Below are 72,089 nucleotides of genomic sequence, written 5' to 3' on the forward strand. Positions count from 1 at the left end.
CCAAAATGTGTTGACTACAAAAATGTTAGCTCACTAGGAACTCCTCTCATACCGTTTTTTTTTTTTTTTTTTTTTTTTTTTTTTTGGCTATGTCTTCGGACACTGATATAATTTGCAGTTGTTGTCCGGCAGAAGCCCACCTAAAATTTAAACCCCTGTTTGGAATTTGTTTTTGTTTTTGAGCATGCATTTTATCTTGTCCAGATGCGCTACACCTAGATAAGGCCTGGTGTGATGAGGCTTGGCTCATTTCTTATTTAAAGACAGTTTACAGTATGTTTCTTGGAAAGGGAGTATTGAAAATAGGACAACATGCTTTTGTGTGTTTTGAATTAATATGGTTTTATTTTCTTTCTCCCCTTCACTCATCTGCAACTCCATAGTCCCCAGTGGTTACCTCTCTTTCTTCAGTAGACAAATGTGTTGGAGCGTTTATAATGCGGCTCTGAATGCATCTGTAACTACGTGTGTGTGGGCAGGGGAGGTTTTGACATGCTTGTCTAAAGTGCAAGTCTTATAGAGGCTTTTTTGAAGCCCTTTTGCAATGTTCCAAGAAAATTTGTGGATTTTCAGAAATGTTGTTTATGTTTTTTGTGATTGCAAGTTTAAAAAAAGCGAAAGCTGGACAATGTCGCACTATATTATTTTGAGAAAGTTCCTCTTATGTCGGCTTTGTGATTATGATGTAGATTAATTATGCCATTTCATTTGTCAGCACTTTTGCCTTGTATAATTTTTCATTCAGATGGAATTGCAAATATGGAAAATGTGTAACAAGGGGGAAAAAAACAAAAATAAAGTATTAAAAGCCATTTCTTGTTTTTTTTTTTTCTTTTTTTTAAAGTTATAGATTTATAATAAACAGTGGGGTCCAGAAGTTGAGACTGTATTGAAAATATATATATATATATATATGTCAATTAGCAAAGTTGTGATATTGCCCAAATTCTGTCATTATTTACTCTCCTTTTGTCATTCACAACCGGTGTGACTTCAATGGAACAAACGATGATGTTCGGTGGAATGTTGGCCTCCGTCACCATCTATTTTCCATACAGTGAATGTGATCCATGCCATCATTCTGCCTTGCATTGTGTTCCATGGAAGAAAGTCATTTAGGTTTGGAACAACATTAGGATGAGTGAATGATGACAGAATTTCCTTCCAAGCAAAAGGGGAAATCCCAAATGATAAGAAATGTATACTTCCACTCATTGTTATGCTAGTAATACAATTTGCAATGAAAAATGTTGTTATAAATAGGGGGGCAAGGCACAACAGACCCTTTTTCTCTTATGGTTCTCAGACTTTTAGAACTACTGTACATTTTGTATTTCTCCCAGTTGTTTTTTTTTTTTTTTATTTGTAATCGACCCTCCTAAAAATACTCACTTAGGCAAATATTTTTAGAAAATGATTGACATTTTATAAAAATATTTGCTTGACACTGTAAGGCAAATCCGATGTTCACTAATTGAGATGAAAGCACCCTTTTAATACTGTTTTGTGCTAATGGTGTCGGTTTGAATGATTTGTGCTCACTTGGGTGTTTATTCCCAAGGGATCTCTGGCCCCTGTGGTGTTCTTTACTGCTGCACTGCTCTTTAAAGCACCAGTGAATCAGCAGTTTGAGCTGCTGACCTGAAGAAATTTTCTGTGGTTTTCAATAGTCTCGATCTTAAGTCATACTGTGTGCCATGCATATAAAAACTTGTGTGTGTGTGTGTGTGTGTGTGTGTGTGTGGTGGTTTATTAGAAAGATTTACCTTTAACGCATCCATCTCAATTTTGTTTTGAGCTTGTATTGTGGTTAACACAAGGGTATTGGCATGTAGTATAGTCCATTTCCCTAACCGTTTCTGTTTGGATGCAATGTTATGCATCATTTATTTCCCTGTTGGTATTCCTTAGATATTAATAGTATTTAGATCTAAAATATTGTAGTGTATTTGAATAATTCCATTGCAAAAATGGATCTCCTTTTCTATTAATGTCTCTTTTTACACTTCTGTAGAGTTTATTTTAAATTAACCTATTTTTCTCTGCAGCTATCATCCCAATCAGGAATATGTAAATCCTCTTATGCTTTTAAAAAAGAAAAGTTGAGTTTATGCTGTTGGAGTGATTGTTTTTTAGTTTATAATGCTACATCTGGAGCTATTCCATTTTCCACTGTTTAAAATTATATGTAAAGATATGCAGGTGTGTTTGGACAGAAATCAAAGGCTTCGGACAGTCACATCATGTTCCCAATGCTCAGTCACTGAAGGCCAATGGGAGAACAATAATCAGTGAAAATGGCTTTCAAACAATGGCTGATTTCTAGAACAGTGTTGATAGAAACATGTAGTGGGAGACAATGAAACCACAGCATGCAGCAAAATCTTTACAGCTGTAGAGCTCAATATCTAGAGTATCCCTGCTCTTAGTTCATTTCAGCACTATCATTTATACGAGACATGTGGTGGAGAGAAAGTTCCCTGCTTTAAATAATCAGCCCTTTCTGCATATGGACTGTGGCAAAGAGCAATTTTGTCCTGTACACGCTCAGGGGAGCATGTGTTTCTCCATAATGTTTATGCCTCTTGTCAACTGAACTCTTAAATAGTCTTAAATTTTATTTGAACAAACCATTACAAGACCATAAAAGATGAATACTGGGATTCACTTTGCACACAACTATCAAACTGCTGTAATGTGTTTTCACGCCTGTCTGCATTAAAGAGGTGACATTTTGAAGATTTTTAAATTTTTTTTCTATACAATGAAAATAGTAAATACTTTGTAAATAGTGACTGAAGCTGTCAGTCTCTATTGGCCTAAGCTATTATTTTGTGATCCACAAAAGAATGTTGTACGGGTTTGGAATGACATGAGTAAACGATGACCGAATTTTCATTCTACTTAAATGTTGGGGAATAAACTACTTTGAAACCAGCTTCCCAGGCTATAATCTACTCCTAATTTAAAGTAGCTAATCTACAGTCAAGCTACCCTTTTAAAAAGTAGTTAGCTTCACACATTACTAACAAAATATAGCTAAATCCATTGTAGATATTTAAAGACTTTTTTTAATACAAATGTCAGGAGATTATTTAATTCTGAAACCAGTACATTATTTACATGTAACAAAAACAATTACATGCAGTATTTTAACATTAAACAATTAAGGTAACACGAAGTTGAACATAATACAATGTAAATCCAAACTACTAAATAAAACAAATGCTAAATACAAAATGCCAAAATAAATCCTAAATGCATCTTAAACAAATTTTTTTTTTACTGATTCAAAGAATATAACACAACAGAGAAAATCCATACACGCTGAATCAACATAATATCCCTCCCCAAAGAACACCTATGTGGTCACAAAATAATGCGCACACTCGCACAAAAAAAAAAAAAATATATATATATATATATTAAACAAAAATAAAATGTATAATAAACAAACTAAACATCTCTCTCCTCATCCCTTCCCTGAGAGTCCCCCAAATACCTACCCTACTTCCTGGAAAAACTAGTAACCCAGCCTTCTATCTAACAGCTCCTCAAAAGCTGCCACCCTTCCCATTTCCGCCCACCAGGGGTTTAAATTGTGGTGCTCCGTCTGACTTCCAACCCCTTAAAATAAGTCTGCCAATCATCATGCTTGCTAGAACCCAATTTTTATATATTTTTCCCCCAAATTTATAACGGCACTTTGCCCAAAATACAAAGTCTGGTGCAAAGTAAAATTTGAGTGCCAAAAATGTCACAAATTATTCTGAAACTTTAAACTGAAATCTTAGATCTTAACACATCCCCAAAAGACATGGGTTGTGTCTCCAACTTCTGATTGGCATCGCTAGCAGGTGGGTGTGTCTTTAAGGGTTTGCTCACACTTGTAGTTCGGTCCTCTTGGCCTTGACCAAAAAAAGAAAACTATACATTTAGTCCTGGTTCGCTTAATTGTTCACACTGGTTTTGTATTGTTAGGTGTTAATGCCAAAGGCATCAGGAAAGTCACTTTCCATTCTTTAATGATTCCATATAAACTAAAGCGGAGCCAATTCTGTAGAATAAATAAAAATAATTCAGCAGCAAATCCATCTGGCCCCGGAGCCTTGCCTGTAGGTAAGGCCTTAATTACCTTGTCAAGCTCCTCCAAGTTTATCTACAGAATCAAGATAATTGTTTTGCTCAGTTGTCAATTTATGGAGTTCTAATGGTTCCACAAAAAAAAAACAATCTTCATCAGTAGACAAAGACGTGAAAATATAGAGATCAAGGTGGAATTCTTTAAAGGCATTATTTATATCAAAATTTCACCACCAGCAGATTTCACTGAGGGAATGGTAGAAAAAGATGCTCACTGCTCTATATATCTAGCCAAAAGCTTCCCAGCTTTGTCACCCGACTCAAAGTATGACTGTCTCTTCCTGAATAACCAAAACTCCACTTTCTGTGAAAAAATAGTATTATATTTGAATTTCAATCGGGTCAATTCTCTGAGGCCATCAAACAACATTAGACTCTTCAGCTCTGGCTCGACCCTTTTAATATTCCATTCCAACTCCACGAGTTCTCGTGCTTTAGATTTTTGGTAAATGAGGCATACTGTATGATCCGACACCTAAGAACCGCCTTAAGTGCCTCCCAAGCCATGCCCACAGTAGATACTGAGGACTAGTTGGTCTCCATATAAACATTGATTTCAGTCTTCAACATTTGTTGGAAATCAGGATCTTGCAACAGTTATACATTAAAGTGCCGACTACATGATTTATTTTCTCCATATGTGGCTCTCTCTAAATACACCGGAGCGTGATCTGAGACTAAGATGGTTCCAGTTGAGCAATCAACAACAGATGAAATGAGGGTCTTGATATAAAAAAAATCTATTCTAGAATAAATCTTATGAACTGATGAAAAAAATGTATAGTTCCTACCAGATGGGTTCAAAAGTCGCCAAATATCTGTAAGACCACAATTTGTACACATCCTGTGAAGTGTTAATGTTGCTCTAGGGGGCTTACACACTTTTGCTTAACTATAATCAAGGACTGAGTCCATCAAATGATTTAAGTCTCCTCCTAATATTATATCATGAGGGGTGCCAGAGGCATGTAAATATTAGCCAAAACCAACATTTTCCCCTGAATTTCTGCTAATACAATAATGATTCTCCCTTTAATCTGTTTGAGAGATTTAAATTGTAGACATTTACTTATCAATGTAATGACTCCCTTACTCTTACTTGAGCCAGCACTAAATAAAACGTGTGTTTCTTAAAAACACTATCACATTTCTTACGCTTAAGAAATAACCTTCCTTCTTTTTATGGGGTGCCCCAACCCATTCATATTCCATGTGGAGAAAGATTACCCACTCATATTAACATTTGATATTTTTATATAATAGACAAAATAAATTGTGTGTCAAAAACAAGATTATACAGGCCACATTTCCAAAGTTAGTCCAACAGTCAAGCCCTGAACCCAACAAACTGAAATAAGAAAAAAGTGTGCATTAACCCCACGCAAGGCAGCGCCAACCAACATCAAGCCTTCTAAACTCAAAAGCTACATGTACGCCTATGAGAGCCCCCGTGACAACTTTGCCATCATATTGCTCAAGTCTGGTGCTTCTGCACAAATTTAGCCGTGTTATTTCACACAAAAAAACTCTAGGCGGAACCAGCACAAAAAGAAACAAAACGAGCATCCCGGTTCCTTGGATGGTCAAGAGTCAAATTCACTCAGAGGCCACATGGAAAAAATACACCATGACTTACTCAGTCCATCGACTTTATAAAAGACATCCTTTGTGTGGGCATGTAGATATTTTGCAGCACCCCAGCATCCACTCTCAATCTGGCTGGGAACCCCAGTGCAAAAGTGATGCTCCGTCAATGCAAAAGTTTCTTGAAGGAGAAGTGTTACTCCTCAAACTCCAGCTTCTGCTGTTGGTTCCGGCGGAACCAACACAAACAAAAATGGCGCACATCTTCCTCAGACAGTCGTGTATGTTCTACGAGTCAATCCACTCGCATGAGAAATGTCAAATGGCTTACACCAATGTATTTTATGAAGGACAGTGATTGTTTGGGACACGTAAATACTTTGTGGCCATCCTTCGAATCTATTCTCAGTTTGTCCGGAAACATCAATGCAAAAGCGATCTTCCATTGATTCAAGAGTTTCTTACACTCCTTGAATCGATAACGTTTCTCTCTTGTCGAATTCACAAAATCCAGGAACAAGAAAATATTGTGATTCTTTCAAGAAAGATTTCCTTTGCTCGTCGCTCAACACAAGATCTTTATCGGATGGTCTCAAATATTTGGCCATAATTGATTGGGCCTGTTTCCCTCAGCTGATTTGCAAGCCGGGACTCTGCGAGCTCACTCGATTTCCATCTTATGGCCTGTTATTTCAAGCAGACTTGGGAATAGTCTGTCTAGGAATTTCATCATATCTCTGCCTTCATGCTCAGGAATTCCAACAATCTGTACATTTATTTCTTTGGCTCCTATTTTCAAGATCTTCCAGTTTTTCCAAAATGTTTTCCACGTCTATTTTGGTTGCGAGCGGATTAGCGGATAATTACCTTTCCAATGACTCCAGATAATCGATCCACTTCTCAACATGTGTCACTCTTGTAACCAACTCCGAGACTATTGCAGCAAGATCCTCCAAGTCAGAAACAACCTTCGTCAGCATCACAGACATGTCAGAAAGTTGACTTTGAATCCGGTCTGCAGGCCTGTCAGAGGTTTCAGCTTGAGCACGTAAGTGTCTTTTAATGTCTCCAGAGCCAGAGGATTTTGACATCTTTGCCATGTTTACTTCAAAGAATAAATATGTTTATCAAATCTCACTGGATTATAACATGAAAATAATTAAACTAGCAATTTGCGCAGAGCTCGTTGCTCACACGTCTGCTCCTCGCATGGTGTCACGTTGGGAACATTAAACCTAAATAAATTCATACTACTTTTACAATACAAGACGTAGATGCCTCATTCGGCCTGTTTGGATACATTGGCCCCTGCACCAACTTGGAGCGGTCAGTAAGTAGAGCTGATTGAATGTAAGTGAATGAAGGAGATGACTCCGACCGCTGCGCAAAAGACAGACTGTGTGCTAATTTTCAGGATGTTTGCCATGATATATTAATTTGAAGAGGACTTTATTTGGAAAAACTCCAGACTGTTACAGACCACATCTGTCAATTTACATTCTTGTGTTGATGGATCGCGGCCCATACAGCTGCTAATGAGGTATCTGCAGATAGATAGATAGATAGATATATATATATATATATATATATATATATATATATATATATATATATATATATATATATATATATATACACAGTTATACCTCAAATGTGTATTTTGAAGCTGCCATGTTGTTTTATTTTTTATATAAAAGTTGCTTACGAGTTTCTAGATAAGGACTACAAATACAAGCATGTGAGTGAACATGGCATCATAGGATAGGACCATTGTAGTCCTTATTTAGCAACTTTTTTTTTTCCTTTTTTATTTTTTTTGGGGGGGGGGTGATATAATTTGTGTTGGTATTTAGCTGTATGTCATGGTGTTCTTTGGAGCTGAAGGACAACACAATTTTCTACTGCTAATATTAGTAATGCAATGTTTACTGTATTATTTAAGTAGTAGGAGGAGGAGGTGACAAACATATGAATTCTCTGAGAAATCAAGCAGCTTAAGCATACTGTCTTTCCTTCTCGGGAAATAGCCAAGCTGCTCAAACAGTAACTGCTGCATCAACATCTCTCAAGAGGTGCCATTTATATGAGCTCAAGGTCCTGATAAACAGGTGAGAGATGGAGGGAGGGATGCCAGATGTTCTTGTGGCTGAAACAGAAAGAGATAGAGGGTATGGGGTAGGAGGGGGGATTAAACTCTAAATATGCTATATTTTGACCTTGTCTGTAGCATTTCTCAGAAACAATTATATTACACCCCCCACATTTTCCTCTGCCCCGCCTCCTTGTTTTGCTCTTGGACGAAGGTCCCACACACTGTCAAAGGAATCATATACTTCACTCTGTAACTGTGTCTCCAAGACAGCTGGCCGAATAGCAGGTTGAGGCATCAGACTTGCATTTGGTTTTCTTTTATGTTATTGTCTTTGCAAACAACCTTTAAAATATGAATGCATACATTTGTGGGAAATCTTAAGAAATTACAGCATAGTGACTTGCTATATCTTCATCTAAAGCTACTTTACATTTATACAAGTTTTGTATAATGAATATATATGGAGAATTATGTCTGTATTAACCCTTGTGGTGTTCATTTTGTGCCCAATAGGATTGTTTATAAATCTTTCACAATACATAAATATTATCACAAGATCTTGCATTAGATCTTTTCATCAACTACTTATGACAGGTTTTGTACTCCCTTTTTTTTTTTTTTTTAAATATCTATTTTTATTAATAGAAGGATTAACTGAACTGAGCTCATACCTGGCCAGTGATGGTACTCCCTGCGGGAAACAAAAGAATAAAGAATAATGACAATAAATTAACCATGTGCTTCTGAACAAAATAGGCTTAGAATCTGGTCTTTACAAGGCATATAGCCCATCTTATCAGTTCTTAAACAATATGTTGTAATTTGCTGACAAAAAAAAGAACTTTCATTTTCATGATTTGCAAAATTATCACAACAATTATATTCAGAGTTGGTAAAACCATAAACAAGATGAGAAAGCCATGTGTTGAATATTGTTGGAAAGGTCGCAATTAGTAGAATGCAATGAGCACATGTATTTCACGTTGCTAAACTGTAGTGAGTATTAGTGTATGAAATTCCCACTGACACACACTAATAGAATAAACATGATTGGCTTTGTCACATTTTTCTTTATTACTTCCTGAAACGTACATGTAACTCAGACAATGGCATATCATAACTTACAGTATACTATCCCAATTCAAACGAGCCCAAACACAACATAAAAGGGCGCTCAACACAGTGAGTGTGTGTGTGTGTGTCTGTGTGTGTGTGAGAGACTGTGAGTGAGAGAGAGAGAGAATAAATGACTGGATCTTATGTTGTTTCTGCTCTCTTTGTTTTAACATCATGCATCGGCAACACAATGAACAGTCATTCCAAAAAAGGTTCAAATTTATAAAAACTGAAGTCCCAGACACGGCCTGCGCATTTTCTATAGTGTGACCAGATTTTGAAAGTCTCAAACTGGGACACCTGGGGCATTCACCACACACACACATTGTATTCAAATATGTTGCTAAATTCAATATAACATCTGTTAGTATGCAAAATGGTATTTTATTATATATTATTTTGTACAATTTAAACCACATTTTAGATTTGTAAAATACACCATTTCCATATAGCCTATTCTATCCATGTGTAATAATGATATGACTTGTCAGTGATTGAAATTTATTGTCAGCTACACATTTTTACACAAAATTGGCAACATTGGAAATTAAAAGTTAAATACAATTCCACATTTTCACATTTAAGTGCTTGTAGGCTACTGTTTAAAAAAAAATATATATATATATACAGCTGTTTGAATATGACCAGCAATTTCATATATAATACTGTGGTCATTGGAAAGTGAACATTAACAGTGAAAGCAAAACATTTAAATTCCATTTTCATGTGTTGTGCAAAGAAACATATCGGCTTCTTTCAGCTTGCTGAACATGCATTTTTATTTGAGCATTTCTATTGTGCATTGGATGATGTCCGAGAGCAGCAGAGAGCGCCAAGTTCACAAGTCGTTGTTATGGTAACAGATTCTGAGCGGATTGCTAGAATGGAAATATCTCAAATCATCATGCAATAAAATAGCTTCCCTGCAATTAATACCAAACACGATACCAAGAAGGACGTTGAGGATATTTAATTTCAAATAGATAAAATCAGTGAGCCTAACAACTGAAACCAGGACATTATTACAACTTTTTAGAGTAAAGACGGGACACAGGGACACAAGTCGTAAATCTGGGACCGACTTCTGGTCACCCTAGTTTTCTACCTGCTTTGCTTCTCTCCATGATGTACTGTAGCGATTCCCTCCTGCTCTGTCTTTGCTAATGTCATGAGGGCAATACTGTAGGTCATCTGCTAGTGCTATCGCCGCCTAGTGGCATCTTCGTTTTAAGGTGATTGCGGGTTTAAAGGTTTAGAAACCTATCAAAACGAAAACTAAATATTTTCTAAGATTACTTTTATTTTAGTTTAGTTTAAGAGCCATGAAAATGTATTTTAGTTTTAAGTTTCAGTTTTTCCAATTATGTTTATTTTTTTATTTCAGTTTACGATTTCGTTTTAGTTTATGATAATAACCTTAGTGCAAACACACATCCACATACAGGTGCTGGTCATATAACTAGAATATCATCAAAAAGTTGATTTTATTTCAGTAATTCCATTGAAAAAGTGAAACTTGGATATTATATTCATTCATTACACACAGACTGATATATTTCAAATGTTTATTTCATTTATTTGTGATGAATAAAACTGACAACGAATGAAAAATCCCAAATTCAGTATCTCCGAAAATTTAAATATTACTTAAGACCAATACAAAAAAAGGATTTTTAGAAATGTTGGCCAACTGAAAAGTATGAACATGAGAAGTAGGAGCATGTACAGCACTCAATACTTAGTTGGGGCTCCTTTTGCCTGAATTACTGCAGCAATGCGGCGTGGCATGGAGTCAATCAGTCTGTGGCACTGCTCGGGTGTTATGAGAGCCCAGGTTGCTCTGATAGTGGCCTTCAGCTCGTCTGCATTGTTGGGTCTGGCGTATCGCATCTTCCTCTTCACAATACCCCATAGATTTTCTATAGGATTAAGGTCAGGTGAGTTTGCTGGCCAATTAAGAACAGGGATACCATGGTCCTTAAACCAGGTACTGGTAGCTTTGGCACTGTGTACAGGTGCCAAGTCCTGTTGGAAAATGAAATCTGCATCTCCATAAAGTTGGTCAGCAGCAGGAAGCATAGAGTGCTCTAAAACTTCCTGGTAGATGGCTGCGTTGACCTTGGACCTCAGAAAACACAGTGGACCAACACCAGCAGATGACATGGCACCCCAAACCATCACTGACTGTGGAAACTTTACACTGGACTTCAAGCAACGTGGATTCTGTGCCTCTCCTCTCTTCCTCCAGACTCTGGGACCTTGATTTCCAAAGGAAATGCTAAATGTACTTTCATCAGAGAACATAACTTTGGACCACTCAGCAGCAGTCCAGTCCTTTTTGTGTTCTGACGCTGTGTCTTGTTCAAGAGTGTCTTGACACAAGGAATGCGATAGCTGAAACCCATGTCTTGCATACGTCTGTGCGTGGTGGTTCTTGAAGCACTGACTCCAGCTGCAGTCCACTCTTTGGGAATCTCCCCCACATTTTTGAATGGGTTTTGTTTCACAATCCTCTCCAGGGTGCGGTTATCCCTATTGCTTGTACACTTTTTTCTACCACATCTTTTCCTTCCCTTCGCCTCTCTATTAATGTGCTTAGACACAGAGCTCTGTGAACAGCCAGCCTCTTTAGCAATGACCTTTTGTGTCTTGCCCTCCTTGTGCAAGGTGTCAATGGTCATCTTTTGGACAGCTGTCAAGTCAGCAGTCTTCCCCATGATTGTGTAGCCTACATAACCAGACTGAGAGACCATTTAAAGGCCTTTGCAGGTGTTTTGAGTTAATTAGCTGATTAGAGTGTGGCACCCGGTGTCTTCAATATTGAACCTTTTCACATTATTCATACTGATTATACTGATTTTGGGGTTTTTCATTAGTTGTCAGTTATAATCATCAAAATTAAAAGGAGTGAACACTTGAAATATATCAGTCTGTGTGGAATGAATGTATACATTATCCAAGTTTCACTTTTTGAATGGAATTACTGAAATAAATAAACTTTTTGATGATATTCTAATAATATGACCAGCACCTGTATGTGCTCATCTGAAGGATTGGGATGCTCCTGAACACTTAATATTTCTGTATTTTCTAGTCTAATCCACTTATTTCCAATAGCTGGTCATTATTGACCGGAAACACAAGTGTAACAAAGTGAAATAGAAAATGGTCAATGTTTTTATTTATGTTTTCGGATACCATATGTGAACAAAGTCAAGGAATTTTATTACAACTGGATTAAGTAAAAAAAAAATAATAAAAAAAATAAATAAAACAAATTGTCGTCTGGGTCAAAATAACCAGAACACAATTTAAGGGCCAATTGATACTACATGGAATATGTGGGCTTTTAAAAATTAAATTGCACACCACATGATTTGAGGCTGCCAATAGTGGACTTTGCTGATACCGATACAAATCCTGGTGCACACTGAACGATTTTGGCCACGATTCTGCCATCCGAGACATATTTCGGGTATCCTAAAGATGTCATCCAGGGCTGGACTGGTAATCTGGCATACCGAACATTTTCCCGGTGGGCCGACGCACTTTCATAACTTTCCACCGCTCTAGATCAGGGTTTCACTGTTGCCATGGCACACTTTTTACGACTAAAAAATTATACGGCACATCAATTTCGTATATAAGCTAACCATCATCAATATTTGTCCTTTTCAAGAACTTGTAGTGTTTACTTGTTTGAAATTCAGCTACGCAAAAAAAAAAAAAATTACAAATGAAAAGTCACATACAGTGACAAAGTCTTGTGTTAGACTTTCTTGTCCGTCCATAAAATTTCAATTTTAATCTATTATTACCCGTCATTTTAAATTTCACATTTTAATGATAATAAGACATTTAATAGCTTTTATTTTTGATAACATTTTCATTTTTAATCATGAATTTACAGGACGAGCATATAGCAGATTATGCATTTATTTATTTATGAAGAGAACAGATGAACAACAGAGACACCACACGAAGCAGATTAATGTCCCCGCCCCCCGCAGTGACAGCGGAGGCCACTAAAACACGACGTATGAAAAACACATTACAAAAAACAAATACGATTAAAAAATGAACAAAACACGTAAAAAATTAACTGAACAAAAATCAGTCAACAACTCAAACCTTCCTCCTGGTCCGCATCAACTTAAACTTGCCTGTGCGTAATCAAACGCATCAAGAGAGACTGATGCTGAGACAATTGTCATTTGATTTTGCGTCTTCGTCACAGAGTGTTTTATGAGTTTGCCACGTAAAAAAGAGGCAGCTGTTCACAATAAACATTGAAAACATGTATTTGGAAGAGAGAGAAAAAGCTTGCAATTGCTTTGATAGCAGAAAGTAATAAAAGGACTCGTTCATGTTTAGGTTGAAGTGTTTTCTAGGTGAATTTTAATTAGTTCAATAACTGATGTCTTATAGATAAGGTAATACTTAATTAAAATAAATTATGAGACATTCAATGTCTCTTCACAAATTTGGACAGTTTTTAAACATTTCTTGTTGCTTAGTACACTCAAAGACATTATTGGTGAAGCAAAAAGGTGAGTGTGAAAACACTTTGGTGTGACGTCACTTCATAGACTTCAGTGTATTCTGCCGCGCTGACGTAAGTCAGATGAAAGACCCTTAATGCGTATAAATATCATTCACTTTTGCACATTAATCACTGCTCTTCACAAACACAAAAGTGACCGATTATGGTTTAAAAACGCACATTTCTCAGTAAGGTGAGGAGTTTATATACCTGAAATTATTATTTTTTTCATACATTTATTTATTTTGTTGAATTTATCAAGCATTTCTTTACAACTTTATTTAATTACTATTTTACATTTTATTTAAGCATCTGTAAACTTCTTTTGTTAAGATTCACACCACTCCAATTTTATTTATAAATAAATAAAATAAAATAGAAAGATTTAACAATTCATACTGTTAATTATTAATTAATAACTTAATTATTACTGTTAATTAAGTATTTAGGTGATGTTTTAATACAAATCAACAGATACAATTGGATGCAATTATAGAAATCTATGTCATGTTTGTGCATCATCCATCGGGAATTTGCAAGCGATATATTATTCTCCTACATGAATTTTCGAAATAATGTGTGGCCTAGGTTACTAATCTCAAAAAGAACGATGTACTATAACCAACCTTTTTGTTTTCTATATGAGAGCGGAGAAGTTTGTCATTTTCCAGCCAACAAGTATTTTTATTTCCAAAATGAATCTTTGCTTGTGGTAGCTAATTATTCAAGCTACCTCCCCCACTCGCGTTCATTCTCAACATCTGTAATTGTGATCTGTATTTTAGATTTATTACAGGCCTATTTGACAAAATCCATCTTTCTTTTTATTTGTTAGCCTATGCTCGTGATGGAGTGGGATTGGAGCAACGGAAATGGTGATGTACTGACTTTCAGGAAAAATAAATAAACAAATGATCCTCCGTGGCGGGCAAATCTCACCGTTAAGGTTCTATTCCGCAACACTCCCGTAACGTGAGTCATGTTCACTGATCAGGACGACTGGGAACACAGTTGGCTAGGATGTGTATACGTATATGATGTATATAATCTGAGATAATGTCGCACAGTGTGCCATGACGATCTCAATGCGTTCATATCGAACAGTCTGTAAAAATAGTGTATAGAGGGCTTAAGGCTGATAACCGATTAATCAGCCGATAGTTTTTAAAAATCGATTTATATAATGTTACAAAATAATTCTTATTCTTTCCTTACTATGACTGGCACAGAGTCCAAAATGACTAAAATCACAAATATAGTTTATTTTTCAACCAAAATTCCAATAAATACCAGAAACAAGATTTGGCGTATAACTTTAAGTAAAAACAAGCCAGGTACTCTTATTTTGAAATGATGAAAGGCATTTGTTTTTCTGCTAAACGATAGTTCTAAAAAGCAAATGTAAGCACAATTAAAACGTAAATTTGTAAATATTGCAGGACGGTCTTGTTTTATGAAAGAAAACTTGACAAATCCAGAGGAAACATGCATTTTATTTCATTTGCTTTACTTTTGTGGAGTTCAATCTCAAAGCCCCTATAAATGTCAGTTAGAAAAAGGACATTACTGTTTGCTTATGTCATCACTTTCAAAGTCTCTCACCCATGATCTCACCCACATTTACATTTCAAATAAACATTTTCACACCAAAGTTATTTTCTGCTACATATGTGATGTTATTTCCCAGAAATATAACATCATAACAATGTAATGGTCTAAATAATGAGTCAACAAACAAAAATGTGCTTGAGTGTATTGCTGCCCCACACTGGTCGGTAAGTTACAGCACAGTGACCGCCTTTTGCCCTCCAAGTCATTGTATTGTGGAGACCAGTAAAAAATAAGTAGATGGTCTGTGATAATGTCATATTTTCAGATCTAGCATTGATAAAAGAGAGCAAGCATCTATGCTCCATCGCCCACTTAATCACTGTGCTGTCTATAAGGCCAGTTGATCTGTTTTATTTCAATGTACTTGAATCACATTGTTTCTGTATCCAGTATTTCACTCTGGATTATAGCAGTTCCTCTAGTGCATCAATAAAATTTGATATCAGCTAACATTCTGATAAAGAAACATGAGGTCATAATTTAGATTCAAAGGGACCATTCATCCTTTGGACATGCACAATGTGCAGAAAATAAGTAATGATAAGAAAACACAAGGGTAAGCTGAACATGTTTGTCTGAAATGAGACCGAATGCAGCTGAAGGAGTCTGATTACTTGAATACATGAAGTAATTAGTAAATGTTGGCATATTGTGATTAATGTGTTAGAGTGTTATGTAAGGTCATCAGAATAAGCTGGAGCTCTTGTGAGCCTGCTGATCATTCAATGATAACGAGGCACAAGTGCACATGCAAAAGCAGGCAGTTGTTGATCACACATACTCCTGCTGATGCCTGATGGTGTTGTTGTACAGGGCTGATCCCATACCAGTTGGTCCGGTCGTCATTCATTCCTGGAAATGAAGTGTACCTTCACAATACATAAAAATAAGTCAAAATACATATAAACAATACTTCTGGTAAGCTCCATCCCTGCCCTGAGTCATATTGTATCCGATTTCCCGACGTCACACATTTAATGCTGTGCACTTGCACAACACATAAAGCTGTTGGTGATGTTAGATGGAGATAAATTGGTTGCACTGAACAACTTCAAATATTGAAATATATAATGAACATACACTCAGTGACCACTTTATTTGGTATACATGTACACCTACATATTTATGCGATTATCTAATCAGCCAATCATGTGGCAGCAGTGTAATGCATAAAATCATGCAGATATGGGTCAGGAGCTCCAGTTAAAGTTCACATCAACCATCAGATTGGGGAAAAAAAGGTGATCTCAGTGATTTGGACCGTGGCATGATTGTTCATGCCAGATGGGCTGGTTTAAGTATTTCTGTAACTGCTGATCTCCTGGGATTTTCAGGCACAACAGTCTCTATAATTTACCCCAGAACTAAAAATAACGTCCAGAGTTTGGCAGTTCTGTGGATGGAGACGCCTTATTGATAAGACTATTCTATTCACTACAATTGTACAGAGGGGTTATCAGGATTACCATAGCCTTTCGGTCAGCTCGAACCATTCGTGCGTGAAAATCCCAGGAGATCAGCAGTACAGAAAAACTCAGCCCATCTGGCACGGTCCAAATCACTGAGATCACATTTTCCCCCCATTCTGTTGGGTGATGTGAACATTAACTGAATCTCCTGACCCTTATCTGCAAATTTTATGCATTGCACTGATGCCACACAATTGATTGATTAGATAATGGTATGATTCTAATGTTCTAATAAAGTGGTCACTGAGCGTATATTTACATTTTGCAGTCTGAGATATTTTATGAAACCTTGTTTGAAGAGTAATTTAGTAAACTTACAGTAATGCTAATATTTTGGTTTAATTTGACCCCTTATTTGCATATGAAATGTCAGAGTCTCCTAGAAGTGATGAGTATTGGTATATTATGCAATAATAAACAAAATAGTACAAATATTTTTTTAATAATCTAAATATTGCACAAAATTAACTAAATTAGAGGGGAATTAACCTGATTTTACACATGAATTTATCTAGTTATACTGTAGTGTCCAACATAATATCATAATAGATGTCCTTTGACACAGGCTAAACTGAGATGCAATTAGAACCCATTTTCACATTTAAAACATTGTTTTCATACGCTTTCAAATTTGAAAATAACAATAGTGCCTATTTAAGGAATATTTCCGGGGCCATTATAAGATGAGCTCAGTGGACCGCATTTGTGGCATAATGTTGATTACCACAAAAAATATTTGTTTACTTTCGTAATTAAAACAGAGGTTACTGGGAGGAACTTAATATGAAGTAAATGGGGCAAATGTATTAAATGCTTATAATTTATAAAAGCACTTACATTAATTCTTCTGTTAAAACTTTATTGCATTATTTGAGCTGCAAATTGTTTATATCAACGTTTTTATGGTCGTTTTAGGGTTTACAACATTACATTGCCATGGCAACAAAGTTGTCAAATTGGATATAACGTTAAACAAAAAAGGTTAGTAAGTGATTTTTTTTATTTTACAGTAAAATCATACTAACACAAATTATGTTTTACATCTTGCATCAAATACTTTTGTAACTGAGTATTTTAATGCTTTCGAAGTGGCCCCATTCACTTCGTAAGTGTAACCTCATTCCCATTGTAAGTAAGTGACTGTAACCCAGATTTTCACCTTTAAAGAGTGGCAAGTCAATTTAAATTTTTGTGGTAATCAATATTATGCCACAAATGCTGTAAATTTAAACAACTTGTATTGAACCCAGCATATTCCTTTAAACAAAATAATTAACAAATGACACCCAAACAATGATTAAGGGTAACATCCCACTATAAACTGTCCTTTATTGAAATATTACTCTCTCCATCATCATGATACATACATCATACTTCATTTAAAACAGTACAAAACATAGCATGTGATCACTACACAGATGCAGTAAGGGCTGAAAAACAAACCAGAATTAATAGTAACAGACAGTATTTGTTGTTTCTACAGTTACACCATTTACTTCACTTAGAAAACAACTCTCGGTCTATGTGATTCATTTGGCCATGCATGCAAATGTGCTTCAATTTTTAAGAGAGTAAAATACAAAACTGAAGCTCTTCAAGATTTTTAGTGTACATTAGGTGAAACTGCCAGTATGTAAAAAAGGACAAATGAAGTACCTTACAGCTTTGAAACATATTATAGCTATGGTATTACTGATGCTGAGGATGAGAGACATCAGAATCACATAACTGTGTAATCATGGAAATAAATAAATGCTATGTCAGAGATCCTTCAATTGTAATATTATTATTTGGGTAAATTAAATCTAGATAGGGGTCTGTTGTCAAAGCACAAGAATCGGTTTAATGCATTATATAAAAACGTAAATATATTAAATAAAAACTTCATTTTTGACCTTAAAGTCATTGGAGATATAATATATAATGTCCAAGCTGCTCCTTCCCTGGTCACCATTCACTTTCATTGATAGTATATGAATAGTGAGCAGGTACAGAGCAGCTTGGACATTCTGCTAGATAATTTTGTGTTCCACGGAAGTCAGCCAGTCATACGGATTTGGAATAACACACACGGGAGACGAAATTAAAGATTTTTTTTATTTTTTTGGGTTAACGATTAATTTAAGATAAAACCAAAGCTGGTGTCCGCACAGATGTGGAATGAAATAAACCTACAGAACAGTGTAGACTTGAATGTCATGTAGACATGTCAACGAAGTGTAGGCTGTCAAATAATTGGACTAACAAGGCCAGGAGAATAAAAAAAAAACAGCAGAAACCATAATAATTCCAGCCATTCACACAGATACAAAACACACTGGTACAAATGACTGGTTTAGTATGTTTGTCATGCATAAATTAAATTAATCTCTTTATCTACAAACACACACACACACCTTTTCCAATAAATCTTGGGTCAGATTAGCGGCTCCTTTTATGATGTTTAGGTTTCATCTAGGTCTCTGGCATGTTCAGCAGATTTAAGCAGGTTGTGTTTAGACAGCATAATTGAACAGATAATGTAGAGAATATCGACAGTCTCTTGAGTGTCAGAGAGAAAACTCAGCTGCCCAAGAACAGCACAACTTTGACTATGTCCACTTAAGCACAATGTCAGTCATGTCTTCAGGGTGTGTGTCTGCCCAGTGCAGGGCTGTGTTGAGTTCAGCATACAGTGGCAGGTCCAATTAAACTCCCATGTACTGGGTTTATCTGATACCATCATAGGCCTGAGGAGTGAGACGTGTAATAGGGGCTGCTAACCTGAGAGAGGAGAGTGGACATTTGTGAGTACAGTTGAATAAAGACAAAGAAAATGTAGAAAGGGTTGCAGCTGCACATGAACTGAATGACAACACTAAAACAATGCAAAAAGCTGGAGGGGAATTGGCAAGGAGCCACAGTCACCACATCATTAGCCAAGGACACACTTCTATCCTAGAGACTTTCTGCACAAATATAATTTTTATATAGATTTTTCATTTATTTAAAAAATTGTGCGTCTAATCTAAATGGTCTCACAAGAGGTGAGATGCAAATATTTAGTAAATGTTGTGGTTTGTAGGATTTACTCGAGAAGAATGTGCAGTTTGCAAGGAATCCAAGAAACAAAGCTGTACTTATGATCTGCAGCGAATTAACATGTGTCTGCTCTGATGAGTCTGACATGACTGATAATTCACTTTCAGAAGCTGAGGAGAATCCAACTGGAAGCAACAGAGTTTCATACCTTCAAGTCAAATGAAAACAAAAGGAGATTTAACTCATTCCAAGACTACATTGTAGAAAACAAAACAAAACTCAAAATGACAAATCCTATACACTATCAGTGAAAAGTTTGGACACGCTTGACTGAATTTGCTTCTCGTGACAAACAAACAAACTTTGATTCATGCCTTATTTTTAAATATTAGATTAGTTTTTTGGAAAATATTAATTGCCACAACATAATTCCAGTACTTCCACAGTTTTAATGGCTTTTCTATTATTCTAAATTATGGATAAATAGTAATAAAGCACAAGTAGGTGTCCAAACTCTTGGACTGGTAGTTTACCTGCAATGGGGTAAAAGTCCAAAGTAAAAACCCTTTAAGGCCTTTTAAATGCTTTATGGAAATTGACTGGGTTATCTGAGGTGACTGCAGCTGGACTTTCCATGGCAGTGCATCTATTCATATTGGTAGAGAAAGAAGGCCAAGTGAAATTGACATTAAAAGCTTACTCATACGGTTATTTCCCCTCCCGCCCATTAACTTACTGGGTAATCAAAGAATGACAGGAAATACTCGAGTAAGGTAGTCCAGGAGTGAATCCAAGTCTAAGGCACGGAGACCAAAAACACACGCTATATTGACAAAATATATAAGGGAGATACGTTAACTGAAAAATGTATCCATGCAAGTCACTTTCACATTCAAAAACAACTTAATATTATTAAAAGATAATCATTTCTAGAAAGATTTCAAAGTCACAGTTCAAAGAAATAAGAGACAAAAGGAGAGCACCAATGAGATAAGCAGAACTTAAAGGATTAAAGCCAATGGTTACAATAGAAATATCACAAGGGATATTCCATGTTGGCATACATAAAGTATATAAAGGCTGTTAGGCTTTGACAATGCAAGATAGTATTACAGTTTTACATTTCTCAAAGTTTTTATTTCTAATTTTATACAAGTTTTAATGTTCTATTTGCCCTTTTAAATAAGTTTAATTGGTAACACTTTACAGGTTCTATTCATTAACATTACTTACACAGTATATGCTGTTCAAAATATACTGTTAAGGTTAAAGTTAATTTATAAAGGGCTATTGTTCATTAATGTTTGTTAATGGTGCATTAACTAATGTTACAATATACACTCACCTAAAGGATTATTAGGAACACCATACTAATACTGTGTTTGACCCACTTTCGCCTTCAGAACTGCCTTAATTCTACGTGGCATTGATTCAACAAGGTGCTGAAAGCATTCTTTAGAAATGTTGGCCCATATTGATAGGATAGCATCTTGCAGTTGATGGAGATTTGTGGGATGCACATCCAGGGCACGAAGCTCCCGTTCCACCACATCCCAAAGATGCTCTATTGGGTAGAGATCTGGTGACTGTGGGGGCCATTTTAGTACAGTGAACTCATTGTCATGTTCAAGAAACCCATTTGAAATGATTCAAGCTTTGTGACATGGTGCATTATCCTGCTGGAAGTAGCCATCAGAGGATGGGTACATGGTGGCCATAAAGGGATGGACATGGTCAGAAACAATGCTCAGGTAGGCCGTGGCATTTAAACGATGCCCAATTGGCACTAAGGGGCCTAAAGTGTGCCAAGAAAACATCCCCCACACCATTACACCACCACCACCAGCCTGCACAGTGGTAACAAGGCATGATGGATCCAAGTTCTCATTCTGTTTACACCAAATTCTGACTCTACCATCTGAATGTCTCAACAGAAATCGAGACTCATCAGACCAGGCAACATTTTTCCATTTTTCATCTGTCCAATTTTGGTGAGCTCTTGCAAATTGTAGCCTCTTTTTCCTATTTATAGTGGAGATGAGTGGTACCCGGTGGGGTCTTCTGCTGTTGTAGCCCATCCGCCTCAAGGTTGTGCGTGTTGTGGCTTCACAAATGCTTTGCTGCATACCTCGGTTTTAACGAGTGTTTATTTCAGGCAAAGTTGCTCTTCTATCAGCTTGAATCAGTCGGCCCATTCTCCTCTGACCTCTAGCATCAACAAGGCATTTTCGCCCACAGGACTGCCGCATACTGGATGTTTTTCCCTTTTCACACCATTCTTTGTAAACCCTAGAAATGGTTGTGCGTGAAAATCCCAGTAACTGAGCAGATTGTGAAATACTCAGACCGGCCCGTCTGGCACCAACAACCATGCCACGCTCAAAAGTGCTTAAATCACCTTTCTTTCCCATTCTGACATTCAGTTTGGAGTTCAGGAGATTGTCTTGACCAGGACCACACCCCTAAATGCATTGAAGCAACTGCCATGTGATTGGTTGATTAGATAATTGCATTAATGAGAAATTGAACAGGTGTTCCTAATAATCCTTTAGGTGAGTGTACACCTTAAATGTAAAAATATATTAATACATGTAGAAATTCACATCAACCCAGATTAATAAACGCTATAAAAGTATTGTTCATCGTTAGATCATGTAATTTGTGTTAACTGATTGTGGCAGGGCGGAGGGCGGGGTCGTGATTATACACACCCGGTCCATTATCAGGCTAATCAAGAGGGATAAAGGCTGACTGCGGAGGATTGTGCGGGGGAGAGAGATCATTTACGGACATGTCCGTCATGTGTGTGTTGTTGTCTTTTAAGTTTATTATTAAAATATTATTTATGTCGTCAAGTCGGTTCTTGCCTCCTCATTTCCATCGAACTACGTTACACTGATGTTGATAAATACAACCTGTTTTAGTGTTTCTTAGTTTCAGTTTAGGAATTTCAGTATATATAGGTTTTTATTTTAAGTTTTTTTTTTTTCTATTTAATGGCTGTCGAAGTTGATGCTTTAATGAATATCTTCAAAATATGTTTAAAGGGATGTTCTGGGTTCAATACAAGTTCATCTCAATCGACAGCATTTGTGACATACTGATTCCCACAAATATTCATTTTGACTTCACCTCGTTTTCTTTAAAAAAAAAAATAAAAAAAAAGATCTGTTGCATTGAGGCACTTATAAATGGAAGTAAATGGGGGCCAATTTGTTAACGTTATAATTGTCACTTTTTCAAATGTATAGCCACAAGACAAACAATATGTGTGTAAACATGATTTTAGTGTGATAAAATCACTTACTAACCTTTTCTGTGTAAAGTCATAGCCAAATTTACAACTTGTAATGTCAACAAACCCTAAAATTACTGTATAAATGACAATATATACAACTTTACAGCTCAAATAATGCATGATTTTTAACAGAAAAGTTTATGTAAGTGCTTTATTAAAATTATAAGCTACACATTTCTGCCTTTAAACCCTCCAAAAATTGTCCCCCATTAACTTCCATTGCAAGTGCCTCACTGTAACCGTCATTTTTGCTTTTTAAAGAAAAGGAGGGACGAGTTGAAATATATATTTTTTTGCATTATGCCACAAATGCTGTTGATTGACCTCAACTTGTATTGCACCCGGAATATTCCTTTAAAGGGCGTTTCATTTCTCATGGAAGTTTACGATTATGATTCAAATTTAGTGAAGTTGAGTAGTAAAGCTTTTTTACAGCACTTTTACAACATACAGTGAATCAAAAACAAACTTAATTTGTGGGCATTTATTTTAGTTTTGGAGTCATGAAAATGTCAAGTCAGTCATGTCAAGTTTGTTTTTGCATACATATAATTTTAAAGCAGCTTTACAGAACATTTTGCTGTAATGTCTTGGAGTCCTTAATGAACAGTTTCATGGAAACATCACTGAAATTTCACTGAAAGCCTTTACATCATTTGTCTTTAGGCCCCCAGAGAGCAATCCAGAGGGGACTGTGGCAAGGAACTAAAAAAACTAATAAAAAAAAAAAAAACAACCCTGGGAAAAACCATCACATGCTATGTTTTACAGCAAGAATATTATGCCAATATTAGTCAGCTAAACTGAGTAAATGGTGTACATATTTGGTGGGAAATGTTTAAAACTTAAGGATAGTGATTGAACTGTAAGATTAAGGATTAAGTTTCTTAAGTCCATCCCGAATATCACATACAGTAGATGCAGTGTCCTTAGTTATTTGGCTGATAAAGGCTTTAGTTGGCAGTCATTTATTGTCCATGTATTTCATTTTTAGAAAAATGATGCTAGCAGTGTGAAGAGAAGTGTTGCTTGCTGTTCGATTAGTTTGCAGTTGATAGCTGTTCATTTGCTGTGTGTAGTCCATCCTAATTATGCAAAAAATGCATTTTAATTTGCAGTAGTTTTCCTGTTAGTTTTTATTTCAGTTAACAAAAATGTATTCATTTAGCTTTAACAATAACACTAACACAGATCCTTTACAGTGAAAACTCCACCTGAAGACAATCAGCCTACATTTACACATAAACACAATCTTGTCACACCATCAATGATTTGAAATGTCAGAGTTTGCTTATTACGTATTGAGTACACTACAGAACAAATACAAAGTGTCTTTCATGCAAATCAAATGCACACACCCAAACAATCTTTGGATAAAATTTGTTTGTAATTAAGTCGATGCACCTGCACTCTGGTTCAGCGTACACATAAATACGGCACAAAATGCACCTGGTGCAGAGAAAAAGATCATCCATTAAACGCATTAGTGCGCAGATCGATTATTCACAGCTGCTTCACCTTCGTGTCTTCCATCCTCATTTCATTTAGAGGGATCAAATGTGCAGCTGTAATTCTGTGCACTTTAAGTGTGATGTTCCCAGTCAAAATGACCGTACACTGAAAATGAACGGGGGAGATAAAAAATAAGAGAAAAATTGAGTGTTCAGGAGCATGTTCGTCAGGTTCACATATGTGCATGTATGCTTGCAAATATAAAGGCCTCGGACCCACACATACGTGCACCGCATCCAACACCACCACACACACACACACACACACACACACACACACACACACACACACACACACACACACACACACACACACACACGCTCGAGTACATGCACAAACTGAGTATTACATGCTTTCTTATATGTTCACATACACCGATCAGCCACAACATTAAAACCATTGCTCTAACATTCGGTAGACCCCCCCGCCAAAATTACATTTTAATAGAAAAAGTAAATGTCAAAAAGCACTTAGTTGATTTTTGACAATTTAAATATCATGACTCTGGTTCCACTATTCCTCAAGAGTATTTTTCAACATAATTCATCCCATTTTAGTGGTTGGAACTGTTTGCCGTGATGATGATTAATACATTTAAAACACAGCAGACAAAGTCTGCAACCTGTCATGTGTGGGGGAAAATCCTATCAGACTGAATGTACTTACTATTTGTTTTACTAAATTAAATCTGCAATGTAAGGTCTGCTAGAGACATGCACATGTTCACTGCTTGTGTGCAGTGCAGTATTCTTAAATATTCTTTGTTTCAAATCACTGATAGACAAAAATAAAAATCAGTTCTGTATTATTTTTAAATATTCTAGTAATATATACACATTTAATAATACATAGGGTAATTATTTTTATTTTCCCCATAGAAATGAATGGGTAACTATGGTAACTAGCGTGCACGCACACACGAGGATCAAAATATTAATGAATATTGTCAGTCCATTGGTATAACTGCTGATAACAAATAGTATTTTCATGAATAATCAATAAAACCGATATATCGGTCTACATCTCTGTGTGAAATGCTACAAGAATGGCATGACATACAAACATGCTGTGGTATCACTGCAAAATGAAGAGTTCAGGTTTGACGTGATGAAAATCAACTGATTAATCCAGTACAGCCCATATGGGTCTAATCAATCTAGGTTTATCATCTGCTGTGACAAACCTTTTATTGCTTTCATGCCAGAAATATTTGGTTGGATTAAAAAAATGGTAACAAAGGCACCAAAAATGTCAATATTTATTTGACCACAAAATTCTTCACATTGTTGGAAAAATTTTCAAATTGTCACATTATAAAAGTATTATGAGGTTTTGCAAGGCCAGACACCTCCCATCATAGTTTGTCCTCTCACATGCACCAGTAACTCACTAAACTTAATTATTTTAACATTTCCTTAACAGACAGCCTAACCGATATAGCCAAACAAGTAATCATGAGAAATAAATATCAATGTAGTCTGATTGAGTGGCAGCACTGCTCTCAGATGGTTTCGTTTCACACGACGGAGACCTCTTTCAGTCTGTGAAAGGAAAGCGTTTCCTCCACCCATACTTATGGACTTATTTTTAACTGCTGAGCCAAAGCATCTCCTTTCCACAAGCCAAACACAATCCATTTCAAAATATAAAAGGACCTCATTAAAAACTAAAATAAAACCATAAAGAGTATTTCATATAGCAGCTTTACTAAAAATAAAACAAAAAGCTAAGAAGGAAAACCAGTTCAGAAAAACAAAAAATGTTTTTTCTCGTGTTATTCATTAGTGGTAGGCTTTTAAGTAGAATTTACAAAAAAAATGCTTCTAAAATTGGGCATAAGCCTTAAGCATTAACAGACAACCTTTGTACATGTAAACTCTCTATAAAAATATATCACAGAAATAATATATTAACACCAAAAACAGACAAAACAAACACAAATGAAGGAAGCCATTATCAAATTATTAGAGATGCGTTTTCCAACCATCTTTAATCGTTCAAAAACCAAATGCAACATTGTGCCTAAATGACATGTTTGATGTTTTGAGACTGGGAAATTTGTTACAGGAGTAGACGCTTCTCTGTGAAAATTGGCTGGAGGCTTTAATAATAAAATACAGCTTATTGAAAGTTAAATTCCCTTTTTGAAATTAACAATTTTGTATTGATTCCAAATTCAAATTTAAACAAACAACACAAGAATACATGGAAAACAACCAACTCATATCATTTAAATGCACTAATCCAGAGGTATGGGGTTGGGAAAGACCAGTTCCTCCACTACCAACAACTAAAATTCTTAAATAAATCCAAAATTAACATTACTAATAACACACTACAACTGGCAAAATTACATGAGGAGATATCAAAATTCACAAATTCCAAAAAAATGATCTCCAAACTTTACAAACTCATATGTAACATCCCTTCCATAACACTCCTAACTACAAAATGGGAAAATGATGTAGCTGTTTGTTGTTTCGCCTGCTACGATTCTCAAGGTCTTTCAACTTTTCCAAATTGTGTACAAAGACCGCTTTGGTCGCTAGTGTGTTAGCAGTTAATTCCCTCTCCGATTATTCTAAATAATCTATCAGTTTCACGACATCCGACAATCTTGTAACCAACTCAGAGAATTTCCACTCCATGGCCTTAATCGATCGACTTATTACATATAAGTCTGCCGGACCTTCGTCAGCATTACAGACATGCTGGACAGTTGCCGCTGAATTTCTCCAGCCCCAATGTCCAAACAGAGTCCCTGGTCTTATCTTATCTTGGGTATCAGCTTGAGCATGTAAGTGTCTTTTAATGTCTCCAGAGCCAGAAGATTTTGAGTTCTTTGACATATTGTGTTCATAGAGAGTTATGAAACAGGGTGTATGGAATCTCACTGGTTTATGACACACCGCTGTTCACATAAAGTGCCACACGACTCCGAAAGTTAAATTCCCTTAACAGATTTTATACAAAAACATTAAGTAAAGGTCAGCTTAGGTACAAAGTACCCATTACTTTTTCAAAGTGCAACTTTCTTCACCTATTTCAAAATGATTGTCCATAGACTGTGTATATCACAGGGCTGAAAACTCACCCACGTGTCAAAATCCAGAACAAAAGGAGGGATGTCTATCTGTTCGGGCTGGATACAGGTGAAGAGCTGCTGGAGGTTCTCTATGTGATGGACTTTCTCTTTAAGGCCTGATACACTGAATGTTGTGAAGAACCATGTGGACACCTGATGGAAATTGCAAGCAAAAGCCCTTAGAAGGACTGAGATGGAACTTTCCACAAGAAGGGTACAAAACAGTGCTTGAAACACGTGTCAATTTTTATTTTAACAAAAGGTCAGTGAAAGGAGGTGCTAAACCAGAAAATATTGTTCATCCACCTCACAAGGTCAAACTTGTTAAGCCCTTTTATTTTTATGTTAAACAAATTATATTTATGCAACCCTATTATCAAAATTTGGGACATACAAGAAACACAAGTTATAACCTTGATTGTGTGATTTTGTTATTTTCTAGCAATAAATATTAAATCAACATAAAAAAATAAAAAGTATAAATAAATAAAAACAGGCAGCATTTTAAAAAATACACCAGAATAGGAAGTGTTGTAAATTTAGCATAAGTTTAAAGTATATTTTAAGCCAATTAAGCAATCACTCAATAGGACCTAGTTTGTGTAATCTAGATTAGTTGGTCAAATGCTCATTTGTAATTAATAAACGTATATTTCCCATACATTTTACTGCAAACATAGACATAAAAGTCAAACAGTGTAATCAACAGCTGCTGAAAGGCTTTGGCTAATTTCCACAGTTGTATCGCTGTTTTTTTAGAGAGGAAAAAAATATTTGCACAGAAAATACACCAATTAAAAGGTCTTAAACTCCTAAAGCTGTTGCTAATTCAGAATGCTTGAACACATTTCACACCTGGGAATGTTACAATGCTTGAGCATTTTCTGAGTACAATGGACGCATTTTAAAACAAACAATTATCTGACACTTAACTGCAGGGGTTCCTCTACATTTGAAGAGCACACAGCATAATTGTTTAATAATTTTACAAATGAAAGCAAATCCTGGCAGAGGCAACAAACACTCATGAGCACTCAGAACACTGAATCTCAATGTGGTCTCAAGAGATGCCTTTGTAAAGATTCAATTACACAGAGCTGTACAGAGTCTTTTTAAGTCAATGTGAAACATATGGAGCTGACCACTGTGAATCAGACCATAGGCTTGTATGAGTTTTGAAAAAAAAAAAAAAAAATCTTAACAAAGCTGCTCGAAACTAGATGAACACATCTTGTGCTGCCTTTAATGAACTCACATCTGAGCTGTTGAATTAATTGCATTTACCCTTGAGTGAAACGTTGGGTGAATAAAGTAGATAGCCCTCAGGTTTTTCATAAACCTAAAACACAAAGGAAAATTTTAAATGGTTTTCTAAACCTTATCAACACATCCAATAAGTTACTTACTACACAAATGGTGAATTCCTCTGTTGCATTGGACTTTGGAAGGTTTATTGCTTTAACAAAAACAATAAACCCATTAGAAAGAAAAGTACAGCAGTTTAAAACAAGGGCGCATATTTTAAGAACGAGCAAAAGTCAGTGAATTGTTGCCAGCAGGGTGAACGCGTCCAAACCGCACACTGTTGTCCAAAACATACAGACGGATAGAGATCTGGACAACTGGATGGCCAGAAGCAGAGGGGAGTTCAGAAAATTTGTCCATTTCCCTCTTTCCAATGATGGACGCACCCTATTTTGTCCAAACCCATAAGTAAGGGTCATAGGGAGTGATGGGATCAGTAGCCAGCTGAGTTATAAACATCACTCAGACTTCGCTGGGGGAAAGCAAAGCCTTGTTACCATAGTTACTCATACATTCCTATGAGAAAAAGGGGGAGAAATAGCCAACAAATTTGGCTATTTTAACAAAGAAAGATATGCAGAAAAGTTAATCAATCAAACATTTCTAAAAGGGATGTATTTCTCTGTAAATTTGGTTTGGCAAAGTGTTTAGTAAATGGGGTTTCTGGTCAAGTTGCCATGAAACATGTAATTTGAGCTATTTTATGTGTATAGTAATTTCATTAATCATATTAAAATGTAAAAATAAAATGTTTTACGATACCAATAGGATGACAAAATATTAACGTGACAGTCATAAATGTAAACTTCTGTCTTGGGATGGCCTGGTGCTGCTGAGAAACTACTTTATGGCTCAACAGCTTGCAACCACAGTGCTCTTCTTAAGGCTTCTATTTCTGTCAGTTGGCAGGCAATAAAAATCAGTTTTGGGTTTTCTGGCATTGTTGTGCAAAAAACTACACAATAGCTTTTCGTGCTGTTTTTCATTGTTAAAAATAGCCAAATCTATTGGATATTTCTCCCCGTTTTCCTCATAGGAATGTATGAGTAACCATGGTAACAGCGCTTTGCTTTCCCCCACGAGTGGGTGGGGCCTCCTTGCTGATGACTATTTCGATGTTGGCTTGAATAAGCCAACATACTGTTAATAATATGGACTTGGTTTAGGGTTTTTTCAAAATCCCAGAAACAAGACCAAAATTAGCAATTGCAAATTCTCCTAGAGCTTTGAAGCTACATCCTCCAAACAGACCTTCAAATTCAGAACATTCTGATATAGCATGCTGTATTTTTTCTAACTGACAATCGAAAAATCCATAGACTTACATTGACATACTTTTTTTTAAAATGGGCAAAGATTCTGTCTGTCTATCTACCTTATGGGTTATCTCTGTAACTTTAGGGCCAGCGAAACGTTCGAACTGCAAGCTTTTAAAGCTTAAATGTTCAGACAAGGCTTTGTGAAGCCAATATCAAAGTGTGTCTTCACAATGTTACCTATATGTTAAAGTTTTGAATTAAGTTTTTATTTCCATTTTATTTTCAATTTGTCCATTGAATTCAGTTTATGTTAGTTTTTCTACCGTTTATTTTTTTTCTGGATATTTACATTTCGTTTTTCATGTTAGTTTTCGTAATTAGGGTCTGCCAAAGTTAATGCTTTAACTGATACTATTTAAATGTTTATGGTATTACATTTATCAGGGCTGTCTAAGGTTATTTGCCATTTACAGGCATTTTCACATTTTTAAGATTTCAAATTTTGTAATGTGTATAAAAAATAAATAAAACTAAAATTAACTTGTGGTCATTTTTCTTTTCTTTTAGTTTGTGTATGGGTCATGAAAATGAATCAGTTTTTCATGCACTATAGTTAGTTTAACGATACGAACACTGGCCCTGGTGATACCTGATAATCAATGAAATGAGTCAAACCGGCCTGGGTTTCAGAGGTCTGAGTCACACTGATCACCAATCTATGGAAAGTGTGAGGGACTGGAGCTGGAGAGCATTTCTGCTATTATTTCAAGACTGTGGTTTCCTCTCCCTGCGTGCTGAGTGTGTCCTCCGAATGCATGATGAATGTCTGACCTCACAATCACCTCCTACAGATCCGACTTTCAACAAAGACTCGAACTCCTCTTCTACGCCAGGAAACTGCAATCATGAGGTTTATTGAGGATTGTTCAATTGAAATAATAATCCTTTCCTTAATACACAATCATGATGCTATGCAATTTAATCCTATAACGATACATCCATTAGGTGTTTGTAGGCCTCTGATGGTGGTTTGGCCATTTTCTCAGTTGGTTGTGCAAGAGAACACCGAGACCTCAGTTCTCTGCAGATTTACAAAGTGTCAAGGCCAATTACTCTCAATGTTCCAACCCTGATAACAAGTATCCCCCTCAAAATTGTATTTACCTTTTCTGAGTGGAAACAGCATCCTCTCAGCTCTTCTGAGCATCAATTTAAAGAGTGGTACTCTATTGGCCTTTTTTAAATGTTGCTTTACAAACTTGTCATAACCTACAGACAGCAGGGTTCAGCTGCTCTGTATAAATCTTTATGACACAAAGAACAGGAAGCTTGAGACACAGACATTATTCTCACAACATATGTGGTGTGGTCTGGCTACATTTGGGTTTAGGCGGATAGTGTTGTTTGGCAAAAGAAGCCCATAAAACCTAAAATCTGCACCATTGCTATGAAACTGTGATTAGCTTTTCCATGAGTATCAGAGATTTATGTTTGTAAAGACTACATGAGCCAAGAACTGAGAATCAAGTCATCTCTAAACCCTTGCATGGTCGTAAGGAGGAAATGTGGGTGGTTTAAAGTATCTCTATAATGGAAAAGAAAGAGCTCTTACTTGGCATCCACAATGTCATAGAGCTTCTTGAGGAAGTCGGTGTCAAGGTGGTTGTGCTCAGCAGTGAGCGTGTGGAAATACACCATCACATAATCCTTCAATGTGATATGGTCCATCACGTGGATGAAATTCAGTAAAGCCTAACACGCACACACACACACTTTATTTGTCCTGTGAGATTAAAAATCTCTTTTACAGAAGTGTCCTGGCCAAAATAGGCAGCCGTAGGAGTATACAGTTTTAAATAACATAAAACAGTTGTAAAAAATAATAATAATTGTATAAATTTGTTCATTATTCCAGAGATATCAAAAGGACATTATGGGGGGTAAAACTTAAAATAGATCACTATTTTTAATACAAATAAATACATTTTGCAACAAAAACGGCCTAATTTTACCAAATGTATTTAAATAAGCATTATGAAATACATGGGTCTTCAACCTTCATCAGGTCAAGGTGATATATAGATTCATATCCTTCTTTAATTTTACTTAAAAATTACAACAGGACAACAGAACATTTGGCTGAACTTTATGTTCTTAGACTTGAATGTTTTATGATTTTTTTCACAAACAATTGTTTGAAATCATACAATAATTGGCTGATGCCCTGTAGTACTTCTACAAACCCCCCGGTTTAATGTTTTTTTTTTTATATATAAAAGTATAAATATCTAAAACTGTGGAGCTAAATATTTTTTTAAATGCTTGTTTTGACAAATCTGGCAAAATTAGCAGAATTTGTTTTTACATGCTTTATTTTACATAAGCTGCTTCATAATATGTTCAATTGAGGGCAACTGATGAATTGGACATTACTGCCATACACTGAGCATGACATAATAGAAGTATACTAATTTTCTCTTTTACCTTCTGCATATCAATGACTGTAACTGGAATATTCCTCCCAACAACAACGACTCTCCTGCCACAAATATTGACACCTAAGAACAAGAAACAAAGCATCACGACACACCCTGGACTACATTAAAGAAGGACATTTATTTGGTCTAACAGGCTGCCGAGTATCCAACCCTAATCCAGCCTCAAAGGCTGGGCAGACTGTCAGGCAATATGCAGAACACCTTTATCCAATGCGTTTCCTCCACTGACATCCTTCTTTTATACAGCACATTTAAACATACTCCTATCTCTTCCAGTCAAATGAAATCATCTTGCAGAACTGTGAGTTGAAATTAGATTATATATATTTTTAAATTCATGTTTTGCAGTGTTGACAGATGTTTTCATATAGTCCATTCTTATGTGGCATTGTTTGCATGCTTGCTGAGGTATACAAGAAGAAAGTCTGCCCCCCATTGGTAAAAAAAGAAACAATGTAATTTAGATATTCAGTCTGACCAAAAGTATTTCCCCTTGGTTTGCTTTAATTATGATTAGAAGTAGAATTCAATTATTTAAACGGCACTACTGTCCCTGCTTTTAATGGACATAATGTGTACAGACTTTGGTAAAATGTCATTAGGTAGCTGGTTTTGAACTCAGTAGGAGAGTTAACAAACAAGCTTTGATGCTAGCTGAGCGACATTAAGATAATGACGATGATCATGAATACATATCAACACAGCAAATGTTACTTTGGTGGTTATTTTTGATCCTGAAATTGAGAAACAAGAGAAATAGATTACAGAACCCCCTGATGTTGCGCTCAATGAGGCGGAACAAAGGTTTCCTGCCCAAAGTGCAAACACACAGATGGAGAGAGCACAAAGTCCACATGTGCATAGTTATAAACAGAGAGACAGCAACAAATGAGCATGTGCTAAAGAATGTGTGAGAGATGAAACAGACAAACATAAGAGCACTTCAAACTAATAAAGGAACACTGACATGCAGTAACATATAATTACAACATACAAGAAACCCACAAAAATATTTAAGCGAGATCAACTGACCAGTTTGATATAGTGCCTTTAACGCTGCTATGTCTGACAGGTCCTCTGCTCGAGCTCTGCATAGCCAGCGGTTATAACTGTAAAGAGATATTAAACAACTAAGACATTAGATCTAAGCTCCTAACAATGATGTAAAGAATCCGTTATTAAACAGAACACTGGAAAAATACACAAAAATGCCTGTAATCAGTAAGGATAACTAAAATGAGATCATAAAACATGGCTCATAGTTGTAAGGATAACTGCAATAGGCTCCAAGCTAAAAGTGTCCCAGTTTTAACCAATCGTAACCAGTTTCTGCCAGATACCATAAGGTGATATAGGGCATCGTATGAAACAGGAGAAGAATGAATTTGTGTAAAATCATTCGTAAAACCATTGCTAAGTGTTGCATTTAATTCAATGGGACAAATTAAATGCACACATACACCAAAATTTGTTCTGACTATGTTTCAAGAAAAAAGTCAATTATTTATATCTGTAGTAACAAAAAAAAAAAAAAAAAAGGTAACAATATAATGACTATAATTAGCGTTCCTACTTTCTTTGGTGCTGTTCTGCTGGGCTGCTTAAGACAGTTGACCCTGAAGTTTGAGATTATGCTGCTTATCCACGTCCCCTTCCATATGAGCAAACGCGTGACGTCCTACAAGCCCCAGGTCCGACTCCAGTGAGTCATCCACAGAATTATCTGTAGAAAATGACATTAACATCATTATTATGTACTTATTAGCTCATATTAGTACACTACACAGAGTTCTGGATTTAACAAGAAAATCAAAACTAATGGGGCATAAAAGTGTACTGGAGCACAAATGCTTTTGCTGTGAAAAATAGTCAAATATACTCTCATGCACTGGGAATGGACATTATAGTTCAATGAGCACTCCACCATGGAACAAGACACAAGGCCTGACCTCCCACCAGGGGCATAAGGGGGCAAATGCAACAACCCAATGTGCAATCCAAATCTACACCCCTTGCCTCCCCCCCTCAATCAGAGCTGGGAAAGCCAGTGGAGTGTGATGAACAGAAATGAAAAAGAACAAAAATAGTCCTTATAGTAGTTTCTTCATTTACTAAGTTCAACCACATGAATTCAGTTCGGTCTATAAATGAGATTCAGACAGAACTGAAAAAATAAAAATAAATAATAATAATAATAATAAACTAACAGTAATAGAGATACTAACAGGTAGTCTAACAAGAGGATTACGGCCATTCAGCTGCAAACAGGGCACACAAATCTAAAAGAGACATCACCAGGACTCAATTAGCCAATGATGGACATGAAAGGAATTGGACAGAAGAAACTGAGAGAGCAGATAAGGCAAGTATGTTAATTGAGGCATGATTGGAACCCTGAAACACCTACATGCTTTGGGAGACTAATTCATAAGATCTGGGCTCTATTAAAGAAGGCCTAGTCAGCTGATGTCTTTAATATTACTTTCAGAATGACAAGCAAGCCTGCATCACATGATAAAATGGTAATTATGGGGATAAGGGCTTGAGGAGATCAGCCCAGTTTTGGAGCATGAAACGTACATCTTTAACATCTTTCAGAGCAATTGTTAAAGAACAAGCACTTCTGCTTCCAATCAAGACCCTCAGCAGGGTTTTGGACCAATAAAAAAATTGCATTACGTAATATGTGATGGAACACTTCAATAGTAAATCAGAGCAATAATACGACCAAGGTGACAGTCATACATAGTTTTCTGTGCGAAGGGGCTTTGCCTTTTACCAACTCTGAACCTTGAAGGACACCATTCTTCAGAATGTTAACATCGAAAGTTTAGTTACCCATGTGAACAACATTTTAATTGTACCATTAATTTCATTGCATTGTGGAAGCCTGAGAGCTGGTAACATTTCTTAAAAGGCAAAGTGCATAATTTTTGGGATGTTAAAATCCTTTCTTCTATCCCAGCGTAATATGCAGAGACAACTATAAGTAAGCCATTCATAGGCACATTTTCTTAGAAATAAATAAACTCTGTGGCTAAAAGCATTGCTCTGTTTGTTTTGGCATTCAACCATTTCAACACATAAATATTGGTTTGCCAGTGGCGTGAGTTTGAGGTTGGATTATTTAGCTTCTTTTCCACCATCGGGCCAAACAGTTCTCATTGCAAAACCATACCGTTATGTGCCGATCCAGGACAGTTGCTGTGGTTACAGGATCTTTTTTCAATGCGGTGCGGTAAAACCAGGAGAATGTATTTTACAGATCTGTCTGTTGGCGACGGCACGAGAGGTTAACATTGGAGCGAGTGGTGCGCTATGGAGGACGATCATGTATTCCAGATTTTTCACCCATTTTTGCTAACAAACAGAAAAGACAGACCATGTCGCAAAAAGGAAAGTAACGAAAAAAAATGTGAGAGGTTTACCATCATTTGGTGAGGGCATGTTTATGCACCCGGACACAAACAGGCAGAAAGGTAAAAGTTCCCAGACTAGCTAAAAAATATATTTATTGATGAAATATAAGTATTATATGTAAATGAGAATGTACAGTATTTATGTAGCTAACCAGGCTGAGAATTCCGGGCCTAGAATAGTTTATAATCATGCCGTACTGAGTCGTGCTCAAGTGAAAATGCTACTTAAGTGTTCTGTACCGTGCTCTGAACTGTTCTGCCCGATGGTGGAAAAGCGGCTTTTGTTTCTCTAGCAAATAGGAGACTATGGGTGTTGTGAGTGTGTGGTGGGGGGCAGTTCCGTTTAAAAAGGCATTATTTTGGCACTTCATCTTAAAGGGATAATGTTTGTTCCGATCAAGGTTTGCTGTCATGTTGAGTGGCTTAAGCAATAATCCAGAAGGAAAACTGATAAGGCAGAATTAAGAATGACCTTAACTTGGAATGAACCCTTTTTTAGTAGTTCAGTTGGTAACAGACCTTGGTCTACCATTCCATATCCTGGACTAAAGCACCAAAGCAAGCAGGGAAGAGTAGTGTGTTTATTTACACAGGGCCTGGCTTTTGCTTGGTGTGTTTGTGTTGAATCTGCAGCTCAATACAGAAGTGATCACCTTTACACAGCTGGCATGCAGTCCGCATAATCTGGGCTTGAAATAATGACATGACAACAAATATACAAGTTCAATCTTGCACTAACTAATAAATATACACATGTGCTCAGCACTGTCAAGTGAGGGATCCAAATATACACTCATTCTCAATTTTCACACACACAATCACAAAGAGCCTGTTTGAAAGCAGAAAGTCTGCTGTAGTTAGAGTTACGGATGTGCGGAACGACTAATTTCACTGATGTTTTAACAACATTTTTGAAGTCAACTAGTATAAATGAAACCAACCTTCAGAAAACGGAAAAAAAAATGTTTATGCAACCCATTTAAAATACTTAATCCATTCTAAATCCAACACTAAATTCCACTGAAATGGGGCATTTATCTGCAACGTGCTAACCTTGCATTATAATCATTGTACATTAAATATAGAATTATGTTAGCGAATATATAATAGGCATATTTATTGAAAACAACTGAATGTATAGTGCAGGACCAATTGAGCAACCCAGCCTGTTCAAAATGGAATTAACCATGTAAAAGTTACTTAATATATTACACAGTCAGGACATTGTTGAAAATAATTAACAGGTAGACTAACCCAAATCTATGAGAGGAAAAGTTGTGTGTATTTTACAACGTGCATTAGCCATTGATCTAATATGACAGCTGTTCGGTAATGAACGTTAACCAATTACAGTTACAATATAAAAAAACTAAAAAGTAGCTATAGTATTGAAAAAAACAGGCCTGTAATGTAGCCTACAATAAACCTAATGTATTCTAAACATGACGTGCACAGAATAAAAGATTTAACCCGATAAGCAGTCTGCACACTGTTGAAAATAGCCTTCTTAATCAGCAGATTAAAAAAATGGCATACCTAGCCTAGTCATTTTCTAGGCTACTTACTCAAAAGCATATACACTCACCTAAAGGATTATTAGGAACACCTGTTCAATTTCTCATTAATGCAATTATCTAATCAACCAATCACATGGCAGTTGCTTCAATGCATTTAGGGGTGTGGTCCTGGTCAAGACAATCTCCTGAACTCCAAACTGAATGTCAGAATGGGAAAGAAAGGTGATTTCAGCACTTTTGAGCGTGGCATGGTTGTTGGTGCCAGACGGGCCGGTCTGAGTATTTCACAATCTGCTCAGTTACTGGGATTTTCACGCACAACCATTTCTAGGGTTTACAAAGAATGGTGTGAAAAGGGAAAAACATCCAGTATGCGGCAGTCCTGTGGGTGAAAATGCCTTGTTGATGCTAGAGGTCAGAGGAGAATGGGCCGACTGATTCAAGCTGATAGAAGAGCAACTTTGCCTGAAATAACCACTCATTACAACCGAGGTATGCAGCAAAGCATTTGTGAAGCCACAACACGCACAACCTTGAGGCGGATGGGCTACAACAGCAGAAGATCCCACCGGGTACCACTCATCTCCACTACAAATAGGAAAAAGAGGCTACAATTTGCAAGAGATCACCAAAATTGGACAGTTGAAGACTGGAAAAATGTTGCCTGGTCTGACGAGTCTCGATTTCTGTTGAGACATTCAGATGGTACAGTCAGAATTTGGCGTAAACAGAATGAGAACATGGATCCATCATGCCTTGTTACCACTGTGCAGGCTTGTGGTGGTGGTGTAATGGTGTGGGGGCTGTTTTCTTGGCACACTTTAGGCCCCTTAGTGCCAATTGGGCATCGTTTAAATGCCACGGCCTACCTGAGCATTGTTTCTGACCATGTCCATCCCTTTATGGCCACCATGTACTGATGGCTAATTCCAGCAGGATAATGCACCATGTCACAAAGCTCGAATCATTTCAAATTGGTTTCTTGAACATGACAATGAGTTCACTGTGCTAAAATGGCCCCCACAGTCACCAGATCTCAACCCAATAGAGCATCTTTGGGATGTGGTGGAACGGGAGCTTTGTGCCCTGGATGTGCATCCCACAAATGTCCATCAACTGCAAGATGCTATCCTATCAATATGGGCCAACATTTCTAAAGAATGCTTTCAGCACCTTGTTGAATCAATGCCACGTAGAATTAAGGCAGTTCTGAAGGCGAAAGGGGGTCAAACACAGTATTAGTATGGTGTTCCTAATAATCCTTTAGGTGAGTGTATATACACACACTCATATATACACATATTGTTATAACAACACATCAGCATGGTCACCTGAGGTGGCTATCCTGCGATTGAAAAAACCTGCACAGTGGAAATATAACATACAAGTACGCACAGATTTCAAGAAGACTCAAATGTGAAAACATCAATAGGGACTTTCAAATGTTTGGAAATCTGATTCCTGCACCACCCCTGAAATGATTTTACAACTACTTTGCTGAGTTTGCTTGTCTAGCGAGAGGACATTTTCCTGCTTGACACGAGTGAGAGAGGGAAGAAGCACGCACAGCCTGAGGTGAAATGAAACTTTGTATCTGCTCCAGATATCCTCGTTTTCAAATAATATTTGTATTATTAATTCTATTACAATAGGTAACCTACGTAAATGTGTAAAAATTATGATCAGTTTAATGGGGGGAAATATTAACCGACAAGTAATTCCAGTGTCGACTAGCAGCATCAGGACAGTTTAGTCGACTAGTCTTGCACATAACTAGTTATGAGATAGAGAGGCTGTGAAAACACTGAAACAGAAAACAATGAATGCCCAGGGAGGAAGAGATGGCTAATTTAACAGTTCGACATCTCCAGATTGGCTCCATGCTGTTTATAACCATCATTCTGTCTATCACATTATTGGGACACACTAACGATTCTGTAATCTGATTCATTACTGCAGATGCTTCTTTAACAACTACAAACACACTTTCCATAACAGTGTTTCCCATTCTCTAATCCCTTTTAAAATTGGTGATGACAATGCAGGAAGCAAATAATACAGCACATTAGGCCACATGCTCCAATTCACATGTGGAGGATCAAATTTACATCCAAATGGTAATTAAACCACACAGAGCGGAAGCCAAATCCCAAAGTGTAGACTGTAAACTGCTTAAATCGAAAGTGATTCCTGAACAGAGCTGTTTGTGTGCCTGTCATTTTCATTAAAGCCAATATTGCAAAAGACTGGGTTGACAAATATGCTTATGAAGCATTTACTTCATATTATCTGGAGAATTAAAAACAGTTGAACTGATTTTTGGTTAATGCATTGTTCCTATAGAGGCATTCAAGATCAAATTCTGACAAACATTTACTCCTATTGGTTGATTGGTAATGTGAATAAATACATCCACTTGAAAAGAAGCAAGATAAAACAACAGTAGTTTCTTGCAGTGTTGCTGAGCTCACCCTCCAGATTTCCTGGCTTTTCAGCAATGCAGACTTGTCTTTCTAGGACCATAGGCTCCCCCTCATTATTGCCAATGTCTGCAGGTGCCAATGTCTGCAGGGAGGAAAGGCAGACTGACCTTCTCTTCTTTCTTTGAGCATGGGTAATATAACAGCATTAACTTCCTGTACACAGGCTGGAAAACAGAATCAATAATTACAATTAATGCACCATCCATGGACAATCATGCGACATGCACAGAAACTGAGAAAGATTAGTCTTTTTTATTTATTTCATGAAAAAAAAAAAAAAAAAGATTTTCATTTGCAAGAATAAAAGTAATATAATCATCAAACAATACACTAATGCATACAGTATAATGATGTTTAAGAAGCTCAAAATACCCAGACCAAACAAATTTGAGTTTGAAGTAAAATAATAATATTAGAATGAGAGCACACAGCAGAGGGTGAAAAGGATGAAGGCTGTTGTGTAATAGTGAAAACAAAACGGCTCACACCTCCTCGACATCCGAAATGGCAAACACTACGGTCTCAATGGTCTCACCATGGTTCTCCAGAAATCTACGAACGAGTCCCTGATAAGACAAATGAGGGAAAATACATTCTGACAACATGAAGTGACATGAGACATGTGACAATATACTGGTATCCTTTGAGATTCACTAAAAAAAAGGGCAGATCTACATGACTCACTGCATATGATAAGAGGATTAGTCAAAATAAATTCCTTAATGCTATATGTGTTGAGTCCTCTAGTGGATATGCTCTTTTGACTGTAATGACCACACACAAACCCACAGACACCATTGCATGTTCCCTGAGAAAAGAGACAACCAATACACACATTTATATATTGCATTAAAGTGTGATTTAACACACACCCTGTTATACCCAAATAATAAATACATTTGCCATTTATCTTGTCAAGAGTTAGCACGCACTAAAAAGGCAAATGCATGGATTTAAAGTCAGAATCTTTAATCACTTCCTTTTCTAGCAGTTTAAACCTAGCCTGTACCACCCCGTTACCAACAACAATGCACAAGGTCAAAGAGTAGGGCATGTGATGTAGCTTATTTTCAAACAACATAAATGATAATCATCAGGTATTGCACATGTAGGTTTTCTTTGATTCTCTCATGCCTCAACTGATTGATTGGAAACATAAGCTGTGAACAAAAGATACAAACGCTGCCTGTGCAGGCAGTATTCAGAGGCAGGAAGTCATTAAGGCATGATCAAATTCATTTTTTTTAAGATGCCTTCATTTGGTAAATTTTTGAATTCAGAAGTATATCCTTTACATGCAGTTAAGCAGTTGGTGGAAAGAATAAAAGAGTAAATTATTTATAAAAAAAAAATGTATGTAGAAGTTCCCCCCAACTTCTGAGTCACCAAACATTTGCTTTGTTATCTCTAAACCTCACGCATTTTTTTTAGAACATTAGACATGACGTTATCTGAAACCACATACCTTAGCAGGTACCTTCATACTCAAAATACTGCCTGTTAAGTCACTGACTCACTGACTGACTGAGCAGCAATGCAGTTTTGTACAAAGCCACAGTCTGAGTTTGCTGCACTTGTCCAGATAATGATGGCGAGTTTAGTTGCCAACCGCCTGTTGCCAACACTGTGCATCACGCTTTATTTGAACTGCTTTAATATCGGATCTTAGTGGCAGAATAATAAGAAAACTAAATATATTTACTTATTATAACTATTTCAGGATAACAGTCAGAATAATGGGAGATCAATGGTGCAAACAATCTCCGCATTACTTGGTGCAATGATCCAACTTACTTGGCCAGTTGCATGCCGTTTCGGTAACAGCTGTATAGAGAGCTCTCTGCAGCTGTCCTGTACTTGGCTTTATATTTGGGACCAACCATATGATTAATGAAGCGTGCAGCCAAGTTAAAGCCCTCTGTCATATTTGCCTCACCCATCCGACATCCTGGAATAATATACACACACCCATATTCTTTACACTCCTACTCCAAACAAAAAGCTGATAACATCTGTTCCAATATTCCAAACCAAACAGAAAACAGCCATTAAATAATGCTAATATTAATATAATTAAAGATCCCAGTTACAGTTCTCTATCTGCTGTCAAAGTAGCACCCCCTACCTTTCAGTTTGAGTAGTTCATCCTCAGCTCAGGCCCAGCATATCTGTGAATGCTGTCTGATATGGGGTTCTTTTCCGTTAGTGTCTCATTACTTGTATTGACGATCGCAGTGCAGTTTAAAAGTGCCACATATCCATTACTGTAAGATGAGAGAATAATACAAGCCATCATATAAATTACAGAACACCTAGTATAAGGTATGAAAGTGTTGTAAGAACAAATATGGTGTAGAAATGAATGTACATTTTTATAATGTTTAGAACAGTGAGCATAATTAATTAAAAAAATAATCAAAACTGCAATAGAGCTGTGATGTTAATTTGTAGGTGAACCTGGAAGGCTAATTCACCATGGGTTCCCTTAAGAATTTCCAATGGTTTTTCATAATGACATTTTTGGATTTATGAGTAAATAAAATTCTGTGGAAAACATACTTGAAAATACTTGGATGTTTTGTTCTACAACATAAATTACAGTCATACCTCAAAAATTTATTTAGAAGCCGATGTGCTTTTTTAAAAGTATGTCGCAAACAAGTTGCTATATAAGAACTACAACTACCATAAGCATGAGTGATGCAAGAGTCCAGACGAAACGGAAAACCACCATAGTCCTTATTTAGCAACTTGATAGGAACATACTTTTTTTGCTTTTTTTTAAACAAGGCACTTAAAAATTCACGTTTGTGGCATTAATGTATGTTATTTATGTTGTTGAACAAAGCGTTCAAGTTATGGTTTCCACAGACTTTATTTTACCTATAAATCCAAAGCTGTAATTATAAAAAAACCCATAGGACAATCCAGAGGAAACCCATGGCTCGAAAATGCTAATTCTCTTCTGGGTTTTCGACTACAACTTGAAAAGCTCTTTAATAACTGTGAAATGTGTCAATTTCAGATTTCCCTTTAGATGAACTTCAGTCATATCGAATTTTTCTATTTACAATGTGTTTATTTTTTTTCAAAATTTAGTATTGCAACCAATCAAAGGCATGCTTGTTTGAATGAATACAATGATAAATTAAAGTGTTTAGATTAGCCAAGGCCAGACAAAATCTGATTTTTTTTTTTTTTCATTTTCTGTTTTGATTATGTTGAGAAGCTACAGAATTTTTTTGGAATGGATTTCAACCTGGTAAAATATCTTAAACTGAGTTTAGAGCAGTGTAAATATAATCAAATTAGCTTAAAGGTTTAGTTCACCCAAAAATGAATATTCTCTCATCATTTACTCACCCTCATGCCATCACAGATGTGTATGACTTTCTTCTGCTGAACACAAAAAAAGATTTTTAGAAGAATATTTAGGCTCTGTTGGTCCTCACAACGCAAATGAATGATGACCAAAATGTTTTGCTCCAAAAGCACTATATATTCTCATCCCTACCAAGAAGGTGGCAATATACATTGAAGAGCTGTCAAAAACAAAAGAAAAATGTGAAAGTGGAGATTGATAGTAAATATGTATCTGATTTTATCTGTTAGTAACCTATCATATCACTTCTGAAGACATGGATTAAACCACTGGCGTCTTATAACTTCCTTTATGTGCTTTTGGAGCTTCAAAATGTTATGAACCCATTCACTTCCATTGAACTAACCTACAGAGCTGAAATATTCTTCTAAAAATCTGAATTTGTGTTCTGAAGTAGTAAGAAAGTCATCTGGGATAGCATGAGGGTGAGTAAATTAAGAGATCATTTTCATTTTATATTAACTATTCCTTTTAATATTAAATGTAAATTCTATTCATCTAAATTCATAATTGTGATTAAAATATGAAATCAACAATTATGATTTCTGTCATAATCGTAGTGTATAAAATTATTCATATTGTTTAAGTGTTAATATAACTGTCACAAAAGCTGCAAAAGTTGATGATAAAAAAAAAAAGAATAAGCAAACCAATGAAAAAAAGAAACGTTTGAAATGTCACCTGTTTCAGTGTTTCAGACTAGAGTGACACTTCTGAGATTGATGGGATAAAACTTCTTTGCACACAAAAAATCTGTACATGCTATTTTAAACTATATTCATAATTACATTTTCATTTCAAAATATGAGCAAGCTTTCTGAATTCTCTATGAATTACTTAACAGAGAAGTTGCTTTGATGTGAATTTCCTCTTTTTTGAAAATGAATATGAATTCAGAGTGGGTAAAAAAAGTTTAATCCCCAACACTTTCTATCAGTCAGAATGACCTCCCAGACAGTCATATGTGGCTGCACTATAAAGAGGATTTATGCGCATCAGGGAAAGACTGAAAAAAGTGGAGATCATCAGGCATGAACAAATACCAGAGAAAGAGAAAAGTCCTTCCACTAAATGGTAAACCTCACAAGAGTACAATGATAAATGATGATAAAGAGTTGTGCTGATTGGTCATGCTATCCTCCTCTCTATAGTGGTTCTCCTCATCTTGGTCTCCCTGAGGCAGGTCCCACGTGGGGAGGCTCTGGACCTCCACAAACTGGGGACGAGCTCCCAAAGGATACATGCTGATGCTTCACAGGACAGAAAAGAAACAGAAGCATTTAAGCATTAAAGCATTAAAGGGGCTCTAGTGCACGGATTCCTGACCCCCGCAATGTCCGCCTATGCTTATAACTAACTATAAAAATGCATATATAAAAAAAGAAGCTTTATGCAGCGTAGAACAAAGGACAACGATGGTTAAATTACAAAACATCATGAATCAGGAAAGTCATGCCAAGAGGTCAGAAATTTGAGAGGTGTCGTCCCATGAGTCATATTCTGTGAATCAAAATTGATTATAAAATCACTTTAAATAAAACTGAAAGGAAAGCATTTCTCCACAATTCTAGCCACACTACTGTTGTTTGTCGATATGTGCAAAAAAAACCAAAAAAAAAAAAACATATTAAAACAACCGTCAATCACAATGACCTACCAGGTCTCCACAGGTGCAGCTACTTGTGGTCAACATGTCTCGTGTTTGCAACATACAGCCAGTTTCCTGATCAGCTGATTCACGTGGACTAACATCATCACTGCCGGAGCCCTTCTACCACAGAGAGCTTACAAGGTTAGCAAAGTGCTAGTCTGGTTCCGGAAGTAAAAATCCCATGCATTTATCCCATTGACGAATTGATTTTCAACGATAACTTGTACACCTTTAAAGACAGACCTACCATGAGCTCAGAGGTTGTTCGTCGATGGTATATGCTTCCGTTGAAGCCATCCGTCTGCGTTATCTCAACTTCATTGTTTAAAAATCGTGTTTGATAGCGGAATTCATGGTAAACAACAACATAACACGTGGTACAGCAGAGAAAGATCCACCAATCAGAGAACCGCGTCCAACAAAACCCATGAAACTTGCCTCAGAGTGACCGTGCGCTCCCATGATGCACTGTGAATGACGTAATCGGGATATTTTGCAATAAACGTAAAATATATTGCTTCTATTCTTATAATCAGCAACTTAAAATCAATAGTTTTATAATCCTAGAGTTTTTTATTAAGTATAATTATACAGTCTTGTCTTGCCGATTTTTAAATACTTTTTTACTTAAAAACAAAATTCACGATATTGGGATTCACCTCTGAGCTGATTGGTTTGGTTTGTGGCTCACAACTCTTTAAAGAAGGACTTTATTAAAAGTCTGTGGAAGAAATGAATGGGAAAAATACTTCCAGGCGGTTACTGTTGCACTCTGGTACACTGGCGAGGATGCAAGTGGCTGTTTTTGTGGAAGGATGTCATGGAGAGATGCTTCAGTCTGCTGAATAAACTGCTTTTTTTGTGGAAACAGCTTATCGCTTAATGAATTGACCGCATGTACGATAATCTTAAGCATATTTTACACTAAACGGTACTTTTGGAATAAGCTATTTGTGGACCATAATATAATTGCAGGACTTAAGAGAAGACAGGGGAAATTTTGCAACATGTGTCAGTTTATGGCTCTCCATATTCATGTGTAGGCCTATGGTAGCCCGCAAACGGTGTCCATATCAACTGTCGTAATACGCAAGCTACGCTCTCTCAAAAAACGCGGAGGTGTTTCTTCGTACAAAATATCTCTGGTAAGGGAAAGTCGCTATGTTGACGCTCTGAGTAGAACGTGCACACATATATTCAATTTCTCTCCTCTTATCAGTAATTTCAATTTACTTTCTGTTATTACCGCTGAATTCAGTAGTGCTCAGTAGGAGACTTATTTTATGAAATAATGTCAAAATTCCTTATGAATATCAATCTGACTTCAGCAGACCGAATCAATCGATAATAAGTAAATCACAACAACGGATCATTAAAACACTTAAAAAAGTGTAAATAATACATACGAATTTACCATTTCTATTGTAATTACACAAATGTCAAGTAAAGTTATTAAAAGTTACATTTCGGTGTTGCATCGTGGTTCAAGTCGATAATCTATTACCTCTGCCTTTACAGGATGTCACACATGCGACAGGAAAGCATGTCGAAGTTGCTAAAACCGTAAAGCAATATTTTCATAGAAAGCACTGAAGATACAGCATAACTCTCGTCGAGCATGTATGTAGCCACATGTTATATGTGCAATGACTGATCTTGAACTTTATTTATTTTGTAGTAACAGTATTACTCTCATTTAATTATAAAAGTAAATACCATGTGGTTCATGCTGCGCCGTGCGCTTTAGCGTGGACCTCAAAGAATGAGTTGTTCATAATATATCTTGTGTAATGAGCAGTCGCATTTGGTGAGAAGAGGCTATAACGAAGAGCAAGGTTACCACTGAATGTACCCTTATTTTGTGTTTACAGCCTTCTTGGTTTGCCATGGGTTTGACCAAGCAGTATCTGCGCTATGTGGCGAGCGCTGTGTTTGGAGTGATCGGCAGTCAGAAGTCCAACATCGCATTTGTGACTCTGAGGGGTGGTGAGAAGGGTCGATATGTCGCTGTGGGTGCCTGTGAACATGTGTTCATATGGGATGTGCGAAAAGCTGAGAAGGTAAAGATTTAATATTTTTAAGACATTTTTCGATTTTCCAAAGATTTATTATCAAAGTACACACAGAAATTGTATAAGCTCATAAACGTGCGCTTTTACCTGGACACCCTGTACTTGAATTTGACAATATAGTTCTCAATGTAGCTGTAGCCTAAACTCACTTTTTCCTTTCTTGCCTGTTTCATGCTTCTGTTCCTCAGGTTCTTATTCTTGAAGGTAAAAAGCATGAGGTGACGTACCTGTGTCCGTCTCCTGATGGTGTTCACATAGCAGTAGGTTATGAAGACGGAGGTGTGCGCATCTTTAATCTGCAGAATGGTGAAAGCAACATTTCCTTCAGTGGACACAAATCGGCCGTATCAGCCATGCGATATGATGCACTGGGCGCTCGACTTGTCACCGGCTCAAGGGTGAGAGTAGAATTCAATTTAGAAAAGTATTACTTCAAGTGGACTTGGGGAAACTCCAACCTCTGAGTTGAGCTTTCCTTACTACGACATGTCATGCATTTGAGTGGGAAACAAAATACTGAAGAAGCAAAAATTAATCACGAATTGAATGACAGCAAAAGCACTTTACTGTTGCACCGGTGAATAAACATCAGTGAATAAACTTGCATCACTTATATGTGAAATGTATGGTTTATTAATGCATGGTATCTAACAAATACATTTTCTTAATACAATCTGCAACTGGTGAGTCAGTAGTTTACTGATATATATTACAAAATAATATTATTGAAAAAGTGCATATATTTATATACATTTGCTAAATCAGTGGCATCCTTCATCAACTTTGGTACCCTCTAGAATACCAAGTTTCCCACTTGATGATATGACTTTACTTGATCATTCATGTGTTTGGATCTCATAATTATGATAATCCAGACTTCACTTGAAGAGCACATGAATTATTGATCGCCTTGCTACTAGAATATTGCTTGACCTGCTTGTTCATACTCCCATCAGGTAATATGTATATTATTGCTTTTTTTAAATGTCACATTTATCAGAATTTGTTTTCTTGGATGTTTCTGTTAGGACACAGATGTGATTGTGTGGGATATCATCAATGAATGTGGTCTGTACAGACTCAAAGGACACAAAGATGCAATTACACAAGTTTTGTTCTTGGAGAACAAAAACCTGCTGATTACAAGGTAAATCAACTGCTGTAGTATATTAGAATGAAGCCAAATACCACATGCTAAGATTATTTTAATTATTTTCATGTGTAAGGAAACTTGCATTATTGTGTCAGAACATCAATGTATATTATAAGGCTTGATATTGATACATATTTGATGAGATTCCAATTTTGATTCAATTTCAATTCATATGGGTGTCTTTCAGTTAAAATGTCCACTTTGCTTAGATATGAAAGAAATCGCAGATAATGCCTGTTAATTATACAAGGGACCTTCTTACTTGGTACATTACGAAAATATAAACTTTACTAATTATATGTGATTAGTTTTTCATCATTTTGGACAAATATTTAGCTTTTTAAAATGAAAAAATTCATGATATTATATTGTCTGTATTATATTTTGTTACACTATTTTGTTACACTATTTATTTTCATCGATTTGTTGAACACATGCTAAAAACCATATGTTCTGGAAAGAGCAGCTTTAAATGTGCGCATGCTAACTAGGGCTGAATCGATTAGCCGACGTTATCGAAAATTTAGACAGTAAAAAATTGTTGACAAATTTTCTTTGTCGAATAGTCGTTTGATCTGATTTAACATAACATGAGATCACATTAAACACTAATGATGATGCGTGAGAGCAGCACTGCAGCTCGCACCTTAGTCTGACTGAGGAAGATTTAGACAGATCACAATCCAGATTCACTCTAAACTTTCCAAACAGCTTCAGCTTATGTAGATCGCAAAGTACAAGGGAATTATACAAAAATAAAAAATAAGTAAATACAGAAGCACTCTCGTTGTGGAATAAGTGGAGCCGGAGCTTTTAAAGGAAACATCCCGGCATTACATCTTCAATATTGTTATATTTAATGCGTTATAGCTTTATTAAAGTTCAAATAATACAGAAGCAGGTCTTGTACTTAACTACAAACTCATACATTATGTAAAACAACATACATTTTTTAGCAGATATATTGCAGAGGAAATTTTTTATCTGAGAATGAATATAATATTAAAAATACAAATATTAAAAAATCTTTAATAAAAGATGCATTCACCTGAGAAGCAGCATCTGAAGATATTCAGACTTGTTTTTAGAGAATAGATCTTGAATATAAGTATATTTTGTCTTTACTGCACTTGCTGAAGTATAACCAAGTGAATAAAATGCATGTATAAACAAAATACCCTTATATTTAAGATAAATTCTCTTAAAGTAAGTCTAAATATCTTATAAGTTGCTTCTCAAGTACTAAATGTATCTTGTTTTAATTATTTTTAGACTATTTTAAATGGTAAACAAGACAAACACTTTATAACAATAGTTTTTTTTACAGTGAATTTCTTAAGTTAAATACTGAATTTAACTTAAAGTATGTTTCCCCCTTTAATTCAGTGATTGTCATATAGAGGTATTTATAAAATATTATTTTTTTCCACTTTATTGTTAGTGAACACGTTATAACCATTTAAGCCGGGGCACAAGCTGACTAATCGGTTAAGAGCTAATGATTAATCGTTGCAATAATTGGTAAATAGTCAAATAAACGTTCTAATAATCATTAGATTAATCGATTATCAAAATAATCGTTAGTTGCAGCCCTAATACTAACGAGAGAGGACATTTTTTTTTTTTTGCTGAACAGAAAAAGAACAGAAAGGTTATGAAAAGTCATCAGTGACATGTATTGCGCGGATTTCGTCTTTCAACGCACACACACACACAGAATGAGTTAAATCAAACTTTTACTCTCAACAAGATGATGAACATGGGGGAATCTGAACATTTACCAGCCAGTGGCTAATCACACATTTTAGTTACATAGCACAAAATTTGTTTGCAAATGTGAGTGACTTCCTCTCATTGTAGTAGAGGATTTTGCGTAGATTAAAAGATCGATCGTTCCCCAGTCTTGGAGTATAATATAAAATATGCTATGTCCTTCATGCTCCTAATCTGATTCAGTGCATGCTATCTTTCTTCAGCTCCAAAGACAGTTTTGTGAAGTGGTGGGATCTGGACACACAGCATTGCTTTAAGACCATGGTGGGACATCGCAGTGAGGTAAATCAGGAACTTTGTGCACTGCTCAGAAATGAACAAATTTGTAAGGGCTGTGCAGTCTTAATGTGACTGAAATAATCAGTACTATATGCACTCTCTGTTTGCTTTGGAAATCATAAAAAACATGTAAATGCTTAGGAACTTTGGACTAAAATATTCAGAGCTTTAGTTTTTTATTTTAGAGAATGATATTCAAACACATCAAATATGTGTTATAACTCTAATACTGACGTTGCATTCTTCCTACACACTCTGTATAGGTATGGGGAATGGTCCTTCTCAATCAGGAGAATAGATTGCTAACTGGGTCTGCTGACAGTGAGCTTAGAGCTTGGGATATTCAGTACATAGAGAAGGTAAGGAGATCTCACTTATATTATGCCACATGTTTACAGTTTATTGCATTCCAGTAAACTGCTGATTTGGTCTAAATATTTGACACTATTTTATTATAAATGTAGATCTCATTTTGATGTGGGCAGAATTACATTAAAGTGTCTTACAGGGAAAGGAAGTGGGGGAGCCACAGGAAAAGAAAGTCAAAACTCTTCTTGATGATGTTGAGGATGATGAGGGTCTTGATGAAGAGCCTGAAGAAGTAATATTTCATCTATACAATTTAAGCTGTTCAGTTGATTAACATTACATATACTGTACCATTAATTAGTGTTTCACCGATACTACTCTGTAGTTCTTATGTTGGGAACATACTGGATGATAAATACTAGTACATCGGTGTCATCATTTCATATTTTCAGATATGAGTACATTAACGTAATGATTTAGTTGCACATGCTGTGCATGGCACTTCTAAGACCAGTTTGGAAACATGTGAAACATTTTGGTGTTTAAACCATTTAAATCTAAAATATCAGTTTTCTTTTGATAAATTTTTAACGGATATACATGTGGCATCTCTCATGTGCGTGCACTCTCTCTTTCTCTCTCTCTCTCTCTCTCTCTCTCTCTCTCTCTCTCTCTCTCTCTCTCTCTCTCTCTCTCTCTCTCTCTCTCTTTCTTTTACATGAGCATGTATGTATTTGTGAATGTGAGATTGCTTCACAGGCATCCATTATAATTTTTTTTAAGGGATTTGCATTGGATGGTCATTGTTGTCCTATTATGTGTAAAGAAGACGGTGAAAAAAGGCATAGGAGTTATTACTTTTATACTTAGCCCAACAACAACACAGGACAAAGAAATCGATTGAGCGTCGATCTCTGTCAGGCTCTACGCAACAAACCCTGAACAGTCAATCAATACTAAGGCTGGAATGCCACCTCCTTGAAACCCAGAACAGTATACAGTGCATCTGGAAAGTATTCACAATGCTTCACTTTCTCCACATTTTGTTATGTTACAGCCTTATTCCAAAATGGACTAAATTCATTATTTTCCTCAAAATTCTACAAACAACACCCCATAATGACAACGTAAAAGAAGTTTGTTTGAAATATTTGCAAATTTATTACAAATAAAAAGCTAAAATAATTACATGTACAAAGTATTCACAGCCTTGGCCATGACACTCAAAATTGAGCTCAGGTGCATCCTGTTTCCACTGATCATCCTTGAGCTGTTTCTACAACTTGTTTGGAGTCCACCTGTGGTAAATTCAGTTGATTGGACATGATTTGGAAAGGCACACACCTGTCTATATAAGGTCCCACAGTTAACAGTGCATGTCAGAGCACAAACCAAGTCCAAGGAATTGTCTGTAGACCTCAGTGACAGGATTGTGTGGAGGCATAGATCTGGGGAAGGGTACAGAAAAATGTCTGCAGCATTGAAGGTCCCAATGAGCACAGTGGCCTCCATCATCCATAAAAGCAAGAAGTTTGGAACCACCAGGACCCTTCCTAGAGCTGGCTTCCCGGCCAAACTGAGCGATCAGGGGAGAAGGGCCTTAGTCAGGGAGATTACCAAGAACCCGATGGTCACTCTGACAGAGCTCCAGCGTTTCTCTGTGGAGAGAGGAGAACCTTCCAGAAGAACAGTCATCTCTGCAGCACTCCACCAATCAGGCCTGTATGGTAGAGTGGCCAGACGGAAGCCACTCCTCAGTAAAAAGTATATGACAGTCCATCTGGAGTTTGCCAAAAGGCACCTGAAGGACTCCCAGACCATGAGAAACAAAATTCTCTGGTCTGATGAAACAGAGATTAAACTTTCTGGCCTGAATTGCAAGCATCATGTCTAGAGGAAACGAGGCACCGCTCATCACCTGGCCAATACCATCCCTACAGTGAAGCATGGGTGTGGTAGCATCATGCTGTGTGGATGTTTTTCCAGGCAGGATAAACTGGGAGACTAGTCAGGATTGAGGGAAAGATGAATGCAGCAATGTGCAGAGACATCCTTCATGAAAACCTGCTACAGAGTGCACTGGACCTCAGACTGGAGGTATCATCTTCCAACAGGACAACGACCCTAAGCACACAGCCAAGATAACAAAGGAGTGGCTACGGGACAACACTGCGAATGCCCTTGAGTGTCCCAGCCAGAGCCCTGACTTGAACCCGACTGAACATCTGTTAAAATGGCCCTGAATTGTCATTTTTAATTACTGAAAACGCCAATGTTGGCCTTATCAAGACATCAAATATAAATATAATGGCATATGTAAACAAACACAAGTATTTGTATTGGTACTCTGTATTGGCGATACCTAAAACTAGGTGCTTGGTACTTGTATCTGTCTTGGTATCTGTGCATCTCTACCATAAATCCTCATTTCATTGTTATTGGAGTGCTGACCTGATGCAGTCCACTTCATTTTGTTTTAAATGGTTTTGCAAATGTTTATCAAATGTCTGATTTTTCTCTACAGCGGATCCTCAGCTGTAAGAAAGCTGGTTCTGTTCTGAGGGAAGCCAGAGACAGGGTTGTATCCTTGATAACAGATGCAAAAGCTAAAGTACTAGCATGCCATGTAAGTGTGATTCATCTTGAAATGTATTAATTTCCAAAGATCACATTCTTTACTTCTAGAAAGGGAACTTTCACTTCTTAAGTTAGTCATTTGACCAGCTGCAGGAATACAGGATTTGAGACTGTATCTTATGATGCTATGATGGCTTTTATTTCAATAAACCTCCACAGGGTCTGGATGCTACTCTTGAGATCTTTACGGTGCTGTCAGAGGAGGAGATCCAGAAAAAGATGGACAAAAAACTAAAGAGGGCAAAGAAAAAGGCCAGGTAGGTGATCTTTGAAGTCTTTTTGTCAAGCTGTTCTGAACCACTAGTCCACAAGTGAGGAATGTCATCGGACTGACCTTTGTTTTGCAGGTCTCAGGAAGGAGGAGAGGAGACACCTGAGACTGTAGTGGAGAGAAAGTTGAGCGATGAGATCCAAAAACTGGCAAATGTAAAGGCATCCACCAAGATCAGGTCTGAGAGTTTAGACACTTCAAGTATATCGTTCAATATTCCAGCATAGACACATAGTCCCTTATTAGATCATTTATTTACTGTAGCATTTTTTACCCCCTGCAGGTCAATGGACTGCCTTCTGGCTCCTAATGGAGAGATGAAAGTTGCTCTATTACTGCAGAATAACACAGTAGAAACATATACCATCAATACTACTGAGAAGAATCCAACTGGCACCAAGGCCTTTTGGCTCACGCTGAGTGGTCACCGCACAGATGTCAGAACGCTGGCCTTCAGCTCAGATAATATTGCTATTCTCTCCGCCTCTGGAGAAACGGTCAAAGTATGGAACCGGTGAGTTTGATTGAGACACTTGGGTTCCCAACACTAAAGTACTAAATTTATTTGAGATAGGTCACCCTGTACTTTGTCATTGGATTCATGGATTTTGTAGTTCTTATCAAGAGATATCCTCCTCTGTCAGGTCTACCTTGCAAGTAATTCGTACCATGGGATGTGAATATGCCCTCTGCTCCTTGTTTGTACCTGGAGACAGACAGATCATATTGGGAACAAAGGTATATAACCATGCACTTTTCCAACATCATTCAATGCAAGGTTAAGGTGATGGTTCACCCAAAAAGGAAAATTATCTCATTATTTACTAACTCTTATGTCGTTCCAAACCCATATGACTTTCTTGTGTGGTTGTTCACATCTAGGGCTGAACCGATTAGTCGATGTTATCGGTAGAGCTGCCTCCGACCAAAGATTTTCCTAGTTGACTAGTGGTCTTTAGTTTAAGCCATTAGTCGACTAGTTGTCGCACATTAATGATATTATTTAATTACTTAAATATATATTTTTTGGGGGGCATCAGAAAATGGTTTGAGTTCCAGGGCTGAAAAAGAATGCTATAAGTAACATTGCTAACACTGGTCTACATTACAGAGAAATTCTAAACCGTAATAACAAGCCTTTAAAATATACATTTACAAGTTTTGCGGCGACACCGGCAAAAGCGGTAATGATTCTGAGTGTTTCAGAAAAACCAGCAAGGAGACTGTCTGAACATTTCATACATTTATTGAAAGAAATGTACATTAGGATTATGCCGACAGACATCTTGAGGATCGACGATGGTCATAGTGATCGCCAATAGCTGATGCCTTTGACAATGTCAAGACGATATTTGGCTCGTTTTTCCCATTAATGTATTAAATTAATATTATTAGGCTATTATTATCATCAAATTAATATTACAAATAATATGTTCATAGAGACACAGACGCGCGCTTGAAGAAACACACTTTATTATATTTTTAAGAACAGAGGACATGCGTGTTCGGAGGCGTGCACTCGTGGAACACGAGTTCTTTTTTACTGTCTTCTGATTTTTTTAAAAAAAAATTTTGCAAGAACCGTATCATTTATGAGTGGTGCAAATGACCTAAGACATCTCAGCTCAGGGAGTGTTTTAAGTTCAGTTTGCTTTATTTCCACAGAGCAGTTCATTGTGAACAACTCTGAGGCTTATACATCTGTGATTAAAACATAAAATAATACAAAAACACGTTCACCTCAAACCGTGATTATCAGTGGCGGGCCGTGCATTTAAAGTCTAGGCGTTCAGTGTGATTCATGCCATTAAGAAAACACAGTTTCACAATGAATAAGACACCCTATGCATTTGGGCATCATACATTATGTTGCAGCTAATAATAGTAATACCAATTGACATTTTAAAAACATGTCCATGCATGAAAGCCAGAACTTGAAATGACACTTAATGCTCAAGCAAGCCTAATTTTAACTGCAGCATGTCTGTTTTGTGAAATGAACAGACATTTAAAAATCATAATTTTTCATATGAATCTACCAAGGAGGTCTATAATACCTGGAAAAATCTGTCTAATAATATTTGCGATTTAAATATTGCTTGTAATAAATTTCATGTCTTCAAGGTACACGGTTATGCTGCGTTCCATTCAAGTTGGATGTGGTATATTCCTACTTAATATCTCCGACCATAAATGCATTCCATTCCTCGATATTCGGAACATTTAAGGAAACAAAACTGCAATGCTCCTGTTAGCATAGCAGGGGTTTGACTCTCATTAGAGATATCTCCTAGCAACCCAACTGATAAACAATGCTGCAGCACTAGCATTTGTGCTACAGGTGTACGATTATCAAAAGAGATTATAATGTTTTATGCACCTGTTTCTGCAGGTGTTTTGTTAAACAAGCTTTAATATCATGTAATGTGGAAACAACTAATTTATCGATATTACTTAATAAAGTGAGTGTCGACATGTTTGTGTGACATCATGCACCTGCATCTCGGTGAAATTGGAGTTGAGAATTTCTGCATGAGCCTACGAGTTGTAATTCTGACATAGATGCATTCCATTGCACTTTTCCTAGTATGAAGTTGTAAAATCCGACTTTCTGTATTGAATGGAAAGCAGCACTACTTCTCAACTTGATCCGACACTGGATTCTCAAGCAGCCTAATTTACACTTAGAAAACTCCTGATGTTGCTATAACAATGCAAAAAGCACCTACCAATTCAGTTGATGTGAAAATCAGCCCTCTTTTCCTGTTTAATAAATGAATCAATCATACGGTCATGCAGAACATCTCGTGTTTTTAAATCCATAAGGATCTCTTTCTCAACGGCAATAACAGCAGTGATGACCGCCGACTCGTCAGACAGCTTGATCTTACACTTTTCGCTCTTGTATTACGTGCATCACTTAAAGCATGATTGCGTCACTCGAGGCCAGATAGAAGGCCTCGACCGGGACATATCCTAAAGATCACACCCACCAAGAACAAATAAATCAATCTGATTGGCAGATGTATCTGAAAATCTGACTTAAGAGCGATTCTGAAGGCCTGACGGGGTGGAGCTCAGACTCATGCGCTGCTTTGGGCATGCGATTTATGACACAGTTGTCACAATTTCCTTGTAAGCATCAAGGAATAAGTTCTGACTAGATAAATCTTTAGTTTTTCTCTATTTGTTTGAAGATTAATTAAGAGTGGAAAGCGATTAAAAATACTTGGGTAAAAAGGTGATTGAGAATGAAAGGATGAAAAATATTTATTTATTTGGCATGTTAGGCCAGTAGAGAAGGCTTTGCTCTGAATTGGTTTGGCTCTAGAAAAAGCAATACCGAGTGTGCAAGTCCAGCAGGCTTCCCAATATTTGTACTTCAAAGACAGGAGAGCGCAGAGCGGGATGACTCGCACTACTCAAACTGACTTTTCTCATTATCGCTCACAAACCATAAGCGTTAGGAAGTCAAACATCTCAAATGACAAGACAACCTGACATTCTAACCACCACTGATGATAAAAAAAATTTATGCCATGCAGAGTTTTTAAACTACACATCACCCTTCGTAACATTCTGTTCAAATGATGTTAGATATAAGGAATCAAATCGTCCATGTTTGCCATCATATATTCATATATTCTCTACAGAGATTACTTAAATCAAGAGCCTAATGAAGTGTTTATTTTGGTTGGATATTTTGTTTGACCTATGTGTTATTTCCTTTGTTGCATTGCTTTAAGATGTGAAGATACTTTAGGAAAGTTTATAATAATAATAAAAATACTAGTCAGACTGAAATGTGGCATAATGGGAAATTTAGCGTTATGTTAAGGTTAATTTAAAACCTATTTTTTTATTATTATTTTTATTTTACTTTGACTAAGTTCCCAATAAAAAGAAAATTATATAAGAGGAAGTAGTTTTCATTTATAAAGTTTTTAAATGACTGACTGGGTTATTAAAAAATAGGCATTACTACATGTTTTTGTTTTAAACCAATTTGTATTTATTTTTAGAAACCAATTGACTATATTGTTATCGTGATTAAAAATGACTTTGGTCATATCGCCCACCCCTAGTTGGATGACATTAACGCAAACGGCATAGTTACTTTTGTCTCATAACTGAATGTGATGTGTAAAGTTTGAATATGCACTAATGAGATTTGTGTGAGAAGTTTATGGATACGGTTAAGACTAGGTCCAGTCTGGGTCTGTGATGATACTCTATTACAAGGTCATATTCCTTGACTAGGAAACCAGTTCTTAGTCATTTAAATTTTAAATTTCCATTGACATTGTCTTCATGTGTCATCTCTCAGAGTGGAAAGATTCAGATTTTTGACCTGGCCTCAGGCAGCCTTCTTGAGACAGCTGATGCGCATGGTGGAGCTCTTTGGTCCATGTGTCTCTCTCCAGATCAGGTATATCTCAGTGAACTGAAGCAGAGCTTCTCAACTCTTCTATGCAGGGACTTTCTGACTCTCTTCCAAAGGCTTGTAAGCTGTCAAGAGAGGATTTGAGGTTTATACTAACATATTTCACTCTTTGGATTTGATTTGCATGTTTGTATAGAGGGGTATTGTCACCGGGGGTGCAGACAAGACTGTGAAATTCTGGGACTTTGAACTCATAAAGGATGAGATCTCTGGGAAGAACAAGTGAGTTATTATCTGTGATCATGAAAAACAGCTCTGCCTGTCAAGATTTCTGAGTCTCATTGTCTCTTGATGCCCTTTTTATTTGTTTTCTTAGCTTTAAAGTATTATTGCATTGTGTAATCCGCAGGAGGCTGACAGTGAAACACACACGTACCCTGCAGTTAGATGAAGATGTGCTTTGTGTGCGCTATAGTCCTGACCAGAGATTGCTGGCTGTGTCTCTTCTCGACTGTACAGTCAAAATATTTTACACAGACACACTAAAGGTAAACCGCATACACTGTGTACAACACTACAATACTTGAACCAAAACATGAGGTAAAAGCGATATCTACCTCTAATTAATACTAGGTGTACAAATGTCCACAGAATCTTATAAATGTTTGGCAAAGGAAAGCAATATAAATTAACCAAATGCCACTAAAGAACTACAGTGGTACTTGAAAGTTTGTGAACCCTTTAGAATTTTCTATATTTCTGCATAAATATGACCTAAAACATCACCCGATTTTCACACAAGTCCTAAAATTTGATAAAGGGAACCCAATAAAATTAATGAAACAAATATTATACTTATTCATTTATTTATTGAGAAAATTATCCAATATTACATATCTGTGAGTGGCAAAAGTATGTGAACCTTTGCCTTCAGTATCTGGTCTGCAACGACCACCTTGTGCAACAATAATTGCAACTAAATGTTTCCAGGAACTGTTGATCAGTCCTGCTCATTGGCTTGGAGGAATTTTAGCCCATTCCTCCATACAGAACAGCGTTAACTCTGGGATGTTGGTGCGTTTCCTCACATGAACTGCTTGCTTCAGGTCCTTCCACAACATTTCTATTGGATTAAGTCCAGGACTTTGACTTGGTCATTCCAAAACATTAACTTTATTCTTCTTTAACCATTCTTTGGGAGAACGACTTGTGTGCTTAAGAGACGTTGTCTTTCTATATGACCCACTTTCTCTTGAGATTCAGTTCACGGACAGATGTCCTGACATTTTCCTTTAGAATTTGCTGGTATAATATAGAATTAATTGTTCCATCAATGATGGCAAGCTGTCCTGGCTCAGATGCAGCAAAAAAGGCCCAAACCATGAAACTACCACCACCATGTTTCACAGATGGGATAAGGTTCTTATGCTGGAATGCAGTGTTTTCCTTTCTCAAAATATAATGCTTAATTTAAATTAAAAAGTTCTATTTTGTTCTCATCCATCCACAAAACATTTTTCCAATAGCCTTCTGGCTTGTCCGCATGATATTTAGCAAAGTGCTGACAGGCAATAATGTTCATTTTGAGAGCAGTGGCTTTCTCCTTGCAACCCTGCCATGCACACCATTGTTGTTCAATGTTCTCCTGATGGTGGACTCATGAAGATTAACTTTAGCCAATGTGAGAGAGGCCAATAGTTGCTTAGAAGTTACCCTGGGTTCCTTTGTGACCTTGTGGACTAGTACATGATATTCAAGTCAAATGGTTTTTATTGTCGTTTCAACCATATACAGTTAGTACAGTACACAGCAAAACGAGACAACGTTCCTCCAGGACCATGGTGCTACATAAAAACAACAAAGGACCAACACAGGACCACATGAGACAACACAACGAAATAAAATACCTATATAAAAAACCTATATATACCTATATAAAGTGCACGTGCAAACATGTGCAAAAAGTACGGGACAGTACAACAAATTTCTGACAATGAACAGGACAATAGACAGTACAGCGCCGACCAGTACTCAGTACTGCAAAAAGATGACAGTTTCTAAAAATGTAAACCTAACATACTATGAGATAGTGTTCTATGCACATAGCAGTTATTGAGGTAGCAGACAGTTATAAAGTGACAGTAATTAAAGTGCAACTCAGGACACGTGTGTGTCAAACCAGTCTCTGAGTATTGAGGAGTCTGATGGCTTGGGGGAAGAAGCTGTTACACAGTCTGGCCGTGAGGGCCCGAATGCTTCGGTACCTCTTGCCAGACGGGAGGAGGGTAAAGAGTTTGTGTGAGGGGTGTGTGGGGTCGTCCACAATGCTGGTTGCTTTATGGATACAGTGTTTTTTGTAAATGTCTTTGATGGAGGGAAGAGAGACCCCAATGATCTTCTCAGCTGTCCTCACTATCCTCTGCAGGGCTTTGCGGTCCGAAACGGTGCAAGTCCCAAACCAGGCAGTGATGCAGCTGCTCAGGATGCTCTCAATAGTCCCTCTATAGAATGTAGTTAGGATGGGGGTTGGGAGATGTGCTTTCCTCAGCCTTCGAAGAAAGTAGAGACGCTGCTGGGCTTTCTTGGTGATAGAGCTGGTGTTGAGGGACCAGGTGAGGTTCTCCGCCAAGTGAACACCAAGGAATTTGGTGCTTTTGATGATCTCCACAGAGGAGCCGTCGATGTTCAGCGGAGTGTGTTCACCTTGTGCTCTCCTAAAGTCAACAACCATCTCTTTTGTTTTGTCGACATTCAGGGACAGGTTGTTGGCTCTACACCAGTTCGTCAGCCGCTGCACCTCCTCTCTGTATGCTGACTCGTCGTTCTTGCTGATGAGACCCACCACGGTCGTGTCATCGGCGAACTTGATGATGTGATTCGAGCTGTGCATTGCTGCACAGTCGTGAGTCAGCAGAGTGAACAGCAGTGGACTGAGCACACAGCCCTGGGGGGCCCCAGTGCTCAGTGTGGTGGCGGTGGAGATGCTGTTCCCGATCCGGACTGACTGAGGTCTCCCAGTCAGGAAGTCCAGGATCCAGTTGCAGAGGGAGGTGTCCAGGCCCAGTAGGTTCAGCTTTCCAATCAGGTGCTGGGGAATGATTGTGATGAATGCTGAGCTGAAATCTATGAACAGCATTCGAACGTATGAGTCCTTATTGTCTAGGTGGGTGAGGGCCAGATGGAGGGTTGTGGTGATGGCATCGTCCTTTGAACGGTTTGAACGATACGCAAACTGCAGTGGGTCTAGTGAGGTGGGCAGCTGGGTCTTAATCTGCCTCATGACGAGCCTCTCGAAGCACTTCATGATGATGGGTGTAAGTGCGACGGGACGGTAGTCGTTGAGGCAGGACACTGAAGACTTCTTTGGCATGGGGATGATGGTGGTGGCCTTGAAGCACATTGGAACGACGGCGCTGCTCAGAGAGATGTTGAAGATGTCGGTAAGAACATCTGCTAGCTGGTCTGCACATCCTCTGAGCACTCTGCCAGGAATGTTGTCTGGTCCAGCAGCCTTCCGTGGGTTGAATCTACGTAGAGTTTTCCTCACATCTGCCGTGGTAAGACAGAGCACCTGGTCGTTGGGAGGAGGGGTGGACTTCCTCGCCATCACGTCGTTCTGCACTTCAAACCGAGCGTAGAAGTTGTTCAGCGCATCTGGAAGGGAGGCATCTTTGTCACAGGCAACTGATGTTGTCCTGTAGTTGGTGATGGCCTGGATGCCCTGCCACATGCGCCGCGTGTCACCGCTGTCCTGGAAGTGACTGTGGATTCTCTGCACGTAGCGCGCTTTGCCTCTCTGATTGCCCGTGACAGTTTGGCCCTAGCTGTTCTTAGGGCTGCCTTATCGCCTGCTCTGAAGGCGGAGTCTCGGGACCTCAGCAGCGTCGCACCTCCGCAGTCATCCACGGCTTCTGGTTGGAGCGTGTGGTGATGGTCTTGGAGAAAGTGACATCATCAATGCACTTGCTGATGTAGCTGGTCACTGATGCTGTGTATTCCTCCAAGTTGGTAGAATCGCCATATGTTGCAGCCTCCCTGAACGTGTGCCAGTCAGTACACTCAAAACAGTCCTGAAGAGCATAGATGGCTCCTGCTGGCCAGGTTTTCACCTGCTTCTGAAGCGGTTTTGTGCGTCTGACGAGCGGTCTGTATGCTGGAATTAACATAACAGAGATGTGGTCTGAGTAGCCGAGGTGGGGGCGGGCTCCACCCGGTGCAGCGCCTGGGATGATTGTGTAAACAAGATCAAGCCGTTCAGCCCCTCTAGTTGCAAAGTCCACATACTGATGGAATTTAGGGAGCACTGTCTTGAGATTTGCATGGTTGAAATCTCCGGCGACAATAAACAGTCCGTCGGGGTGAGCGTTCTGCAGTTCGCTCATAGCCCCATACAGTTCACAGAGCGCTTCCTTAGCATTAGCGCTGGGGGGAATGTAAACTCCGGTTATGCAAACAGTGGTGAATTCCCGTGGTAGATAAAAAGGTCTGCATCTAACAGTCACAAGCTCCAACAGCGATGAGCAGTAACTAGAGACTAGCATAGAGTTCTATGATATTACATACTCTTGGAGAGTGATCTTTGTTGGCTGACCACTCCTGGGGAGCGTAACAATGGTCTTTCATTTCCTCCATTTGTACACAATCTGTCTGACTGTGGATTGGTTGAGTCCAAACTTTTTAGAGATGTTTTTGTGACCCTTTCCAGCCTGATAAGCATCAACAACTCTCTTTCTGAGGTCCTCAGAAATCTCCTTTGTTCATACCATGATACACTTCCACAGACATGTTGTGAAGATCAGACTTTGATAGATCCCTGTTCTTTAAATAAAACAGGGCATCCATTCACACCTGATTGTCATTCCTTTGTTTGAAAACACCTGACTCTAAATTCACCTTCAAATTAACTGCTAATCCTATAGGTTCACATACTTTTTCCACTCAGATATATTATATTGTATAATTTTCCTCAATAAATAAATGTCCAAGTATAATATTTTTGTCTCTTTTGTTTAATTGGGTTCTTTATCTACTTTTTGGTCTTGTGTGAATTCTGATGATGTTTTAAGTCATATTTATGCAGAAATATAGAAAAATCTAAAGGGTGCACAAACTTTCAAGCACCATTCTATGAATTCTTGCCTACTGTTAAGGCATCACCAGTACCTAAACCAACACCAATGCTTGCAGGATGTGTATGTGAGCTGTGAAGAATAATAACAAATTTGCCTTGTTGTCTTTACTTTTTATAGTTTTTCTTGTCATTATATGGACACAAACTGCCTGTTCTGTGCCTGGACATTTCACACGTGAGTACAATTCCAGAGACCACATGCCCTGGAAGTCTTTTGAAGAATGACATAATTGTTGTGCTAAAATGTTTCTGGGTTGCTATGTATGTTCTGCAGGACAGCGCTCTAATTGCTACAGGCTCAGCCGACAGAAACGTGAAGATCTGGGGTTTGGACTTTGGAGACTGTCATCGTTCAATGTTTGCACATGACGACAGGTAATAAAAACTGTGCTTGTATAATGACGCATTGCTGGCACACTGTTCATGGTAACATTTCCTATGTCACTTGTCAGGTTTGTAGTTGGATTCTTTTTTTTTTTTTTTTTTTTTAAGGGTAAAGATACATCCAATACTAGCTGATGACGTGTGCAGTGATTTCTGTATTCAGTCAGGTGTCACCCATCTATGGTGTTGACATCGCTTCACTGCATGTGAGCTGTAGTCAGATGATGACATCAGCCCAGATGGTAATATTTTATCCCTGTTATCTTCTCCCATGCAGTGTCATGTTTCTTCAGTTTGTCCCCAAAACCCATCTGTTCTTTACTGCGGGAAAGGACAGGAAGATCAAGCAGTGGGACGCTGACAAGTTTGAGCATATCCAGACGTTGGAGGTGACCTTCCCTGATAGCTGAAATGCATTCAATAGGCATCTTTCCAGAGTCAGATTGAGTTTACCAAAGGTTGCTGGGGAGAAGTAGCTGTAATAGACTGAAAGGATTAGAGTTATTATAAGACCAGATCTCAGTCAATACGCATCAAAGCTTGATTGCATTATGTATACTGTGGTCTGCTTTTCCTTCGGTCTTCTCAATATAATGGTACTTGACATATAACATGTCCATAAACATTTTATCATTCAACATCAGGATTTTAGGTGAAAATTACACCTTTTGGTCCTTTAACTGGTTACTATCTATTTAAAAAAATTTTGTTTATAATTTTTACCTTGTTCCTGTGGTGTGACAAATTAACTTCTAAAAATACAAATAATCTGTTTAGTCTTTCAATTAATAGTAGTTATAAAAGCCATGTACCATAATTATAGGAGAGTTGGGAAAAGGTTGATTAAAGTAGTTTTATATGAATTTTAGTATGTCACACCACATGCGCTGCTTTCAATTATTTTCATGTTAATTTCCTATATTAACAGAAATAGATGTAGCATTATTATACAATTTGTACTTACCATTGTGCTATTTTAATATTGATGACCCTGAATTGTCCCTAGGGTCACCATCGTGAGGTCTGGTGCTTGGCCATCAGTCCCAGTGGAGACCACATCGTCTCCTCGTCTCATGATAAGTCCCTCAGGCTGTGGGAGAGAACAAGGGAACCCATTATCCTGGAGGAAGAGAAGGAAATGGTGAGTGATTGTTTGGTTTTTTCCTTTATAGAAAAACACTCAACATAGATCTGGGGCCTGTACCTTGAAGCCGGTTTAGATGGCTATCCAAGAAAATTCAAGTTTAGTTTGCGCCAACACAATTTTTTTGTTCCACAAATGTAAGTTGTTTTTTACTGGTGTTCATTGCATAGTAAATCACTATACATGGCTAACCTGCTCCGGAGCAGCTTTTGTTCTGGGTAACAGATCACTAAAAGATGCAGAACCAATCAGCTGTGAGCAAAGTGACCCCTCTGACATAATAATTTCCCTTTGACATCACTCTCCTGTATCTCTAAAAGTGCAATTTACAAAATTAATTTTAGAAATCCACAAAATCAACTGTTCATGATAATTATGTTTTTGAGAGTCAAATATGGATTTTCAGCAGACTTCGTCTTGTTTTTTATTGTAACACAATTTGTTTTCCTAATCATCTACATAGGCCTACTCTACCCATTAAATGTAAAATATTAAAATGTATACCTAATATAATGTTTTCTATAAAATAGCTAGGAAGATGGATTAATTCAATGGCTATCAATAATGATCGGTTTAAAAATATTAATAGCTTAATCACTTAACACGTAGGCTAGTGAACTATTCTTAAACTCAGGATCAAATTATTTGTTGACAGAGAAGGTTTATAGCGAATATCATGATACAATTTAAACTAGGTTGGATTAATTTAGATTTTCCTTTCCAACTAAAACCAGTCATGTGATCCTTTTTTTTTTGTGTTTGTGTGTGTTTAAATGCACATCACATTTTAGAACTCAGATGTGACAGATTTATCTTCTTTCAATGCAGCATTTACTTGTCTTTGGGTCACACTTTTATATTAAAGTGTTAATGTAACTGTACTTTTACACAAGTACCGAATAAGGGGCCATTTACTCAGGACTTGCGCTATTTTGTAATTGAAACTTTGCTAAGATCTGCCTCCCTTGGCAATTTTTGCTTACTCTGACAAGCTTTACAGAACTTCCCATAGGAATAAATAGGAGATTGCCATGAACAGTGCTGTTTTTGGCAAAATATTCTTATAAGTGGAATTGATAATATTTTTAAATTGGCTGGAATGAAGAGTGATGTTGTAAATCATATTTATGTCTTTTTTTTTTTTTTTTTTTTTTTTTAAATAAATTGTTAAATTACACAGTAATTTGATTAAACCATGTAGACAGTGAATCAGAATCTAGATAATTGAATGGCTATTACACATCTAATAATATTAGTTTAAGTAAACAGATCTGCTTATAACATCTCATAACACCCTCACTACTGAACTCTTTACTATCGCTTTTACTCAGACCTGAATCAATGTGTAATTTAATTAACGTTAAGTAATTAACTTTAATCTACCTTAGAGTAAAAGTATGTTTCCTCGCTGATGTTATACATTCTGACATCTTTGATAACTGTAACACTGTCAAGTAGAAAAAAAAAAACACATCTACAATCTGCATTTAATTCCATTTTGTTGCGTTGAATCTAGTTGTGTTTTATCTCAGCAACACATTCTGTGTGAACGGCCCCTATCTATGTATATGCTATACAAGTACCTAGAGTGTAATTATTGTGTAGCACTGGTAACATTGCTATTACATTGTAGTAATTGTGAGTAAATGGAATGCATGTAGTATTAAATTATAAGTCTTGTAACCCATACACTGTTCCCTTTATTTAAAGCAATATTGTGGGCATGCCTGGATAAGAGTGGAATTTCTTATACAAAATTAAGCAAACTTAATATTTAATTGCAATATTGCTATTCCACCAAGAAAACTACCAAAAATAATTATTTTAGGAGTACACCTGTTCATACACCTTGTATAATTAAATAAAAACTGTATTAGAATGTCATTTTTTACAAACTGTAAATGTTGATGTACTTGACTGATATTTTTTTTTTTCTCAGGAAAGGGAAGCGGAGTTTGAAGAGTCACTGGCTAAAGATGATGATCCTGTGGTAAGTGGTTCTATTAAACCTAAAAGATCAGTTATGTCTTCAAGTCTCAAGTGTTAAGTATTTCTCCTGTGTCTTGCAGGTCCCTGGAGAGACCAAAGGAGAGGCAGAGCCAGCTGGGAAAAAGACCATAGAGACAGTGAAAGCTGTGAGTCTGCAGCACTGTTGAGATGAAGAGCTGCTCTTCTTCATATACAGTAATTGAAACATAACACCTGTGTTATCTTTCTACAGGCCGAGCGTATAATGGAGGCTCTAGAGCTCTATAGAGAGGAAAGTAAAAAGCTGGAGGAGCACAGAGCTGCTTGTGAGGCAGCAGGGAAAGAGGTATAACATATTGAATAAATGAGATAGAGACACATTAAGCCCTTTTAAAAGATACAACAGGATTGGGTTAAGAGTAACATGTACCTCTTGAAAATCGTATCTGTTTTATCCATAAGGTCTTTTATCGCTGCCAAGGGAAAAAAATAACTGTTGCTTTGAAGAGTTAATACAATAAAAATCTTGTCTAATGATGCTGTAACTATAGTTAAACCTGTATGACGAAACACAAGAGGAGAACCACTGAACCATGTAAATGCTGCTCTTTTATTCCATACAATGATAGTGAATGAGGACTGAGGCAATCAGTCCACTCTTAATCTTGGGTTATGAAATCCTGCTCCAGAGAAGGGAGCAGTTCTAATCCTGAGTTGTGTTGTCAAATGTACAGTGTGACATAATTTCGAATTTTTGTCCACAATTTTTCATTGTCGATGTCGATAACGTCGACTAATCATTTCAGCCCTAGTGTGTGTGTGCGCGCGCCCACGCAAGGGTATGTATTAATCTTTGTCTTTTTTCAGTTACCACCCCTTAAGATGAACCCAATCCTCATAGTTTATGGAAATATCTCGGTGAGTTTTGTATTTGACTTTTTATTAGTAGTAGTATTGGGTTTGTATTGTTGTCATATTTGGTTTATACACAGCTGTAGAAAGACATTTCTCCAGGTTCAATACAATTTAAAGGAATATTTTACCCAAAAATGAAAAGTAACCTCTTTACTCTCATGCCATCTCAGATGTGTATGACGTTTTATTCTTCAGAACACAAACAAAGATTATTAGCTCTATTGATTCTCACAATGCAAATTAATGGTGGAGGTCTAAATCTGAAGGTCCAAATATCACATAAATGCATCATAAATGTAATCCATAATCCAGTGGTTTAATCAATGTCTTCTGAAATGATCCATCTGGTTTTGGGTGAGAACAGACAAAAATATTACTACTACTTCACTGTAATTCTTGCCATTGCAGTCTCTTGTCATGATCATGATTTCAAACTCTATTACACCACCTAGTGTTTTTAGCCTAGATGGCACTATCCACAGTTTTCCTGAGCAGCCACTGGGTGGCGACATGATGATTCTAATGGCCTTTTTTGTATTGCTGGTCTCCAGACAGGTAAAAACTGACAAAACGAGTGATCCAGAGAACAACAACCATTTAAGTGTTACTTCAAGTAAAAATGTATTTCAGGCTCCGCTTGTGCAGTTGTTGGCTGTCATAACAGCTCATAATAATTAATGATATCAACATAACTAACCTTGGATGTCATCTACACACTCAGATGAGGCACTGTCTATAAAAAAAACTACTATAAAATCTATTAAAAAAAACACAGAAGACCGGAAATTGAAAACAGTCGAATCATGGAACACTTCCGCGTTCAGGAAAAAGGTGGATAGGAAGTGTAATCAAGCTTCTTGTCCAAACTTGAGTTATCATTTGAGCTGTGAAGTTTTTCAAATCATCATTTGTAGTCGTTTTAAGAGTTTTAGGGTTAAGTGTTCTGTCGTCATGGCAACAAAGTTGTAAAATTGATATAGCTTTACACAGAAAAGGAAGCAATTTTATCACCCTAAAATCATATTTACCTGCATATTGTGACTTCATTTTTAAAACGGTGAGTATTTTAATGTTTTCGTATTGGCCCCCTTTCACTTCCATGTAAGTGCCTCACTTTAACCCAGAGTGACAAGTCGAATAGTTTTTGTGGTAATTAGTAATGTGCCACAAATGATGTCAATTGAGCTAAACTTGTATTGAAATCGGAATATTCTTTTAATGAAGAATTTTAGAATGTGTTCTTAAGTTGTAAAACTTTTCAGAAAAGTAGTGAAACTCCAAGTCATACTCATTGCTGGTCTTCATGCCAAATGTTGTTTTTAATATTGACATCATATCTGCAGCCCTCTCGTTATGTTCTGGAAGTGATGAAAAAGGTTCGGTCCAGGTAAGAGCACTTCCTCAGCCCAATCATAATCACTTCCTGACATGCACTTTTCTGTCATGTTAATATTAACTTTTAGGTTTATGGGTCAGGGTCAGTATAATATCATTTCTCCTCTCTTCATAGTGAGCTGGAGGTCTCTCTACTGGTGTTGCCTTTTCCCTATGTCCCTGATCTGCTGCGCCTCTTCAACAGTTATGTACAGCAGGGTCTGGAGGTGGAGCTAGTGTGCCGCTGCCTTTTCTTCCTCCTCAGGTACTTAAATACAGTACAATTATATAAAGAGCATCCTAACTATTGCATTAACATATAATTGTTTGCATGAATTATGTACATTTAACTGGTCTGTGTTTCACTATGTATTAAAGATCATATGATGCCTTTATACAGGTAATTGATGCATGTCCTGGACTTATTTCACCATTTTGACAAGTACATTTTAAATGGCCTTGTTGTCAAATTCATTAAAAATAATTTATATTCAATGTAGTCTTTCATAAACGTTACATGCTGTAAATATCATGCATCAAAATGTATGAATTGGCAAAATGCTGTTTCGATTACTTGTATTTTTATTTTAGTAATTTAGATTTACTGAAGTATGCAACAGCATGGGACATGTCAACTATCCATATAGAGAACTTCATAATTTTCCTTTGCCAATGTGATTTTGCTCCTTACAGTTTACTAATTTAATATTTTCCAAGAATCCACTTTGGTCAGATCACCAGTAATCAGATGCTGCTGTCAGTCATTGATGAGTTAAGGACCAACACAATCTCTAAAGTGCGAGAGATCCGGGTGAGTCCTACTTTCGCTAAAGTTAAGGGCTGTTTCAGCCATTGTGGCCACTGTTCATGTGTTGAGGTAGTGTAAGCTCTGTATTCTCATTTTCTCAGGATGTCCTGGGCTTCAATAGTGCTGGTCTTCAGTTTCTGCAACGTGAGATTGAGAGCAAAGAGGATGTGATGTTTTTTGCTGATGCTACAGACCATTTCGAGGAGAAGAAGAGAAAGAGGAGGAAACGTGAAAGAGCTATTCTAACAATTGCATGAAACAATGTGTCAAATCTACAGATCATTCGTTTCTCCCAACTGTTATAACAGAATCTGCAAGAATGTCACTTCTTGAGGATTGTATCAGCACAAAGCAACAATGTTTTTATGAGTTAGTGTGTAATTTGTACCTGTCTGAAGTCCATAAAATGTATTTCCAACAAGTTAGCTGAGGCTGTTGTGTTCTTATATGATAGAATATATTCAGATATACACTCAGTGACAACTTTATTAGAAACACCTACTTATTCATGAAATTTTCTAATCAGCTAATCGTGTAACAGGAGTGCAATGCATAAAATCATGCAGATATGGGTCAGGCACTTCAGTTAATGTTCACATCAATCATTAGAATAGGTAAAAAAATGTATCTTAGTGATTTGGACCATGGCATGATTGTTGGTGCCAGATGGGCTGATTTGAGTTTTTCTGTAACTGCTGATTTTCTGGGATTTTCACGCACAACAGTCTCTATAATTTACTTAGAATGGTGCCAAAAAAACCCCAACTTTTTGTTCTTGGCTGACAGAAGTGGAATCTGACGTGGTCTTCTACTGTTGTAGTCGTGTTGTGCATTGTGAGATGCTGTTCTGCTCACTACAATTGTATAGAGGGGTTATCTGAGTTACCATAGACTTTCTGTCAGCTTGAACGCTCTCAGGATGTTTTTTGTTTTTGGCACCATTCTGTGTAAATTCTAGAAACTGTTGTGTGTGAAAATCCCAGGAGATCAGCAGTTATAGAAAAACTCAAATCAGCCCATCTGGCACCAACAATTATGCCACGTTTCAAATCACTGAGATAATTTCTTTACCCATGTGAACATGAACTGAAGCTCCTGACCCGTATCTGCATAATTGTAGGTGTTGCACTGCTGCCACATGATTGGCTGATTAGTTAATCACATGAATAAGTAGGTATACAGGTATTTACATTTATTCATTTGGCAGAAACTTTTATCAAAAGCGACTTACATATGCGAATCATTTTAAGGAGACAAAGTTTCTCTAGCTTCAGTATTCAAAACAGATTAAAGTGCAACAAGAATTTTTTTTTTTAAGTGATTGGTTAAGTGCTCATGGAAAAGATGTGTTTTAAGTAGTTTTTTGAAGACCGAGAGTGAGTCAGCTTCATGGATTGAGTTGGGAAGGTCATTCCACCAACGTGGTATGATGAAACTGAAAATCCGGGAAAGCGTTTTGGAGCCTATTTGTGTTGGTACAACGAGGCGACGTTCCTTAGCCAACCGCATATACTTTTTACATAATAAAGTGGTCTTGTATATTCAGGAGTGGTAGGGTGGGGGTATGAGAGCCCAAGCCACAACGGCATCCAAATCTGTCGATACCAGCATATGCTTCAGCATATTCAGTGATGCTTACAGGCTTTACAGACTAAGGAGACTTTACACAACACTAGATGTTTTACTGCAGTTTTATTCTAAAATCTTTCCTTCTCAATTATTCAACTCATAATGAACATGAGATTTAATGACAAGGACTGTAAGTGGCTTATAAGATTCATATATTTAAACAATTCTTAGGAACAGAATGAAAATTATGTCATTATTTACACACCCTGATGTCATTCCAAGCCCATATGGAAAATGCATGGGAATGCAACAGTTGGCGCTGTTGATGCAGGAATAGTTCACCTGAAGTATTTGTATCGCTTCATAAGACTTGGAATGTTTCTATTTTTGAGTTCAAAGGTTTCTTGGTCATTTTTTTTATATTGTTGTTTATGCATAGTGCTAATTTTGTTCATGAGAAAAACCGGTTCAAAAGTTGAATTTAAATTCTAAATTTTAAGTATGAATTTAGAATATAATTTAGCCTTTTTTTGTGTATTGGAGTGCTCAACTACAGTTGAAGTCAGAAGTTGACATACACCTTAACCAAATACAACTCATTTTTTCACAATTCCTGACATTTATTTGTAGAAAACATTCACTGTCTTAGGTCAGTTAGGATCACTACTTTATTTTAAGAATGTGAAATGTCAGAATAATAGTGGAGAGAATGATTTATTTCAGCTTTTATATTTTCATCACATTCTCAGTGGGTCAGAAGTTTACATACCCTTTGTTAGTATTTGGTAGCATTGCCTTTAAATTGTTTAACTTGGGTCAAATGTTTTTGGTAGCCTTCCACAAGCTTCTGCTGGAATTTTGTCCCATTCCTCCTGACAGAACTGGTTTAACCGAGTCAGGTCTGTAGGCCTCCTTGCTCGCACATGCTTT

At 37.0% G+C, this 72,089-nt stretch overlaps 1 protein-coding gene and 1 pseudogene across 1 annotated transcript; one reads left to right on the plus strand and one right to left on the minus strand.

The window, feature by feature from the left end:
• Positions 1 to 17,871: 17,871 nt before the first annotated feature.
• Positions 17,872 to 45,088, minus strand: LOC127658870 (ganglioside-induced differentiation-associated protein 2-like; annotated as a pseudogene).
• Positions 45,089 to 46,496: 1,408 nt separating this feature from the next.
• On the plus strand, positions 46,497 to 70,034 carry wdr3 (WD repeat domain 3). The gene is made up of 27 exons (XM_052149038.1): positions 46,497 to 46,608; positions 46,860 to 47,048; positions 47,249 to 47,458; positions 48,089 to 48,207; positions 50,190 to 50,268; positions 50,529 to 50,624; positions 50,774 to 50,866; positions 53,099 to 53,200; positions 53,371 to 53,468; positions 53,559 to 53,660; positions 53,766 to 53,996; positions 54,127 to 54,220; positions 57,810 to 57,911; positions 58,063 to 58,148; positions 58,276 to 58,414; positions 63,116 to 63,172; positions 63,272 to 63,372; positions 63,659 to 63,770; positions 64,388 to 64,522; positions 66,465 to 66,515; positions 66,595 to 66,660; positions 66,747 to 66,839; positions 67,361 to 67,411; positions 68,752 to 68,795; positions 68,919 to 69,047; positions 69,500 to 69,593; positions 69,692 to 70,034. The coding sequence occupies exons 2-27, from the start codon at positions 46,875 to 46,877 to the stop codon at positions 69,845 to 69,847; spliced, it is 2,814 nt and encodes a 937-aa protein (XP_052004998.1). The 5' UTR covers positions 46,497 to 46,608; positions 46,860 to 46,874; the 3' UTR covers positions 69,848 to 70,034.
• The last annotated feature ends 2,055 nt before the right edge of the window (positions 70,035 to 72,089 follow it).

The sequence above is a fragment of the Xyrauchen texanus genome, chromosome 18 (assembly GCF_025860055.1).
Source record: "Xyrauchen texanus isolate HMW12.3.18 chromosome 18, RBS_HiC_50CHRs, whole genome shotgun sequence".
NCBI classification, from domain to species: Eukaryota; Metazoa; Chordata; class Actinopteri; order Cypriniformes; family Catostomidae; genus Xyrauchen; species Xyrauchen texanus.

Excerpts from the sequence above, each read along its gene's own strand:
- wdr3 (XM_052149038.1), top strand. The coding sequence starts at position 46,875 with ATGGGTTTGACCAAGCAGTATCTGCGCTATGTGGCGAGCGCTGTGTTT. Across the intron at positions 47,459-48,088 it reads GACTTGTCACCGGCTCAAGG|GACACAGATGTGATTGTGTG; the intron begins GTGAGAGTAGAA and ends TGTTTCTGTTAG. Across the intron at positions 53,997-54,126 it reads ACGGTCAAAGTATGGAACCG|GTCTACCTTGCAAGTAATTC; the intron begins GTGAGTTTGATT and ends CTCCTCTGTCAG.